General features: G+C 25.4%; 4 protein-coding genes across 4 annotated transcripts; 3 read left to right on the top strand and 1 right to left on the bottom strand.

Annotated features, from left to right (window-relative positions):
- Positions 1–6547: 6547 nt before the first annotated feature.
- Positions 6548–7026, top strand: LOC145840448 (U6 snRNA-associated Sm-like protein LSm3). Its single transcript, XM_082947711.1, has one exon. The coding sequence runs from the start codon at positions 6565–6567 to the stop codon at positions 6874–6876; it is 312 nt and encodes a 103-aa protein (XP_082803837.1). The 5' UTR covers positions 6548–6564; the 3' UTR covers positions 6877–7026.
- Positions 7027–14523: 7497 nt separating this feature from the next.
- LOC145841086 (uncharacterized) lies at positions 14524–30120 on the top strand. Its single transcript, XM_082948457.1, has 5 exons — positions 14524–14646; positions 15008–15130; positions 20203–20291; positions 24018–24185; positions 28512–30120. Exons 1-5 carry the CDS (start codon positions 14565–14567, stop codon positions 29133–29135), a joined length of 1086 nt encoding a protein of 361 aa, XP_082804583.1. The 5' UTR covers positions 14524–14564; the 3' UTR covers positions 29136–30120.
- A 205-nt stretch (positions 30121–30325) lies between these two features.
- Positions 30326–33403, top strand: LOC145841087 (N-terminal Xaa-Pro-Lys N-methyltransferase 1-like). The gene is made up of 3 exons (XM_082948458.1): positions 30326–30764; positions 31659–31899; positions 32855–33403. Exons 1-3 carry the CDS (start codon positions 30591–30593, stop codon positions 33112–33114), a joined length of 675 nt encoding a protein of 224 aa, XP_082804584.1. The 5' UTR covers positions 30326–30590; the 3' UTR covers positions 33115–33403.
- Positions 33404–44496: 11093 nt separating this feature from the next.
- On the bottom strand, positions 44497–50211 carry LOC145841349 (4-galactosyl-N-acetylglucosaminide 3-alpha-L-fucosyltransferase FUT6-like). The gene is made up of 5 exons (XM_082948710.1): positions 50006–50211; positions 48339–48528; positions 47678–48213; positions 44835–44981; positions 44497–44647 (listed from the first exon to the last, which is right to left on the bottom strand). The coding sequence occupies exons 1-5, from the start codon at positions 50209–50211 to the stop codon at positions 44497–44499; spliced, it is 1230 nt and encodes a 409-aa protein (XP_082804836.1).
- Positions 50212–60948: the final 10737 nt, after the last annotated feature.

Raw genomic sequence — 60948 nt, 5'->3', positions numbered from 1 at the left:
TATTCTTCATTTTCTTTAAGTTTAAACCAATATCAACTTAGACGTAAAGTGTAGAAATTCTCTTTGATTAATCTAAAATAGTTCGTTCTGGCAAGTATGCTTGTGAATATATAAAAATAAATGTCCCCGTATGGGAGGATTACAAACCTAATAAAAAAATTACCACTACAACCTTTTTTATTTGACCTCTATGTATATTATTTTTTATGATTTTAAGGGTTTTGACATTAAATCTCGGTAGGAACAAAATTTTTCTGTATTAATAAAAAAGTAAACTTAATATGCTAATAAAATTAATGAACCCAAGAGCTTATAGTTATCAATGTATGTACGAAGTTTTAAGAAAAATACAAGATATTTACTAATTTGCTATTTAAAGTTTTTTTTTTGAGATTATATTTTTTTAGAAAGCTAAGATCAATAAATTAGTTTACAATAAAAAGAGCTTTTGATAATTTTATTTGAAACTATTTAGATACGTTAATATGTATTAGATCATTTAATTTATTTATACAGAAATTATTAAATATAAAACTGGAAGTTCGACCAAGGTTTTTTATCTATTTCAAGTTACTTTTTAAATTCCTAGCTCTTAAAATAAATTTTAAAGAACTTAAATTCTCATAATTTTAGTTTTTATGTCACGAATTAATTAATCTAAACACTGAAGTATTTTATTAAAAGAACTGTCTATTGCTTTTCTAAAGCATTGATTAAAACAACCATTTAGATAAAATTTAAAATTAACTAATTTTAGTCAACAAACCGGCCAAGGTATAAATTGTGTAAATTAGTGCGATGATTAAGTTACTGACTTTTCTCATGACTACAGTAGTTTTTTGATTTCATAAGTATATTTATAAAATCAAAGTATTCTTAAAAAGAGTTATACAGAAAAATATGGCACCCGCATGACGTTGAACTAGTTTGTTTTTAGTTTTCACTATTTTCAAATTTTCTGTAAGATGTTAATATGGTTAATTTTGGTCAGTTTTTGTTGAGTGGTGAATAGTTTTGTTTTCACATTTAAATGTTTTATAAACAAAGGTTTTAAGTGTATGTAACTGTTGAGTTATAAAAATAGTTCGATGAATAAGAAAAAAAATTTAATGTTTGAGTCCGTTCAAAGTAAAGTGTTTTAGTTAGAGTTTCTTGTACAAGTTAATAAAAAATCAAGTTGATGAAAGTTTCGTTGTCTATAAGTTCACGTGTGCGGGCGATCTGAACAACCAGTATACTGATGAGACTGAACGATGACTATTTGTAAAAATAAAAAGAGCATTTAACTCCAATTATTAGTGCAGTGATAGAACGTGTTGAGAACTGTGCATATTGTAAAAATTATACTATCATTTTTAACTGTTTTGATATTAAAAAATACAATTCTTATAATATTTTGTTATTTGCAGAAGCTTTATTAATACAAAAAAGTTAATCCAGTTTAAATAATCAACCTTATCCTGATAGTGCATCAAGACTCAAGAGTTACTATTAACATATTTAAGTAATTCATTCGTGTTTGATTATTTTTTTTTAAGTACTCTTTTTTGTGTTAATTACTTGATTATTACTTGTATTTTTTTGATATAGTCTTACTCTGCTTATGTTATTTCAGTTATCTTTATGAGTATCTAAATTGTATTTAATAATGGATAAGTAAATTATGAAAGCTAGATAAAATTATAAGAAAATTTATTAATAAAAACAATGTTTTGTTTTGCAATAAAATGGTATTTAAGAATAAAGAATCAGTATTTTTATATATAAGTTTCATTAAATGTAAACTATTTAAAATATGATATGTATTTTGTTTAAGAAACCAACTTGTTTTATTTTTAAAACAACTAACTGCTTTCAATTTTTCAGCTAATCAAAAATAAAACATATGAATATTTTTTATGTTAAAAAAATGTTACGCTTTTGTTACATCTTTTTAAACCTAATAAGTTTGTTTTCCCACAAGTTTATCAACTACAAAAAAATTTTACAGTATGTATTTTTAAAAAAATTGTTAAAAAATAATTGAGATAACTTTAAACTCAAATGTAAAATTAAACTAAAAACTATTTTAACATACTTTTAAAGTAAAAATATCGTTTAAAAACTTGACTGAAGTTTTACTGTGATATTTTTAAACAGATAAAATTTATTCCTTTTTTTTAATCTTTAATAAGTTATTGCTATAAGTTGAATAAGCAAAAGATTTGAAAAACTGTGCAACGTTTAAAAATACTTAAAAATTTGACTAACAGTAAAGTTTGAAGTATGAAAAAAAAACATAAACAACTCTAAACATTTTTACTGTTAATCTGCTGTTGATTAAGCTCAAAATAGTGCTTGATAAGGAACCGATCATCGAAAAGCTTCTTACAAATAAACAAAAATTACCTACTGCATGGGTCGGCAACCTTTTGTACTTCGCAGGACATAAAGCTTGCTTGCGGGCTGCACTGTGTTAAAAATTCTTCTTCTGGCCGTATTTATTTCAAAATAGCTGAAGTAATCAACATAAAACTACTAGTTTAACCCAAAACTTCGATAAAATAAGCATTTGAAGAGCAGTAGTTATGAAAAGTTATTAAATTTAGAGTCAGATTATAATATATTATCACAAAAACTTTTTAATTACTGCTTTTAAAAAGGTATATTTTGAGCTTAAAAGTACCTAGTGATCCGTGGAATTTCACTTTAAGGGCAGCATTCGGCCCGTAGGCCGGAATTTGCCGACCCCTGGCCAAATATTATCTTGCGATAGTGTATTTTACGTTATACAAATCTCAACTTAATTCAAAATTATAAAAAAGTTGTAAGTTTCTCATTGCTGAATATAAAGAAAACAAAAGAGTTTGAAAAAGTTTGAGTCATAGTTATGAAAGTAAAGCATACTTTACTCTAAAGCAAGGTTTCCAAAACTTTTTTTAAAGGCCCCCTTTAAAGAAATTATAAAAGCTATGGCCCCTTCCAACAAGATTACTCAAAAAACTACCATAACAACGCCTAAGAAGCTTTTTGCTCTTCATCATCAACTCTAGAATATCTCGTGTAATTTTCGAATTATGATCTAGTGGTTCCCCCTTTTACGGCTTATGAACCCCTATATTTTATAAATTTTTCCATAATATCTAGTATAAGTTTCAAAACTACCATTAAAAACACCTGAAGTCTTTTTTTTTTGCTGTTCATCATAAACTTCAGAATATCTAGTGTGAGTTTCAAACTATGATCTAATTGCACATTGTTGCCCTTTACTAATCATGGCCCCCTAAACTTCTGTATTAGCCCACTTTGGGAAACTCTGCTCTAAAATTTTAAAGAATTAGAATAATTCCTAATTTTTTGAGTACAATCGAATTAAATACCGAAGTTTTGATTACTCTACGAAAAAAGTTAATGTTTCAAAGCATAGACGATAGACAGTATAAATGAAAGTCAAATAAATATAATTTTTATAACATTTAAATTTTTTTCCTCAAAACTAGAAGCTTGATGATCTAAGACCAAGTAACTATTTAATGCATTTAAAATAAAACCAATCGATTCACACCATAACATACTCAAATTCTAGTAACTTTTAGCTAAAAATTTTTGTTCAAGCTATATCAGATTCACTAATTGAATTGGCACATTAAAGAAGTAAAAATAAACTTATTAAGCAGTCAAAACGCACACTCCTCCTATGGCCTTGGATCTTCTCTTCGGCGTGACGGCTGAAGAACCTGGCTTTGACGATGACCGGCTGCTTGTGAAGCTTAATCTGAATAATATTCAAGTAAAATAAGTTAAAGGAAAGCCGAAAATTCCGTATTTTTGCAAATGATAGAGCTTGGGTTGGACATGTATCATAAATAATCGAGCTAGTTTTACAAAACTATTCTTTTACTACCCTTTGATAGTTTATTTTACTACAAGCATTTATTGTGTACAAAGACCCCTTACCTGAAACTAGTTTTAGATGCATGCTTGTCTGTCCCATTTTCTACTTAAACCTATAATTTGCTCAACTACATTATTTTTTGCAAAAGTTAGTGTTCAGTAGTAACACTTCATCCATTACTTCAATATTTTCTAGATTTATTTGTGCTGATGATCTCTTAAGCAAAATTTTGTTTGCTAAATAAACTTTAAAAAATTTTAAAATAATATTTTATCTCCTTCATTAAAAGTGAGAACCTTGTTTGTTTAATTTAATTATTAGAACAAAATTAATTTAAGTAAATACTAATTTTATACAATTTTCTTACTCATTACAGAATATAGTTAGGCATTCTTTTTTTTAGTTTTATCAATATAAAAGTTTTCAAATATTTGTAGTGTAAGAGTAGTACTAATGAATACCTTGAAAAATACAAAAAAGCTAAACAATAGCCCTTAAATAGCTGTCTAATGAAACAATAACCAAAACACTTTACTTGCAAAGCTTTCGTCCTTTATTTAGACATACCTTGAAAAATTTATAAGTTGATAAATAAAAACTTGTTAGTTGACACAAATACAAAAAATTAAAGCTGTATAAGGAAGTTCAGCAATAATTTAGATCTACTACAGTTTAATTAGTACCCAGATCATTCTCAGATAAAGTCTAAGTAGTTAAAACATTTTTTGTTTGAGTATTGCTTATGAAAAATTGTAAAATAAAAGTTTACCACCAATGTATTATAAAGTACATAAAATATAAATGAATTTTTGAAAGTATGATCAATAGACTTTGTGAGCAAAATTTTACTACTACTATCACTTTTTATATAACCTGAAAAGATGAGTAATTTAAAACTTTGAGCTATTAAAGTTTATAATCTGTAGTTTTAGGCCATAAGGGGCAAAGCATAAAATATCAATAAAAGTTTAAATGCTTATGAAACAATTCTCTGACTTTAACATATTTTTTTCTTACAATTTTTTTATAATGATCTCAAAAGACTTTTCTTCCAGGGATTTCATTGAAAAACCTCAGATATGTTTTGATTTATTAACATTTTTATCAAGATATATAAGGAGGCAAGTAAAATTATTGAGACTTTACTAACAAGTTTTTAATATAACAAAATGTTTTGCCCATTGTTTTATTCGGACAAAACAATGTTGTATATTAAGAATCTGTTACTAAAATATTGATACTTGATTTTTAAAGTTTTTTAAATTTAGATATTTCGAAAATATTTATTTCAAAAAATAAAAATTTATGATCAACACAAAAAGTTTATCAATTAATTAATTTAAATCAAATTAAAAAATTAAATTAAATTGAAAAATTTAAAAATAAGGTTGTTTAAAAATTGTAGGAGATAGGTTTTTAATGACAGTTAGTTTAGGTTAGGAGATAGATTCTTTTTTGCCTTTAAGTTTCAATATTATACAAAAAATCCATCTAACTCTCCAGCTATATCTCAAGAATTAAATTAAATATTTAAAAGTGTTACAAAAACATTTAAGTCTTAAAATTACAAAAAAATAATATTATTCTTTCTATGATTATAAGCTGCTCCTTTTTTAAAGTATATATGCTCTTTTATGCAATACTTAATATTTGCAAGTTAAATTAAATGATTTACATAATGTGTAATTTTACTCATACAAACCCATTCAGTCACGTTGTTTGGAGTACACTTACTAGGCTAAAATCATTAATCTGAAACACAAAGTGTTTGAAAATCCTGAAGTTTAAATCTGCAAGAAAGAGGTTACCAAAACTACAAATAAAAGTGTACTGTACAGTAATAATCTAACTATGTGATCATAATTAACATATGAACCCACAATTAGCTATTTAAAAAAAAACCGTTGTTCACTTAAACAGTGTTTTCATTTTTCTAGATTTCTATTGAATTTAATTTATATTATCTTTGACAAAAAAAAATATTAACTAGGGTTTTCTTTGATTGTTCTTTTTTTTTGCCAGTTTTTGACCAATTTTAAATTAAGTATAAAATTATTTATTTTGCTATGAAGTATCAGCAACATTATATGTTTTAAATATAAACAACTAGAGTTTTAAACCTTTATAAATTAAAGGAAAAAGTATAAAATATATGTATTTTTTAGAGTTAGATAGAGTAGCAAGTTTTATTTTAAGTCTCATTAGTTTTAAAAATAAAATAATAAATTAAAGTTTAAATATTAACAAACAGTAATTTTAAACTTCATCAGTTTCATTGTATACTTTTAAGTTTTCATTTTGTATTTTACATTTGATTAAGATGATGAATGAAAACCATAAGTAATTTGATATAAAAAATTATAGCATCAAAAATTACTTAAAAAATATCATAATATTAAAAATAGTTTCAATTTTCATAAGACATAATAGAGTATAAAGCTATGCAGACTAAAGCTACAAAGTTTCAACTAGTTACAATAAAATTAAAATTTATTAAATTGCAAAAAATATATTGTAAAAAACAAACAAACAAACATTCATTTTAGTTTAGCAAGGTTTTGGTACAAAATTTTCAAGTAATAATATTTTACAGAAGATGTTTCTGTTTTAAAAACTACAATTTATCAATTATTTTTAAATGAATAATATTTTAATAATATAATTTCAGGAATAGATAAATATTCTTAAAAATGGCAGCTGAGGCAGAAGCAAGCGCTCCAGTGCAAACAGTTGAAGAGCCCCTGGACCTGATCCGCCTGAGCTTGGATGAAAAGGTCTACATCAAGATGAGGAACCAAAGGGAGCTGAAGGGAAGGCTACATGGTTACGATCAGCATTTGAACATGGTTTTATCTGAAGTTGAGGAGACTGTGACCACTGTTGAGATTGACGAAGAAACCTATGAAGAGATTTACAAGCAGACAAAGAGGAACATTCCAATGCTGTTTGTGAGGGGAGATGGAGTCATTCTGGTTTCACCACCTCTCAGAGCTGGATCTTAATTTTATGAAATGACAATAGTTTTGAATTTGTAAATTAAGGAAAATTTTAGTAGATGGACAAATTTATGTTTTCCTGTTTAGTATGTAAAGAAATAGGTTATAAAGGTATAATTTTTAGTTACTAAATGAATATATGTAATTTTGTATAGATTTATTTAAAAATACATAGAAAACTTTTAGATGACCAAACAAACCTAGTGAGGCAGATTGATGCTTAACTCTAAACAAAAATGAGGTAAAAAGGTGTTGTTAAAGTTTTTGTTTTCATTTAAAAATACAAGAACTTTTTTGTATTTAATTTTAAATTTCAAAGAAAGCATATTTTTATAAAAACAAATTGTTGCAGAAGAAAAATGTTTATTATTTGATTTTAAATTATTTATACATTTAGTTGGCATTTTGGTAGTTGGGTAGCAATAACACTTTTAAATCATTAAATTAGAATTTTTTTTGATAAGGTTTTAAATTTCCTTTTATTTAAGTATGTATTTTTTCAAATTTTTTGATAATCTATATATTTTTTGATGCAGACTCATTAAAATCCAAGTAAGATAAGACAATTTTTAAGACATTGAGCTGTGAATAATTTTTATTTGTCAAATTTTTAAAATGTACCCATAAGCAGATTTTATTGAATTCATACTTTATCATGTTTTGTTAGACTGAAACAGAAGCTCCTCTTGACGATGTTTGCCTAATCATTTCTAATAAAAACACTTATATTTTTTGGCTGAAACATTTGTTGATAGTCATATAATGCAGTCTAGTGCTAACTATGTCATATTTAGATCAGGGGTCGGCAAGCATTCAAAATTTAAATTCAACTAATTAAAGCTAATTTGTTTCAAAAATGTATTTGATATTTTTAGTGTTATTCTTTAAAGATTGCTTATCTCCTTTTTTTAATAAAAGTTAGTGAAAATATGTATTTTAAACAAAATAAAATGTTCCTTTTTTTCGACTCATAGGATGGATACATCTCAGCTTTGCTGATGGTACCAAAAACATTACTACTTGTAAATCCTAAATTTTCTGCCTAATATAAAATCGTTTGTGTACTTAGGGGTAGGGAGTAAAGAACATTTTTTTTGGTCATATTGTGAAATTCACATTTGTACATATGATTCAGATGTGGTTTTGCGTCATTAAAAAGAATAAAAAAAAAAAAGTTTTGAAAAAAAAAATAATTGCTGCTTAAAAATATAGTTTCAACCCAAAAATCACTTTTTATTTTATTTTAAAACTTAAATAATAATAAAGTCAATTATACATGTCCTAGACTTATAATTTATATCTTAAATGAAAGCTTGTAATTATAGGCATACATTTAAAGACATTTCAACTGCTTTTGATATGTTATGAACTCATGATTAACAAAATATATAAATTTTGTCTGTAAAATCGTACTTTTTTTCTCATATAAATAACATACTCTTCTACTGTTTTTACTTTTAGGCTCTTTGATATTGAATGTAAAGTGTATGGAGTCAGTTAGCGAGAAAAATATTACTAATGTGATGATGTCATTTCAATTGCATGTTGATATATATATAAAATACATTTTAAATCCCTTTCAGTTATTAGATATTATAATTATTGAGAGCATCTGACTAAGAGTAAAAGAATTAGATCTATTTTCCATAAAAACTAAGTTAAATTTATTATAATTAGCTAAATTTTGTTGTTTAAATATAAAGTTTTATTTATTTTAACAATAGTTATTTGTTTGTATTAAGTTTATTAAAGTTAGCTTTAATTATGTTATTGTTTTAACATTACTATTAGTTTAAGTTTTTTAAAAGTATTTTACATTTAAATTAGTTAAACTTAATTTATTAGTTTGTTTAAATGTTTTAATTCTCTTTTTTAAAAGTTTTGTTTCAAATTCTTTTTAGTTTTAAACTCATAGCATATTATTATTGTATTTACATTTTATAAATGCTATTTACAAGGCTTAGAACTTAGCAAGGTATAAACTTTTATTTATATAACATATAAAAACCTATACCTTGCTTAATACTACACTATGTGTATTGAGTTTAAATTAACTGTTAATTAATAGTAAATTATAAACCTAAATCATATTCATAGTAGAAAAATATTATAAGAAATCTGAGTTGATAGTAGATGTGATTTACTTTTTGTTAAAATAGTACTGTAGTGTTTCCTGAAACATCCTTTATTTTTTATTTCTTTCAAATTGCACCTTAATACCTATAATATAGTATTTAGCAAGGTATAAGCTTTTATATATGATATAGATAAAAGTTTATACCTTGCTAAGTGCTAAGTCTTGTAAATATCATTTATATAAAGTAAATACAATAATAAAATAATACGAGTTTAAAACTAAAAAGAATTTGATATAAAGCTTTTAAATTAGAGAATTTAAACATTTAAACAAACTAACAAATTAAGTTCAATTAAAGTATTTGATTAAACAATAACTGTTTATTTTTATTAACTTTTTTTAAAGTTAGCTTTAAGTATGGTGTTGTTTTCACATTAGTATTAGTTTTGGTTTTTTCAAAACTTAACATGCAGTTTTTATGACGTATAGGTCTAATTCTTTTACTCTTAAGTCTTTGTCAGGTGCTCGCAATAATCATAATATCTAATAATTGAAAGGGATTTAAAATCTATATATATATCTATATCAACATGCAATTGAAATGATATTACATTAGTAGTGTCTTTCTGGTTAACTGACTCCACACATTTTACAGCCAAAATCTAAGTAACTAAAAGTAAAGACAGCAGAAAAATTTGCTTTTTATATTAGAAAAAAAGTACAGTTTTACAGACAAAATTTGAATATTTTGTGTAGTTATGGCGTCATGATATATCAAAAGCAGTTGCAATGTCTTTAAAGTGACTTTATTACTATTTAAGTCAAAAAAAAAGATTTTTTGGGTTGAAATTAGACTTTTGGGCAGCAATATTTTTTTGCAAAAGTCTTTTTTTTAATTCTTCTTAATGAAGCGAAAACACATCAGAATCATATGTCTAGCAAACATCACCTAAGTACTCCCTACTCCTAGTGTACTTTTAAAAATATAAACACATTTTCAAAAGAATATTCAAATTTTAGATTTTTTTAGATAATAAAATGTATAATAAATAACATTTATATACCAAAATTAATCTTTTTTAAGTTAAAAGAGCTCCAAAATTTCCAAAAAGCTTAATATTTGAAAGTTTAAGAACACTATGAACAAATATGATCCGTAAAGAAATCTGTATACAATTTGTAATTGTATAACTAGTTTTCATATTACAAAGCACTAAGTATTTTTTGACAACGTAATACAAACTATAAAACATTTTATTAAAATAGACTTGTATAAAATTCTAAGCACTAGATACGTAAAACAATGTTGCTATTTTTTTAATTGAAAGTTAATTACACTAGTTAAATGTGAATATTGTTTCATTTAAAAAGCTTTGAAGCAATGTTCTGAATAAAGTATGAAAGTAGTTATTAAAAAAACATTTTTTTTTAAATTTTATAATAAGTAATAAAAGTTTTTGTTTTACTAACATGTAAAACTTTTTGTAGCAAACTAGCAGTTAGTAATTTGTACATTTTCTTCACAAATGATGAAACATAAACAGTTTTTAACATTTATAGTTGCATTTAATTGAATGACTTTATTTTAATTTTGACCAGGAAATTTTAACTAACATTTTTTAACTCCTCAGTACAACCATTTCAAACTAATTTGTTTCACAAAAACTTTTTAATTGATAATTTAGGTCAAAAATTAGAGTAAATGTTGCCAATCCATAATATAAAGTATTAACTAGAATTTAATTGTATGGTTTACAGTTAATTCAAATATATACTTTTTACTGTTGACTAAATAATGTAGATAAATAAGTTTAAAATTAATAATGTAAAAAAAAAGTAGATTTAGTAATTTTGTAGTCAAGTATGGCTGAAAAATTATTCTTAAAATTTTTGTGTAAAGATATGTAAACCAAGTATTGAATGGAAAAATGAACTTGGAAGATGAGTTAATTTAATATAATGCTATTTTTCAATGTGATTTTCAATATTTTAACAATTGTTTTATGCTACCATAATTTAACTTCATAAATATTAAAAGTTATTTAATATAAGTTTTATAATGATTTTCTATATTAGTTATTTCAGTTTTAGGAATAGTTTTTCACACAATTTTGTGTTACTTTAAAATGCATAAAAGTAACATACTTGAAACTAAAACTACTGTTTTTATTTTGTAATAAATATAGCTACTTCTAAAATTAAAAAAAAAAGTAAAACAGTTGTATCTTTTTATTAAAAAAAGTTTTTAAACCCCTTTGTATTTTTTGTCTTAGTTTGTATTAGACTAGGGTTGGGCAATGTATGGCCCTTGGGCCGGATCCGGCCCCCGGAGTCAAAATGACCAGCCCCAAAAATTTTTTAAATTTTAATGAAATCCGGCCTGCGAGTGGATGATCCGGCCTACTAGGCATTTTAATTTATATGAACTCCTACAAGCCAATATAAATATTACAAAATTTGTACAAAACTTTTTTAAATTATTTTCACAAATTTATCTGTAAGACTTTAACCTAAAAATGTTTTTAAAAATGGCTTTTAATTTTTGTAGTAATGAAAACACTCTTTTGTTATAGTACATTGTTCTGTTTCAAGTCAATTGAATTAATTCTTTCTCAAATTATCCAAAAAAATTGTTTGCTGAACTAACTTTGATGATCTTAACTATCATAATGATTTTCATAAAGACATGTAAAAAATTGATCTCTTTCCCAGATGTGTAGTGAGTTGTTCTTATAAATGTTAAGAAAAGTAGTTTTTAATAACATTGACACCTACTTTAAGTAAAACAGCTCAACTTTACATTTTAGTAGAATATTCTAAGTTGAGACTACAGTTTGCACTCTTTTCTGCTATCGATATTTTAATTAAGGAACTTTTGATTAGTTAAATGGTTAACTTAAATGATGACCAACTGATGACAATATTTCAAAACAATATCTCATTAACTTAAGTATGATTTGTTTAGGAAATTTATTTGTGCATGTTTGTAATAACAGTTTACAATCTAACAAAATTTTGAATGGATCTATATAAGTTTTTTTTAATTAAAAGATAGTAGTATAATATTGTAATGTTACTTAACTTCTGAATAATATTATTAATGTAGCCTCAAGCCAAGGATTACCAAAATTAGATAATTTAGATTAGTTAAAAAATTTTAATGTTTTAGTTTGAAATCTTAGAAACTTTTATTAAGTAAATTATTGTTTTTATAAAACTAACTAGTATTAATTCGGTCCAGAGTTGTAATAAATATAGAATTATGAGTACTTTATAAAAATTAACTTAACATTTTATACTTGAGAACCTTGGTAATTAATAAATTGTTTCAAAATTTTAAAACACCAGATCAATTAGCATCCAGCCGGATCCAAGTCTTTTGAAATTAGTTCTATTCGGATACGAAACCTTGTCTAAAATTAGTGTTTAGCCAGATCCGGATAACATTTTTGAATAAAGATCTGGATCTAAAAAAGGATCCAACTGAATCCGGTAGATCACTTACTCAAAATGCTCCGGCCCGCTGAGGACTAATTTTTTTTTGGATCCGGCCCATCAATTATTTACGTTGCCCACCCCCATATTAGACTAAGAAAGAAGGAAAATTTTAAGTTTTTTATAATCAAATTTAAAGAAAAAGTGTGACCACCTCTTAAATAAAAAATTTGATTTATAATTAGTTTTTTAAACAAAATAAACCAAATCACTTTGACATGCCTATGCACTCATTTTCAAATAGTTGAAATTGAAAACATCAAGTATTTTTTTACACAAAAATAGAGGAATGTAATGAACAAAGCAGTATATTTAGTTAGTATGGGTACAAATGTTCATGAATGAAATAAGTTAGCTTTGTATTCAATTAATATCAGTGAAAACTATAATTAAAATTGAAAGTAGGAAATGATTTGTTAAGAATTAGAAAATGACAGTTTTAACATAAATCAAATCTTAGATTGTAGTAAAATTTAGCATAAGTTATGGTACATTAGATTGACTAACTTAAAGTTTAAAAAATGAATTAAATTAAAAACTATTTATAAATCAATAATGTGTGTTCTAAATTAGTGTTGCCACTAACTCAGGATTTATTGAAATTTTCGAAAATCTCGGGATAACTCAAAAAATATTTAGGTATTTTATTTCAAAAAACAGTTTTTTTTTAGCTCTAGAGTATTTCTGAATTGATTCATGATATTTTTGTTTTTTTTATAAAAAGCTCAGGATAAATTTAAGATTTCTTAAAATCTCAGGGCATATTTATTTTTAGATCTTGAATGAGATTCAGTTGATCCAGTTTCAATATTTTGTTCGTTTATATTATCAATTTTGTTCAACAACTAGATTTTGTTTAGTTTGAAATGTTTATTTATTTTATTTTAACTTACAGCTAGCTCTTCACTACTCTTAGAAATATCATGTTGTAGTTTTTTTTTTAATCCTGAAATTTGTATTTATCATGACTGAAATTATGTTAGATAGTTTAGAGATATAAAAATTATAATATACGTTATAAAGTTTTAATAAATTTTCTAATTTTAGTTGTTTTTAAAAGTTATTAAAGTTATATTGTTTTACATGTCCTAAATTATAGTTAAAGTTGTATTATTATAACTTATAAACACTTATTTTCTGTAAAAAAAGCTAAAAAGTGAAAATTTATCCACAATTTCTTTTTAATCTCAATCGTTTTAAACGTTGAATCTTCGAAAATATTATCCATCATTAGTTAAATAAACATCAAATTTAGAGGCATATGTATGGCTTATCTTTCTATTATTCAGAAGAAAAATAAACTCAAAAGTAGTTTGTGCGAACTTTTTTTAAGGTTTAAAAAACTCAGGATGACTCAGGAAAGTTTTTGGTTACTCAGGATAATATTTTGACTCTAAAAGTCGCAAATAATTTAGTTGAATATTTAAAAACTACCTATTTATTAGATGTAAAAGAATTAAGCTACTAAAAATTAATACTTTGTTTGAGACATGTGGGGTCTTTTTTATTTTAAAACTTTATTTCATGTACTAAAGTAATTTAATTGTTTCAAAAAATTTAAAATTTTCTTAGAAAATAAAAATAGTTCAAGGTTAAATGAAAATTTTTTTCAAGTAATTTTTGAGATATAGAAAATCAAAATCTGTTAGGTCAATGGGTATTAAAAAATAAGGTGAAATATTTTATATCATTACAAATTTTGTGCACTATAAAACTGACTTACTAAACGTACTAACGTACTAATTTAGTGTATGCTTTTATTTAGCTTACAAATATAATAACAAATGTCATTTTTTGAAATAAATGCCCTTACCACTTTTGCCCTTAACCTTGTAAAAAACATTTTATACTTCGAAAATTTTTTATCAAGAATAATTTTTTAATCTATGTTTTTAAGTGATTGTTAAAGCTCTTTACTACAGTTTTTAATTAGTTAAAGTTTTAAAATAAACTCACTATAACTAGTTTAGTAAAAATACTAGCATGACAACAATACTCTAAACTAATGAGTTTTAGGTTTTAATATTGTATACAACAAATAATGTAAAAAAATTTATGGCTTAACTTTTTCAAACAGCTTATAAATTATGTAAAGCATATTTTAACTTCTATAAAAATTATCATGAATGCAGCAAAAGACAGTGCTGACACAGACCTTCTTTTAAAAACTAAAATGAGGAAGAAGAGACATGCATGTAGTGTGGGTAAGTTAGAAAACTGTTAAATGCATATTCAAATGCTTTAGAAGTAGTTGTTCAGTAATTAACAACTAACTAATATAATTATCAAAAAAATCTTCTCAGTTTTATTTTAGTTCATGTTATAATTAGCCTTTATTTATTAAATAAAAACAAAACAAGCAGTATTTAAGAACTAAATGTTCGCCTTACTAAATTGCTATGCACAGTAAGATAATTTCTATGCACACAACTGCACAGATGTACTCTTTTTAATCAACTGCACTAGAATGTTTAAAAACTAAACAAGCTAAATTTATTTTTTACTCACATTATTATATTTTTAGGTAAGTCAGTTATTTAATTTTTTTATACTGTTTAAAAACAGGCAAGTCATTTATTGCTGTCTTCTTCATTCTACTGCTGTTAAACATCACAAACTTGCTGGCATTTTTTCCAAAAACAAGCAAAAGTGACACTCCACTTGTTATTGCTCACAGAGGAAGCTGTGGTTTGTTTTTTTTTCACTATTTTTGAATTATACTGTTTAATTAGCTTTTTGGAAAACTTGATTATTTTTAAAACTGTAAGGAAAAACAACTACTTTTTTACATACTAGTCCTTTCAAAATAATTTTAAGTGTGTAATTAAAATCCTAGTATTTTAGTTATAGTCTAAATTGAAAAAAAAGTAAGAACTTTATTTTTGAAATAATATAATTTTAAATTATCTAATGATTACGAGTTAGTTGTGTATACAGCTTTTTTTAATGTATGATAGCAAAAAAGTTATAGCTTTTTGGTTCTTCTTTTTATAGTCACCTCTTGCAAATTTATGTACTCGATTTGTTACACACTTTCGTCTAGTTACGCATTTTAGAGTTCTCAGAAAAAAATTGAACAATCCTTAATATTAAAACTTTTTTGTGTGTATTTTAGTCGGTAATGTATTTAACTTTTTATATATAATTTTAAATGCTATTATAGGAGAACATGGATTTTAAACAAAGTTGAGATTTTTGCATTTTTAGTTTGTGCCTTTCATAAAAACCTATTGAACTGTTTTTAATAGCTTCGCTCTTATTTATAGTTTTTAAGTGTCGTAGACCCCTTTATACTTTTAAATTAAACACCATACAATTTTAAATTTACTCAAAATATTTATGGCATAAAGTTTCATTTTAACTCAATATTTCTCTTATTTTTAGCTAATTTTTTCCTTGCCCAGCTAAAAATAAACTTGTCTTTCATAGTGTTAGAGCAAAATCTATTTCTCTAATACCATGCAGTACAAGCTTAATCTTAGGTGTGCAAGGAACAAATTAGCTATAAAAAAGCACTTTGTATACACATTTAAAATTTTTATTAAAATACTTTTCACATATATGTACGTACAACTTGAATTAAAACTATTTTTGTAAACAAAAAGTGGGAAAGTCCACAAACTGTTTGTAATCAAATATAGCAATTTAAAAAAACAGCCAATATAGCAAGTATATTACCTACCTCTCATTTAGTTATGCACTTTTGCTGTGGACACAATGTGCGTAGATTAGCGAGAAGTTACTTTAATTCAATATCTATGCTATGTTTGATAGTAGATACAATTTTATAATAAGTACTGACAAGTTAAAAATTTATAACATTCTAAAGTTTCACATATTAATGAAAAAAAATTCTTATTTTAATGTTTTATTTTTGAAAAAAATAATTAGAAACTTTAACAAAATAAGCTTTCTTCATAGTTTCAATTTTTATGATAGTTGTTTTGTTTTTATACTAAATCAAAATTTAAAAACAAGAATACATCTTTACTTTATAATTTTGTTGGTAGTTGTAACTATTTTTTATAATAAATTATACATTATGACATAAAACAACGTTAAGAATTTATATATTTTTTGTCATTACACAACATTTTGTATTGTAAGTCACAAGTTTGTTTACCTTATATATTTAGTATGACTAATGTTCTAAATAAGTTTTATACTTACAATAGAAGTATTAGCAGTTGATAAACATAAAGTAAGTAAGAATTAAAATCTAGTTTTAATTTTCAATGTTTAGAATATTTTAAGTATTCCTTAGCAGTTTAAAATAAATACTACTACGTAGCAGTGGCGTAGCGTGGTATTTTGGTCAGGGGGTGCGCAAATTTTTTTCTCAAAAAATCCTCTAAATTAAAACTTTTGTAATAAGCTATAAAAAAACTTTTTATAAGTAATATAATTGAATAAATTTATTAAGTAAAATAAGTTCGTTAACTGTTTTAAAAAATATTTATATGGTACAAAATTAAACAATTAAATAAAATTATAAATTTCATTAGAATTACTTATACTTGCAAAAATGTAAACTTACTAAATAAAAATTGTTTTTATTACTTATATTAAACTTAACATCTTTAAAAATTAATATATTCAATAAAACGAAAGTATCTGTTTTATTTACGAAAAAAATATCAATCTCTTTAATATATAATACAACAGTGATAACAACACCTCATTGCACATAATTTTGATAAAGTTACACAGAAGTTAAAATAGACCAACTTTATAACTGTTATTACAGTTTATTACAACTTTGTAAAATAGTTAAAAGTATACTTTTTAAATTTAATTCATTTGAATGTATTTGTTTAAAATAAAAATCACAAACAAAGTTTATTTCTCATAGGCCGACACGCTTATCTCGTATGTTTACAAAAATAAAGTTCAGAAAACTAGCAGTAGTCTTAACGATGTAGCATTAAAAAAATTGTAAAATTGTTTAATTTTTCTTTAAGCGTGACGTATTTTTGTAAACTTTTTGTAGAAAAATAATCTGCCATAAGGATATACTACAGCGGTGCACTATATTAATTGCTTACTTTTTGAGTCTAAATTCTTATGAAGTTAATGAACTTATAAATTTTTTCCTTATGGAGTTTTTCATCAACATCGGTGCGCATTTGCAATTACGCACCGAATCAGTATATTGAGTAATAACATGTACTTTCCTAACTTGTCACTAATTGGTATTCAAAATTTCGTTTAACTTTTTGAATACTAGATAAACATAGTTGAAAAAAGGCAAATTAAGCAGAACAAATAAACTATAAAGGATAAAGATATTACATTCTTTTTTTTACATTTTTCTTTTTTTGGGTGGCGCGCATGCGCCAGTGTCCCTCCCCACGCTACGCCCCTGCTACGTAGTTATAAACAGTATTCTGCCGCTTGAGTTCATACTTTGAACAAAAATACTATACTAAATCTTGCGAACTAGACTTGCAAATTCATCAAGTTATCTGTATTTAATATTTTGAATTAGAATCTCATCAGTATTTATTTTAGTTTTCAACTTATATTTTTTACAAATTAATTTATGTTCATAGTGATAAAAGAGATTTTCTTTTGTTTGGTCGTACTCTTACTAAGTCTAATTTTAATTCATCATATTAATACACATCATTAAGCTACTTATTAAGCATGTTTTCAATAATTTTCAGTTCCACTATTTGCAATGTTCATTGATTAATAAAATAAAATTACAATGATAGCATCAATTTGACAGTAATTTTCTTATTTTTTACATACTTCTGTGTCAAGAACGGAATTCTGTAAAATTAAGTACAGTAACCTGCCAAGTAGGTACGCACTTTCTAGTTACGCCACGCCGTTATGGTACACTTTTTTCAGTTGAATAACGCTGCGTTCAAAATGCAACTTTGTTTTATATAAAAAGAAAAAAAACTTTCAGTAGTAATACAAAACTGTTATATTTCAAAATAAATTAAACTGTTTTAAACTTTATAAATTAAAACTAAAAGTACCAGAAAATTATTTATGAAATTATAAGTTGTATATCGAATATTTAAAACAAACATAACACAGTTTAATTTTTTAACGAACAGTGCAATTAACATTTAGCCTAAGTGACTTAATATGTGTTAACCATGATAAATATATATAAACAAAATAAGAAAAAAGTTATTCTTTCAACTTAATAAAATTTTAAACACTGCCAATATTTACTATAGAAATCACAGTCTACTATGAGCACCACGCCATTTTATGTTTGACTGTTGTGTTTTCTACCAAGACATCCAGTTAAAATTCAAATAAATATTAAATAATAAGTAAACAAGAGTAAAATTTATTACCATAAACTTTTTTTTTGCATAAACACAATTTAATAAAAGCATGATCAAATTTCTATAATTCTTTAATTTTTCTAATTTAGTAATTAGTTATATATACAATGTAAATTTTGAAGGTACAAGGAAAAAAACTACTTTTTTTGATGAATATATAATTATAAAAATACAAATATATTAAACATGTTTGGATCAGGCTAAATAAAAATAATTAAAGATCAAAATTTCCTTGATACTCACTGTCGGTTGGGTACGCACCTTTGCGCTGTGTTTAAAATGCGTATTTAGTTGGCAGGTTACTGTACTGCTGATAAGAGTAGAACATAAAATAGATGAACATTTGTATGTAATAAATATAACTCATAATTGTTACAGATTAATAAGTATTATTTAATAAATTCAAACTACAGTGCTATGAAAATTCATACTTTTATTGTTTAATACGATTAAATAAAACTTAATAAATTTAAACTGTAGTGCTTCTAAAAATTATATGTTTAAAATAAAATGTACTTTTATGCTTATAGAAATTATACTAAATTATTATTTAATACAATGTAAAATAATTACGTATGATATTTAAAGTAATATAAGTTAGGAGTAATAAAAAATGTTTTAATATTAACAAGAACTAAAGTAAAATTACATTGCAACTAAAAAAAATAAAATGCAAATATAAACTACACTCACGTTAAAGGTATCTAAAGCACAAAATAGAACAGTTGTTAAGTTTTAGATTTTTTGAGTAATAATAAAATTATAGTATTATGCCTGAAAATTACTTACATTTATGGATAGCTGTTATCAGGCAAACGAACTTGTTTCTTTAGGGTCTTCATTAGCAAACTATTACCAAAAGTAGTTTTTAAGTATTTACAATTTGAGTATAGCTTTTTGTACATCTATGTTTCAAAAGTATAATAATAAATGTTGACATACTTAAGTCTAGTAACGGAAACATTTAAAAAAATATTCTTAGCATGTTTATCATTTTTATATAGATCTTTTAAATTTGCGTCTATTTAAATTAAAGATGATTCAGATTGGTTATAAATGGATATTTTAACTTGTTTTAAGGTAATTTGTTTTTTTAATCTAAAAGTAATAAAAGTATCTTTTTTTACACCCTTTCTCAAAATTACTATGTTAACCCAAAGACTACTGTAGTTAAAAAAAATTAGTTTTTAGTCTATTGTTTTTCGTTTTTTATTTGTTTTCAAAATCAATACATATGTTATTTTTCTTGTAAAAGTTTGTCACTAGTATTACTTTAAAATACTCGATATAGTATCAGTTTAGTAAAAAGTAGCTAAACAAAAATCAGCTCAAATACCCCAACGTACTTATTTATCTCAAACACAGAGCTGTTGTTTTGTACTCTACTCATAATTTGATAAGCAAATAAATTTTCACCAACATTAAGTACTCAATGAAACGTACAAACAGGTATGAGACCAGAGGAAACAGTTGAAGCTTATACACTAGCAGTTGAGCAGGGCGCAGACTTTATTGAGTGTGATCTTGCTCTTACTAAGGTTGTTTTAGTAAATCATTTTTAAAGCTTTTGAATAAAATATTTAAAAAATATAAATAATAAAGTCAGTTGTTTTAAAAAATGTTTATGTTGATAAAAGTAATATTAGTGCTAAAGCAATTTTTATTTTATTTTACTTAACCTAATATTGAAACTTAAACTTCCTATAATAATGAGGAGTCCAGTATTATTACAATGTTGAAGCTGCACTGTAACACAGTTGGCTAGTCTCGGTTGATGAACTACTTATTTTAAATTTTAAATCAGGGGTCAGCAAACTGCAGCCCACAGGCCACATGCTGACCATGTAAGGTAAATGTGCTGCCTGGGAGTATATTTTTATTTTAAATAGGATTCAGCCAATGAAATGTAAAACCTGTTGCCCCCCAATATAGAAATACAGCCAGCGAAAAAAATGTTTATATCTCACACTAGTTTTTCTAGATTTCAAAGTAAACAGCAAAAAAAACCTTAGATATATCCACGGGAGATAGAAAACTGATACTAGGATATCTTGGTGCTACACTATAGAGTCAGAACTACAACTGCGGCTCGCGAATATTTTTACTTTTGAAATTTAACCTGCAACGCTGAATGCTTGCCAACCTTTGGTTTAGATCAGGGTTTCCCAAACTTTTTTTTCAAAAGTCCCCTTTTAAATAAATTAAAAAAGCTATGGCCCCTCCAACAAGATTACTCAAAAAACTATCATTAAAAACATCTAAGACCTTTTTTTGCTCTTTATCATCAACTCCAGAATATCTTGTGTAAGTTTCAAATTATGACCTCATGGCCCCCCTGTGGCCCCTTTACTGCTCATGCCCCCCTTCCCCACACTTAGGTAAACCCTGATTTAGATTAAAACCACTTAGTATAGAGGAATATGTATCTGTGCCCATCAAAATACTCTGCCATAACTTTTCTAGCAACTTTTAGATGAATAATTACTTATTTTTTTGACCAATCATGCTTAATCATTAGAGTTAAAACGTTTTAGTTTTTCAAAATATTTCTTAGAACTAAAGAATTTAAGGTAAAAACTTTACATCCTCATACTTACACAAGTCTTACTAAGCTTAAAAGAATCGATATTTTTATACACTTTTTTGTTTATACTGTAATGCTAACAGTAGTTATTAGAAACATTTATGAAAAGAAGGTTGATCAGTTTTTAAATATATAGTATTTATTTGTTTTTTAAACTCTCTCTTAAATAAATCAATTACGACCAAAAGTAGAGAGCATTATAAAAATATTTTATTTCAAGATTTTGCTTTTATTTGCACAATACATCGACAAAAGCAATAGTAAAAAAAGCCATGGTCTAACTAGTGACAGCTAATAATGCTTCTTGCAACTGCAGCATGTGGGCCACGCCATCCGCTTTCCCGATCCGGCCGGAAACTCCACGTCCACCAGACCGAAGTCGTACTGAAGTCCCTGGAACTTGCAGAAGTCCATCCCTTCCTGGTGGCACATTCTGTACTCGAAATATATGTGGGCGTCTCCGGAGGGCTCCTTGCAGCGGATGTACCCGCTCGAGTAGGGGTACATGTAGTTTGTGTGCGGCGTTGGCTTCTTGAACTCGCAGTGTTCCTTCATCACCTCCATCGTCTCTTCTTGTTTATTTCTGGTATAAAAGAAGATTATTCATGATGAGTTACTAATTATAATGTTATTTAACGGTTGCCGATTAATTCAAAGTGTAGAGTTTAGATCAGGATTTTGTCTATTAAGGAGCAATAACTAAAAAGGGGAAAAAAGAGTATTTCGTGTTTATTTATAGTTTATTTTTAATATGCTTACAAAAGATTGCTACCATAAAAAATGTAAACCAATTCATATAAACTTCTAAAAGTGAAGTATATACAATTCTGCTTCCTGTAAAACTTTTTGAAGTGGTGATATGTTATAAAGAGGGGCGTTTATTTTAAGTTTCTGTCAAGCGGGCGGTTAATAAAACGAGCTTGGGAAATTCTGGACAAATAAGAACATTTGAGTCGGGGTTAGGCTCTTTAACCGCTTTTAATTTACAAACTGTATAAGTAGTTTTACTTTTATTTAATTTTTTATAATAATATCTTTTATTTTTGGCGTTATATTTTAAAACTTATCATGTTTTTGTGTTAATTTTTTTTAGTAATGTTTTAACTTAATGCAATCAAATGATTCAAATAATGAATTACACCAATTTGTGGAACAAAAATAAAAGTTGTCTTTAAATTTCAGTACGACTAAATGTAATTTTTTGAAGAACATTCATAAGCATAAAAGTAAGTTTTGATATTAGATTGCATTTTAAAAATTAATAAAAAAGAGGTATCTCACGTGTCTATTCCCTCAAAAATCAGATGCGATCTCAACTGAGTCCTCCAAAAGTCCTGGCAATTTTGTGAGTCCTCGCTCTCCCTACCCGAAGAGCACCTGTCTCCATACGTTTTCTGTATCCTCTCAATCTCATCAATGATTTTACCGTCGGGTAGGTGACTGTTTTCAGCTGAATTACCACGGCAACACCAAACCAACAAACAAACCTAGTGTGTATATAAGAGTTGTACATCACCGTTTATCGTAAAAAAAAAAATTAAATTAATACCAAATTTATAAAGTAAGCTATAGTTTTCACTATTTTTTATAATATTATGTATAAAAAAAACTTTTGCAACTACCTTTAATACTATTTGCGTTTCAACTTTTTATTTACGTGAACCAATAAGAAACTAAATAATATATAAATTTGAAAAAAAAAACAAAGTTAAAAACTTTCAACTCACTAAAATACTTCTCATATTGTAACTTGAAATTTGTTAATTTTAAAAGCACAAAATTATACAACAAACTACCAGTTTTGTTTTCGCATGTATATGTAAAATGCCTAACTTGGGCATTTATATACTGATGTTAACAATAAAATTAAAATAATTGCTTCTTTTACTTACGGAAATGAAACACTTAATTATAGTCGCATTGTTAAAAGAAACAATTTAATTTTGCAACAGCTTGACTTCCTCGACAACAGAGTTGTCAATCAAATGTTTATGCAATTTTGTTAGAACCTTTTAGATTTCAAATGACTTGTAAATTTATAAGAACGTTACTGTCGCAAAAGTGTTTAAACTTACATTCAGTTTATACAAATAAAAAATATTTAAAACCAAAAACCAAGTTTTTTTCTTTTGTTTTCGAATTTTTTAAAACTTACTAACTAAAAATAAGTATATACAAATCTACAGTAAAATATTTTTTGCAAAAAAAAAATTTAGCTTCAATTCAAGCGTTTAACCTCTTTTTGAGCTTTACTATGCATTTGTACTTTCTTTAATAGTGCTGAGAGATAATTTTTAAACGTAAAGCTTCAATTAAAATACTTTAGTGTTCATAAAAGTTAACGGTTAAAGTATAACTGAAAAACTTTGATGTTTTGATTTTAATGGATTTGAAATAGAAATTCAGCAACTTTTTTAGTCTGAATGCCAGATGTGAAAAAATTAACCTTTGCGGGCCGGAGCATTTCGAATCCATTTGATTAACAAAAAATACTTTAACGTGTCATTTTAAGTTAATGTTCATTAAGTATTAAGTAAGTTAGCATTAAAAAGTTCTTAACAAAAAAGTATAATTAATCAATTATAGCTGTAAAAACTTCGAGGCTAGTATTAATAAAGGTTTGTATATAAAATTAAAATAAGTTATAAACATATTCTAATTTCAATAATTTTCTTTGAAGGATTTAGCATTGGTTTGCTCTCATGATCCTGGGATAAACAAAACGACGAACGTGAAAGAACTTTCTTATTTTAAGCAAAAAATCACTTCTTATAATATTGATGGTAAACAATTGACTGATTGGTTTATCATTGACTTTACATTGGAAGAACTTATGAAACTAAGAAAGGTATTTTAAATTGCAATAAAGACTTTATTGAGTTTGTTTGAAAGTTAACAAATGTTGACAAGCTGAGTAATGATTCCTCTAACTGAATATTGTAGGGAAATCCATCAGGTACGCACTAAATACCGATAGTGAAAGAGATAAGTTGCTCACTTATTTAATTTATGTTGTTTTACTAAACATTTAAAGTTAAAAAAAAGACAAGATATTACTGTGATTGTACATTTAACTCTAAAATAAACTAGCAACGTATAGTATTTTAATTAAAATTAGTAGAATTAAGCTACTACTTGATGTGAAAAGTATATAATTTGCGTTAAAGCTGTAGTGTATGCACCTTTGTCTGGGTTTGAAGTGCGTACATTATTGATATTCCTAATATAATAATAATATAGTTAGGCCTGCTATAAGCTAAAAACGATAATGGGTTTTGTGCTTAAAAAGTGTTAGTTTTGTAGTGATAACCACAACATTCAATTACCAACAGAGTAAGCAACAAAGTAATTAACAAAGAAATAAAGTAAAATAAAATAAATTTTGATTCTAACTTCTTATTTTACTTCAATTTCTTAAAGTGCTGTGTCTCCTTTTGTTCAGTATTTTGTAGATCACCATTTTTGCGGTTACTCGCAAGATTCTCCCACTCGTTCTGCCATTCGTTCAAGTCATAACTTTTTTAGTACTTTTTTCTAAGTTCCAAGATAGTTATACAAAAATATATAAAAAATATTTATAAATATAAGAAATTTTTTATTCTGTAAAAAGTATCTAATTGTATGTAATTAAAGCTAACATATAAGGTATAATGTTAGTTTTTATAAAAAAATATTTGACCCCCATTCCCTCATGGCCTTAGGGTTTTTTTTACATCTTATTGTAAATAAGAATCAACCACGACTTTTATAATTGCCTTCATTTTTCTACGAAGAGAATTATGCTTTTAAAAAAAAACTGTTAACATGCTACATGTGAGTTTCAGTTATAGGTTCAACAAAGTGTAGTCTACGGGGTATCCTCAGTTTTATTAGAATATTTCACTTACTCTACTGTACCTAGTGAACAGACTCTTTGAACGTTGGGTAGAAGTTGTTTTGCTTATCTTCTCTGAACAACTTAAAATTAATTGCTCAAAGCAAAAGTTTGAATTCAACAAAAAAAAAAGTTATTAATTTCATCAAGTGAAAAAAATGTCTCAGATGTTTTGTAATGATAATTAAAGACTTAAAGAAAAAAATTAACAAGTAAAAAAAAGGCGCTGAAATCATAACTTTTACTTAATCCGAATATTCATTCCCATGTTTACCTTAACTATACTTTACTTTGAATAAATAAAATTTTTGCGTATAAACTAAATAAGTTTAAAAAGTTAGACTTGTTAGATAGCATTGTTTTATACCACTTATATATAAAATTTCTGTATATTTAGATTAAATTCTATTTCAATGCATTTATTTTTAATAGTTTAACTTTAAATAATTTTTTTTAAACTATCAGTAAATTCAAAGTTTTAAATACTAGTTTGAAATAGTTTTATTAACTATTTTCTTCATGAAATTAATGCGATTGTATAGTTTATGCACATTAGATAAGTTAAACTTGCAATAAGTTTGTATCTTACTATCAAATTTTCTATTAGTACAACTATATATTTATTCTTTCAAAAATTTATTTTACAAACTAAGTTTCGGTCAAAGACCTCTTCAGTGCTTAAATAAATCTAAAAAAAGATATGTGACAGTCATGGAAAATAGCAATTGAACAATTAAATTAAGATAAAAACAAAATATTACTGAAAATTTTTACTTAAGAAGCTAAACAAATCAAATTTTAATATTAAGACTGAGTTTTTGTAGGAGTTTAAATTTTTAGCTAAGTTTTAAAATCAATATAACAACAATACTAACAATAATCAAAGCTGTATGTAGCTTTCTTTTATCTTCTAAATAATTTACAGACTAAACATTGCTTAAGTAAAAGTGTAATTAATGAAATGAGCTTAAAATTTAATTGAAATTGGTGTGGCTTATTTTAATTGTGACGTAATTATTGAAAATTTGAACAATTTTGTGCTTTTAATCGTTATTAAAATTTAAATTTCCGTTCATATGTTTTATATGAAAGCTTACAGTTAAAACAAATTTTTACCTTAAAACAAAACAAGACTTGGTAGGCCTGTATGCCTTAAGCAAACTAAGGCACTTATACAACTATAAAGATATCGGACTCTATAGAGACGACGGTCTCGCAATAATAAGCAGAAAAAGTAACCAAGAACTAGAAAGACTAAAAAAGAACACAATAAAAATTTTTAATGAGCTTGGTTTTAAAATAACGATTGACATAGGCGCGACTAAATGCAATTTCCTAGATATATCTCTAGACACTGCTAATAACACATTCAAACCATACCAAAAAGAAAACTCAAGCACCAATTATATTAACAAGTATTCAAACCACCCGTCCATTATCAAAAAGAACCTACCAAAAATGATCGAAAAAAGACTCAATAGACTCTCTAAAACCAAAGAAATTTTCAATGAATCAATAACTGGATACCAAAATGCTTTAACCAACTCAAATTTCAAAGACAAACTCACATACTCCAACCACCAAAACAACCAAAGCAAAAAGAAGCCAGCACGAACAAGAAAAACAATCTACTTCAACCCACCCTACTGTCAATCAGTAAAAACCAATATAGGTAAAGCTTTCCTGCAACTAATAGATAAACATTTCAAAGAAGACCACAAGTTAAACAAAATAATAAACAGAAATAATTGTAAAATTTCATATAGCTGCATGAGCAATATTAAGAAACTAATCCAAAAACACAATCGAAAATACTTAAAAACAAGAAACGATGATCCAAACGAAACACTTTGCAACTGCCGAACAAAAAACAAATGTCCCCTTAAGAATAAATGCTTAGTTGAAAATGTGATATATAAAGCGACAATCAAATCGGAAAACGAAACAAAAAACTATTTAGGCTCAACGGGTGGAACTTTTAAAAAAAGATGGTACAACCATATTAATGACTTTAAAAACTATAAAGAGAACGGAACAGAATTATCGAAGTATATATGGAAGCTTAAAAACAAGAACATCGAATACAAAATAGATTGGGAAATTATCCACCACATTGGCAAAGCAAAAAACCCACAAAGCATTTGCAGTACTTGCATATTAGAAAAGGTCGCGATCGCTAAAGCAGACAGAAGGGATAATCTAAACAAACGGTACGAACTCTTTTATTCCTGCCCGCACTTCCGAAAACTCCACTTCAAAACTTAAATTAATCGTAATACAGGTTTTATGCATGCTTTTTAATTTTTAATTTTTGTAACTATAATTTTCTTAAAGTTAATTTTTTTTCTAAATTATTCAAGCAAAATTTTAAAATTTTGGTAACTATTATTAGCACAAAACTACTTAAATTTACAATATTCAAGTCACAATAAAATTCAGCTTGATTAAAATGCATCTTAACTTAAGCCTACTTATTATTATTAACCTTATTCTTATTTATTTGTGTTGTTCTTTGATTTTTAAATTTAACTAGAATTTAAACTTTGCCAAAAATTCAAACTTAGTACCATAATTTAACTTGTTTTGTTTTAAGGTAAAAATTTGTTTTAACTGTAAGCTTTCATATAAAACATATGAACGGAAATTTAAATTTTAATAACGATTAAAAGCACAAAATTGTTCAAATTTTCAATAATTACGTCACAATTAAAATAAGCCACACCAATTTCAATTAAATTTTAAGCTCATTTCATTAATTACACTTTTACTTAAGCAATGTTTAGTCTGTAAATTATTTAGAAGATAAAAGAAAGCTACATACAGCTTTGATTATTGTTAGTATTGTTGTTATATTGATTTTAAAACTTAGCTAAAAATTTAAACTCCTACAAAAACTCAGTCTTAATATTAAAATTTGATTTGTTTAGCTTCTTAAGTAAAAATTTTCAGTAATATTTTGTTTTTATCTTAATTTAATTGTTCAATTGCTATTTTCCATGACTGTCACATATCTTTTTTTAGATTTATTTAAGCACTGAAGAGGTCTTTGACCGAAACTTAGTTTGTAAAATAAATTTTTGAAAGAATAAATATATTACTTCTCCTCCAGCAGTTGAGATCTCTCTATTTGTTTTCTTGAAACCAAAACATATTATATTAGTACAACTATAAAAGATCTATTATAGTTATAACAAATTTAAAGAAGTAAACTTAGACTCACAAACCATACAATACATTGTTAACTTCAGCCTTAAAATTTTCAAAACACTCACAACTAACTTATCTTTACTGTGACACCAGGTTGAATACAGACCTTACAGAAACCAACAGTACAACGGAAAGTTTCAATTCTCCACTTTCGACCAGTACTTGCAAATCGCTCAAAATGCCGGCAGAAAGGTGGGAATTTACCCGGAAGTGAAAGATCCCGACTTCTACAACTCCCTCTTGAAATCAAGAGGACATCAGACCACGGTCGAGGACATTTTACTCGAGTCGTTGGAAAAGAACGGTTTTTCCAACCACGACAGAGATCGAGTCTACCTCCAGTCCTTCAGCTCCGGCAGCCTGATGTACTTGCAAATGAAAACAGACTTTCCCCTCATTTGGTTGCGGGAAACCCCGATAAGCGAAACCGACATGGAGCTGGCGGCGGGCAACTTTCAGGGGCTCGGGGTGAGCAAGGAGATGATAGTCGAAGTGGACGAGAACATGCAGATTAGGGGAATAACCGACTTGGCGGGGAGGGTGCAGAGAAACGGGCTGAAGGTGCACGTGTTCACGTTGAGGAACGAGGGAATATTCCTGCCGTGGTCGGACGGTTGCGACCCGCACGTCGAACTGGACAGGTTCGCGCAGCTGGGCGTGGACGGGCTCTTCACGGATTTCCCGGCGACCGCTGTCAGGTACTTGGAGAGCGTTTGACAGTTTGTGCAATCAGACACGTTATAATAAACACGTGTATCAACAGTTTTAATGAACTAGGTTTCTTTAAAATTGGAGTTTTTCAGACTATTAAAAAATTACAAAGTAGTTTTCTAGTATAGTAAAATTTCAAAGCTAAGCACATTGAAGATTATTTAAAATCTTCCATAAAATTGTTTTCGGTGAACCTAAGCTTTTTTAAATAAAAATGTTATATTTTTACTTAAATAGTTTTTGCATTTGTATACTGTTAAACTGTTTTCAAATATTCATATTAAATAGAGTGTTGAATCAAAACTAATTTTTAAATGCCACCTGTATAAAAAATATTTTGAATTAAGTAGACTTGTATTACATCTATAAGTGCAATACTTTGATCGTCTGTAAGTTTTTATATTGGTTTGAGTTTTTTGTTGGTTCTATTTTATTTTGACTTAAAATACAAAGTAATTAAAATTAAAATGGGATGAAGGTAGTCTTCCTCTTTTTATTTTAAAGACCGGACAGGATTGAATTTTAGATAAACATAAATAAAAATGGTAAGAACCATTAAAAAATCAGTCACAGTCTTATACAACCACTTTGAAGAGATCTTTCGTTTATTAAAAAACAAACAGTTTTTAAGAGTTTAGAGACTTTAAAAAAGTGTTTTTAAGGAATAGTTTTAATAATAAAAAATTGAAAATGTCATCAAAAAATTTTTTTATCAAGTACAATACTAGGGGATTTTTTTAATTGTTTGTTGTTTATAGAAATAGTTTTTCTTAGTTACAGTAAACAAAAATAATTTTCCAAAGTGTCTTTTTCTCAGTTTCTCAAATTGAAAAATTATATCAAATTTTACTGACTAATCTCAAATATAAGTGTTCCATTAATTTTAAAGTAAAAGTATGAAATTCAGTATTTTAATAATATGGTAGTTTTTAGTTTTATTTTAAATTTTGCTAAAAATATTTAATTTACGGTACTTAATTTTCTCTAGTTGCTAGTATATTTTTTTGTTTTCTACAGAATTGAAAATGTTTGTTTTTTGATAAACGAAAGATCTCTTCAAAGTGGTTGTATAAGACTGTGACTGATTTTTTTAATGGTTCTTACCATTTTTATTTAAAATACAAAGTAGGTATACAAATAGTAGGGTACCGCAGAATTTAGATTTTAAGTTTGAATTAAAAGGCTATTAAACTATTTTAATTTTGAATTAATAAAGTTACTTAGTTTTAAAGTGTTTGTAACTACAAATATAATACTTTCGTGTTTTTAAATATTATACTTAAAGTTTCAAATAAATCGTTTTTCTTTGAATTATTTAAAAAAATTAAACATAAAATGATAAATTATTTGCCTTGTTAAGAATATTTTTAGGTATAAATAAATAAGCTGAAAAAATTAAAAAACTATAAACAGTCTTTTTTTAATTGTTGCTTCAAAATTAATTTCAACCACCAACCCGCAATGAACATAATATCCGGATGTCCAGAGGTGAACAACACCGAAGATTTTTACAAGAAAGCTGATGAATATTGGAAGGAAGTTCCCTCAACTGTTGATGGAATGTTAGGGGGTTTCCCTCATGTTTCAAACATCGATGCGAACGGCTCAAGAAAGTTCTTGAAAGCTTTTATCCAGGTTCGAGAAAGTATATTTTGTGGTCTAACATTGTTGTACTTTTTACTTGAAACATTTCATTATATAAAAAGGATTTAGTTTTAATGCTCTTATTAAAACACTTATAAAATTTGAAACTGTAGTAATAATTAAAATTAAAAAAATAGTACCTGTTTAAAATATATTTTACATTCAATTATGAGAAAAAGATTTCGGCTGTTGTATTGAGTTTAAGCAATTAAAATGCAATTCTTTCAATAATTAAAAAAGTGGGTTTATTAGTTTGCGAAACTACCTGAGTCATTTATTACTATTTGTTTTACAAATTTGTTGCGGTTAATTGTATTCCTATATTTAGTATAAAAAACCATATTGTATATATGACTAACTTTTTATTTTGTTATTTTAGCTTCATTATTTAAAGATGTTTTTATAACTATGTTATTTACTAAATTTAAGCAATTAACTCAAATTTTTATCTCTAGTTCTAACAACTACTATTTTACTTTTTATAAAGTAAAAATAAATAATAATAAAAAAAACAATAAGATTAATTAAAATAACAAATAAATACAAGAATTCTTGTTTAAATAATTAAATTAGATGAGTACTTCTAACTTAATTTTAAACACATTGTTCAAACGTTTATAGATTTGAAACTTGAAACTTTTGTGATGTAAATAATTCAAATTAAAAGTGTTCTATATTACTGACATGAAAACTATGTTGTTAACATTTTAAACACCGACATACAGTAGAGCTTAGCAAAATAGTCAGTTGATGGGTGCAATATTTTTAATTAATCTATCGGTAGCGATTAAATTAGGTTAGGTAGATCATAAATTAAGTAATTTATAATTTGCTTAAAATAATTAAAAGCGTTACAATACAATCAGTACAATTTTCTGTCTACAGGACAAAACAAAAACCACGAGAGCGCTAGATTGCGGGGCGGGCATCGGACGCGTGTCCAGAAAGCTCCTCCTGCCCATCTTTGACAAAGTGGACCTGGTCGAGCTGAACAAGGACTTTCTGGTGAAAGCGGACACCTACCTGGCAGAGTTCGGGGACAAGGTGGGACACAAGTACTGCTGTGGTCTCCAAAATTTTGAGTTTTCTGAAAAGTACGACGTCGTTTGGCTGCAATGGGTCACAGGTAGTTGAAAAAGTTTGAGATGAATGTTTAATTTTTTTGTTCTTGAAATAATAGTTTAAACACAAATGCATGAACATATTTTATTTAACTTTTTGTGCTAAAAGTTGATATGTTTCCTTAATTTAGAAGTTTGTTATAAAATATTAAAATTAGAGTCATACGCGTCAGGCTAAATCAACTTTTGTCAGTAGAAATGCTTGAAAACTTCTAAGTCTCTTAAAAAGTAAAGATTAAGTTACTTGTTTTTTGAAAACTGTCAAATTTATTTTTAATTGCGCACTTGGATTAAGTACTAGCTACAAATTATGATACGAGTTATAAAATAGTGTTTTTGAGAGATACAATTAATGATTTTTTTTTTGATTTTTGATGACTTAATTAGGATTTTGTTTTTATATTAATTTCCTTACCAAAACTTTTTTTAACGTATTCAGGGATTATTTGCAAAGTTGTGTATATATTTTTAAAAGGGAAATAAAGTGAGTGCATCAGTGTTTTTTTGTTAAATATTAAAAGAAAAAATATTGAGTTAGCTAACACTCTGAAAATAAAATGTTAAATATGTCTGTAGTGACCAGTTTCGACAACTCAAGTTCTAATGAAATTTTCAAACGGCCATATCTAATAGAATAATTAAAAAAAATGTACAAAAATGTACTATTATTTTTTAGTGGGCAAAATAATCATCATAACGCCATCATAACTAAACTTAATAGGTTATAATGTTTAATCTTTTTATAAGCCTAAATGGGCGCTGACCAATAAAAGCTAGGGAGAATTTTAGTTTAAATTAAGGCATGCTAGTCTATAATTGCAAAATTTTGCGTATGAACCTTGTAAGATATGACTAGTAGTGTTTGTATCACTCGTAAACATCAGTTTTATAAAGAAACTAATAAAATTTAATTTTGCTAATTTATAAATACACAAAGACTATCAGTATTAAATTTTACAGGCCACTTTATAGATGAAGACTTTGTCAAATTCCTGCAAAGAGCAAAAGAAAGCTTAAACCAGGGTGGAATAATAGTTGTCAAGGACAACAGCTGCCGGACCAAGTGTGAACTGGACACTTTGGACAGCAGTGTGACCAGAACCATGAAGGACTACCACAGCATATTTAAACAGGCAGGACTAAATATACTGAAAGAAAGAAGACAGACCGACTTTCCTGACAACTTTCTAACAATTACCATGACTGCTTTGGCTCCCTGACAGCTTTGAATTAGTAAAATTACATTTTAAGAACTTTTATAGAGATATTGAAGATTTTAGCACTTAATTTATTCAAGTTTTATCTTCTTTTATCTAAAACTTTATATAATTTATTTTAGATAGATTTAGTAATTTATATGAGATATACAATAAGTAAAAATAAAAACACCGAAAGTTTACTATTTATCCGGGCTAAAAGATGAAATTAATTTAGTTTTGCATATGATCTAAGTAAATTATTGTTTTACAGAATAATATCCAGCTTTAATTAACTTTAAATTTAAAAAAATACAAGATTTATTGTTTTTTTGATACTTTTCTCAACTAGTATTAATATGTTTAGTAAAATATTTGTTTATGCTTTTTATATTCGAAATTAATTAAACAATATATTTCTGTCACAAATAAATTTGTTTATTTTTATTGAATCGTTTTAGATTGTTGTAAGATTTAATCATTGATGCGGTTTCAATATTTTTTCATTTGAAAACTTTGGAGATTTTTCTCATCGTTTTTGTTTTTGTTAATTACTATTATCTGCATTATTGTGCTACTACACAATGAAAAAATTTAAGACTAATTTTTTTATCAAAAATATGATAAGGAAAATTCATGATATTTAGATATGTTTAATAAGCGAGCCCGGATGTTTTCTCTCAGGTATTTCTTTGACAAATTAGGATTCGGTCAGATCCAGATATTTTTAAAATTGAAATCTGCCGGACATGTTTTTCAAATCAGGATTTGGTCGGAATCGAATCCAATTAATTTGAAGTTTTTAAATTTTACTACTAAATTAGACTTTATAAACTTAAGTTTTTATACGTTTAATGCCCATAACATGTTCTTTTCATGTTGCACGCCATAACTTATGATTTGCGGTCCAAATCAAGTCGTTCCCCGTCCCTAACCTACAAATATACTCTAGCTAATAAATTAGATACAAAAATTCTGCTTAATTAATATTCTGTTCAACCAACTTACTTAAAAGATGAGGGTAAACACATACGGCTAAATATGAGAAAAATTTCTAGTAAACAAAATGTTCATAAGAAACTAAGTATGATATACTGTAAATTTACAATATGTTTTAAAATGTTTTATCTACTAAATAATGTTTACATTTATTCTGATCAGCAATTTATCCAAACTCAGAGAACACTATGGACAAAACTATTTGTACTAAACAGTTTTTATTTGGCAATTTTTTTTATACAACTACTATGTTATTTTACTTTCACCATCAGTTTTTTAATTAATTTTTTTCATGGTATAGGTTGACTTTAAATATGCCAAGAAAGTTATAAAAACAAGATTATAAAGAACGCAGTAGATTTGTTATATGTACCCATAGAAAGTTAAAATCTGTAAATTGGTTAGAATTTTATTGCTAAGTTAATTTTATGGATTTATGCCTAAAAAAAACTTTGACTATATTTTTGAGCATTGATTTTTATAACGTTTTTAATAAACTATTAAAAATAAAATACAAACGTGATTCGGAATAGGCTCTCATCATTATTTAAAAGCAAGAATATGTTTGACAAGTACAAAAAAGACATACGAGCCAACATTAAAGAATACTAACAAGCTCATAGCAATACCAATGTAAACACGGTTGCCACACATTCAAGATAACTAAGGCTTGTTTAATATTTTTTCAAAACTCGGAATAGTTTAGAATTTTTACCTAAATATCAGGCTTGTTTATTGAGTCAAATTTTTATTACGTTATTTTGGTATATTTAGATTGATTAAAAGTACTTTTTAGTACAAGTCTTCTTTTTTTTCAAATTTGGACTGTCTTAATGCTATTCAAGATAGTTTATGCCACACAGGCTGGTTTGTTCTAATCAAAAATTGGAAACCCAGTATAAAAAAAATAAAACGTATACTTTTTTGTAACCCACCATTCACTTATTCACTGAAAATCAATTTTTGCAAAGGTTTTATATACTAGTCGATGAGTACTTTCTCAAAACTGGTTCCTTAAAAATGCATAAAAATTAACACTGCATGTTCGCTAAGTTAATCGTTTAAAATTTCCAAGCTAAACTATAAAATACTAAAATAACATAACAATATAATGAAAACATACTTTGTAAAAAAAATCATATGCCCAGCTGAAGGAAAGTGGTTCTGAAAAAATTTTACTTACAGGCATCACTTACGCACAAGAGAAAAATGGACATTATTTTTGTTTGATAGGGATTAATTTCAAAATCAATGAAAGTATGCATAGTATAGGAAAAAATAAATTCTTAGAGATTTTGATAAATGAGTTCTGATATCTACAATACTTAGTTTAATAAGGATTATATTTCAAAATTGTGCGTAATAGGAGAACCTAATGAAATCAAACATGTGATAAATCTGTGATTTAAGTAATGTTGAAAGATAAAGGGTATCGTTTGCAAACTTGAAAATATAATTTCAGATCAGAGTTAAATAATAGAGGCAACGTAAATAAAAAAATTACTAAAAGTAACAAAATTCTGAGTGCATTAAATTAAAAAATTAGAATACGATCCTGAATATTTTGTTTAAATACATTTTATCAATAAGCACTTAAATTACTTTAAAAAAACATTAAAGTTAATCATTTTAGAATAATTTTTAATAATTGCAAGTAAAACAAATATTTTTTATGGATGTAAATCAACTAGTTTAGTGTAATAACAAAATCTATTGGGTATTATTTTCGTGTGATTATTTCTTAAAAGCTAATTCAAGTGGTAAAAATAAATTCTTCACAATCACTTAGACTACTTAAAAAAAGAATTATTTTGAATATAAAAAGATTTTAGAACAAGGTTTAGTACTTTAAGCTGTGGCATAAATAAGGTTATACTAAACGTTTTTTATCCTAAATCAGACTGCAGTAAAATTGAATTTAATGAAAGCAGATTATTTTTAAAGAACGATGCCTTATACAAATACCAGTTGTTATTAATATAACTAAAACTCTATAGCTTGAATTTTTGGTGGCTTTTAACAAAACCTAAAAGCTCAAGTGGTATTTTAAACAAGATAAAAAGCTAAAACTTGCTTACACAAGGACTTTATAGTATTCATGTATCATGTTTTTATCTTTAAAGACTTAAAGTAAAAACTATATTATTTCACTTATATATGAAACTTATTTTTTTTAAAGCTACTGGATTTGAAAACTTATTAGAATACTTTTAAATAAAAAGTTGTAGATTGTAGAGTCATGATTGTCATGTGTAGCTACCTGGTTGTAGTACAAATTCAGAGTTTAACTGTACAACTTAACTCTTTTACGATATACGACTTACAAAACTAAAACTTTAAGATAACCTAACAACTAAATAGCTTGAAGTATCTTATATCTTTTAGGAATTGAAGGTAGTTGGTTTTATAAAAACACCTGTCAATGTTTTTCTTTCAACTAAATTATTAAAAAAAAAAAATTTTTTGTCAGTGATACTTATGTTTAAAGTAAATTCGTTTTATTTAAAATTTGTTTAATTAACAAGTTTGGAGCAAAATTAAGAATTCTTGCAGTTAAATAAATGTAATACTAGTTAGATTAAAACAATGTTTAGAAAGTTATTAATGACAGTTTAGAATAAATAAAAGACCCGTTTTCAAATAATTTTTTGTAGGTATTACTGTACAGTAATACTTTTTTATTAAACTTTCATTTATTGTAAAACTCAAGTTAAGCTTATTTAATAAACTAAGAATATAGTGTTTAATAGTTTTAGTTTGAGATTTCGAGAACGACAAAAACATACGTGAACTCTGTTATACTATTGCATAGTACAAATAAAACATATACATTTAATAAGTCTCTAAGTTTTAAGTACTACAACCAAAAAAGTTTGAGACACCGTCCTAAGTGGTAGTAACCAACCTTAAATGAGAAGCTTTTTTTTTCATAATTACAAAAAAGTATAAAAGATTTAATTACAGTGATAAATCGGAATATACATTTACAAATGAAAATATCTGACATGTAATTTCAAACCTTTCTATTCCTAGTTGTACTTGTTTGCAAAATAATAAGTTTGAAATAAAGTTTTGACGAAATTTAAAAGAAACTGGTTAAGATTTTTTTTTTGTAGATAACAAAAACCGTTTTATGGACAAACATACGTGTTTATTTTCAAAACATCGTTTTCTTTTATTGAATTTATAAAATTTTTATCTTTAAGTTTTTATTTGATCTTAAGTATTAAATATTTTGAATTGTTTTAATTTACAACAAGTAAGAAACGAAATTATTATTTACATTTGTATTTGTGAAAATATAAATAGGACTAATGCTATGTTTAATGTTTTAAATGTTAGTTTATTGATTTAGTATATTACTGAAGTTTAAGTAGAGTATCTTTTTTTTTTGTAAACAATACATAAAATCAAAATATTGTAGATGGCTTTACACTTTTTACACATTTTTTGTTTTGACAGGTACCTTTATGTTAGTTAACAAACTCGTTTAATAAATTTTGATATAATTCTAGTGTGTTTTATATAAAGTGTTAAACTTTAAAAGGATCTTTTATTTTGGATATTTCATTAGTTTTATTTTCTTTTCAATTTAATTTTTTATGCAAAAACTGTTTGTCCGGTATTGCATGCTTTAAAATAAGTGTTAGTATTATTTTATATTAGCATTAAAATAAAAACCTTCCAAAAGATTTTAAGAAATATAAATTTTCTTAGCTTGACAACTTTTGTGCTTCCTTTTTATTTATTTTGAATAAAAAACACTTTACTCAATATTTTTATGATAACAAACCAAAATTAAAAAGTTACTTTTTACTAAAGATTTAAAACAAAAGCAAACATCAAGGAAAACTAAATGGGAGCTATTTTATCGTCAATAATTTCGCTGGCTGCACCCGTGTTGTCATCAGTAACCCTATTATACCCAGTGTGCCAAACTTTCAAGTTGAAAAAGTATCATCTAACTCTGTTACTTGTTATATCCATTCTACTACAGCTTGTTAGTTGTGTTGTATATAAAGCACATTATCTTCTTATACTGTTGAACGATTTTTTTGTTGAAAAATGTTTTGTCGTGACTAACGCTTGAAGTCGGGTTGGGTAACTTTTCTAGCCGGCGGTCAGGTTTATCAGAAAATTTCTTTGTTGTTTTTGATTTGTTGAAAGAAGACAAGCGGGTCACGTAATCTTGAAAAATCTTAATATAAAACTAAAAACAATTTTTTAATAGAATTTTTATATAATGATTGAATAACTTTTACTGTATACTAAAAATGTAAATAACAACACAGTTTAAATTTTTTGCTATAAGATAAGCTTAATCTGCTTTGCGGAAGATGTTTTAAAGCTAAAAGTTACGTTACGGGCTAAATATATTTCTGTTAGCGGATCGGATCAGGCTCGCTGGCGGCACGTTGCCGACCACTAGCTTAAATTACATTATGTAAGTAAAATATAACATCATGTTTTAAAAAATGATTTCAAATGCAACATAATTAAGATTAACTTTAATAGTTATGTTTTTAGATGTAAAAATGTACTCTTTAACTAGTGACTAATTAAAATCATATATATAATAATAAATATATAAACACTTTAAAATTGGTAAAATGATATTAAAAAGATGTTTATTAAATAATAATTACAAACAAACTATCTGAATTTAAATGTTACAGGCATCATCATCGTATACATTTTTAAATGAATTTTACGAAAACTCACTAAGTTGTCAAAGTGTATATGATAGAGAAGCAAAGGATTTAAAAGGTAAATTTTTCAAGCTAAATAGTTTGGTTCGATCAAAAATAAATAGATTTTAAAGTTTATCTGTAATAAATTAAGCGTTTTATTGTTTGTTGAAGTAAAAACATCAGTATTATCGTCAATTCAATTCTTAAAAGTAAAACTACATACACTTGGTTGTTGAAAAACTTACGCACAGAAAAAGTATTACGCTTTTTTTTAATAAAACTTCTATAATTTAATTATACTAGTCTAAATTTTTTTTTACAATACTTTTGATTTTAAAAAAATAACAATAAATGTAAAATGCTTAAAAATGAGGATGACAATTAAAAAAGTGTAATGAGTCAAAATATGTTTAATAACTAAAATTTAATATGTCGATTTTAGAAATATTTGTATCAAAATACAAACAAATTTTAAAATTAAGAAGTTTTTATATTTCTAAACAGAATAGCTTAAATAAGCTGGCGATACGAACATATACAAATTTAGAATACTTTTTATGTTTTAAATGCGTTATATAATATTTATATTTTTAAAGAATTTAGAGCTATAACTTATTTTGTTTTTATAAACATTAAATCAGGATGATACCTTCTTTTATATCAAATATCAATAAAATTAAAAGTTAGTTGAATTATTTAAGTTAATTTAGACTGGTTATTTCTCTTATTAAACAATATTATAGCTTCAAGTTGTTGCTTAATTAAATTTTTTTAACCATTTATACTTTTTTTCAGAACATTGTATTTTTTTCAAGTTGATAGGTTATTTACCAGGGGAAGTTTTTAAAAGTATAATTGATAATTTAAACTTTGCAAGAGAAACAATTTATATACACTCAATAACAATATGTTTCTTTATTCTCACCTTTGCAGAAGTTCATACAAACAATGATTCGTAAGTTTTTTTTTAACTAATTTTGCTGTTTGATTATAAAAAATAAGATTTATTGTTAATTAAAAATGTAAACTAAAGCAAAAAACAAAAAATAAAAAAATAGTTTATATTTAGAATATGTTTTATTAATATGTAAAAAGTTTTTTTTAATTATGTACATTTATAAATAAAATTAAATAAATTTATACTACTTTCTAAAACTGTATGTAAAATAACTTGTTTATAAAAATATACATTTTTCCTCTTTTACATACTATACATTAGTTTCTAACAATCATATAGTTCTTAATAAAGTTTTATTCATTTTTGAAATGATTCACTAATAAAAATAGATAGTAAAACACTCAAATTAAGCGAAACTTGTCTTTCAGTGACGGCTCAGCATGGTACAAACGACTGAATTACAAAGTAGTTATAAGTTCTGTGTTCTTTATCACAATGCTCCTTTTCTACTTCCTTTATGCTGGTGACTTGGACTTTATTCTCGTCGGATTTTCTATTTCAGCTATTGTCGTGACTCTGATAACTTGGGTTTGATTGAATTGTTTACTGAAGACAAAACAATAAGTTTTATAGTGACAACAATAATGACTACTGTTTATTAAAATTTATCATTTAAAAATATGTTATTAAGGAAAATTAGCTTTTGTAAACATATAAATCAAACACATTTAAAAGTATACTTATATACAATAAAGATTATTTTGAAAAACAAATAAATGTTATTTAAGCAATCAAAATATAAAATTGTTTAGGTAAAAACGGGTTTAAAACTGAAGTTATTTTACCCACCAACAAGACATTGGATTGAAACTATATTTCCGGCAATGTGGACTTTTTTTTCTGCGATAGTTAGCAAAATATACCTCTCTAAAGTGTTAGAATTTTTTAATTATTAGAATAACTTATATGCAGAGCTTTTGATAAAGATGATAGTTCGATTAATTTTTATTTTAACCATACAGTTTGCTGAATATTCTTTTAACCATTTTTATTTTGAAAAAATTCTGTTGAAATTATAAAAATATTTAGATTAAGGGAAATATTTGTTTACATTTTTAACATTTTATTATTAATAATTACAAAAATGTTTGAACTTTTAATTGATGAACTTTATAGGGTGGACGAAACAATGTTTCTTTCCGGTTTTCAAGTGTTTCTTAGCATATTTTACTGCATTTGGCTAAGCTTGGAATATGTAGAAGATTCAAATGAGTTAGAAAACGAAGATTCACCTAAATTCTTTGTTAATTTGAGAAGGAGAATTTATGACTTTCTTACTAGATCAAAACACAAAAAAGAGGAAATTGAACTAGAAGAATTGGAAAATGTTTAAAAAAAACCTTCTGTTAAAGTTTAAGTTCGCACTTGTTTTTAAGAATACTATAAATGTAAAAGGTATATTCACTATTTAAATATTACCTTCAGTCTATTTCTTTTCTATTATAACAACAACTGTGTACCAGTTGAAGCTACAATCGATAAACATTTGTTTATATATTCATAAATTGAATAAAAACTAACTTTGTTGTTGTTTAAATTTTTAAATAAGAAAGTCATAATTATTTATTTTTGCCTATAAAGTTTTTATTCTATCATACATTTTATGGATATAGAAATACTCTGGCTGTACTCTTTTTAAAACAAATTATGGTTCGTTTTAGGTTTAAATATAAATAAAAAATAAGCTTTTAAAAGTTACTTGAGTCACTATTGTAAGTTTTTAGCATTAGAATACGCTATGTTCCTAGACAAGACATTAAACTGGATCCAAGTGGTGTACAACTCGATAACCGAAAGGTTTTTTCGTAGACAATGTCGTAGGACCATCAACTTTGAGCAGTTTTTTGTCGTTAAATAATATATTACTATAATATTCAGATGTGAACTAATCTAAAAGCGAAGAATATTGATTTTTACATTTTTTGTAAAAAACGGCAATAATTCAAATATTAAAAAAAACTCAAAATACAAATTTATTATATATTCTACCTACATCAAGCTAAAGTATTATTTGACATTTTAGAATCATTTGGTTCATTTAATACATAATATGCTAAGCTAACAGATTTAGATTAGTTACTGAAGCTTCTGGATTTTAAAAATCGTTAAACTTTAATTTTAATATTACTGCTAACACAAAATAAACGAATTCTTTGTTAAATTTGAAGAACGAAATTAGCCATATTAAAAGAGAATGACTAAAACAATTTTATAAATTTTTTTTGCTGTTCTAAGTAAATTTTAACAATAAGTACAAAATTATTCTCAAAGAAAACTTTCGTCATAAATACTATATTGTGTATTTTGAAAACATATCATAAAAAAATCATGGATTAATTTAAGTTAATTGAAATATTTAATTTTGAAAAATTCTGTTCAACATGTTGAATTATAAATAAAATATAAATAATATTTATTTAAATTTTAATTAACACTACAACGGTGCTCTAAAAACTAACAAAAATTGGTTTTTGTTACCTCATGATAATATCACTGCATGTATTTTAGTGCAGAGAATGTTTAAAAAACACAAAGTAGAAAATAATATTTTTCTTATTTGAATAACAGTAAGATAAAAAAAAGTTTATATACTTAACAAAACTTGATTTTTCCATATTATAGTTTTCCTTGCTCAAAAAAGCTGCTACAAAATAAAATAATTGTAAAATTTTACGTAATTTCCATAAAAGCAAAATTGTGTAAATAAAAACAACTGTTAAAAAAGCAATAAAATTTTTGACAATCGTTGACAAAGCCGAGATGCTTCTTCGCCATAACAATTAGCAATAAACTGCTCTACACGACCACCAACAATAGTCTATGTGACATTCTGCCACTGTCAAGTTTTGTTGACATAAAACTTTTTGTTTTTAATTTTTCTACGCAAATGCTTTATTGACTTACAGCGTTTCACAGCTCATAAAATATGAACAATTTACTAAGTAAAATGTCCAAAAGTATGGCAATTTCAAGTCAATAAAGTATTTGCATAGTAAAAAACAATTGTTTTGATTTAACAATGGGCTTTGCTTGTTTGAACTTTTAGGATTTAACGCCTTATTACGTTATTTTTTTGAATTTTTTAATAGAAACTTTAAAAAGCATTAAATATTCAAAAACCCCTAACGTAAATATAGATAATTTCTTATGTTGTATTTTTTGTTACTTTTCTTTAGCTTAATATGACAAATTGTCATGTAACATACTTTTATAAGAAATCTAAAAAAGTTTAAAGCGTATTTTAATTGAACTTATTTCACACAAAAAGAACAAAAATTTCTTTGTGATTTTTTTACTAACTAATTTTTAATTACATTTAAAAAAATATATAAAATAAAAACTTTAATGTCATATGTATTTTAAAAATGTATCATAAGGTACTCGTGATCAAACTTCCAGTCGTTAAATGATCGACTTATTAAATATTTCTCAATGTATTTAAAATTCATAAGTTCTTAAAAGTGGTAATTATTTATATAACATTTTCATAAAACTGGCACAAAGAAACTAGTATAATGTTTGACAATTAATAGCTTATGATATTATTGCTGTAAACATTAATATGTAAATAAACTTTAAAAGGCACAAAGTAAAAGTTTATCGTTTCAATTAGAAAAATATTATAATAAAAAAGTTCATAAACTTTTGAAAGCTTCATTTTTTCAAATAAAAATTCAGAAAACTAAGCATAAGTACATAACAGTATAAAAATCAATTGAAACAACTTACAGTATACTTTTTAACATGTATTTAAGTTTCGAAAGATTTAAAACAAATATACAAAATAGTCATGTACAAAACACAAATAACTAAATTTCAAATAAATAAACGAAATAACAGGAGTAATATATTTAAAAATAATTTTCACCTTTATAAACAGTTTTCCAGTTTTCCCAAATTTTTTTAATCATGTATGATTATCTAAGTAAAATTGTTAAAATTTTGTTATTTAATAAGTAAAATTGTTAAATAATTACTATATACATCGGTTTGAAGAATATTTAATATTATTAGCTTTCAAAAAATAATAGTTTATAGCAGCTATAAAAGATTCTTAAAGGGTTTTATTAAAAAAGTAAATGTAAACGAGTGACAAATGTCAAACAAACAAAAAAACAGCGTAAATAGTAACAAGCATTTAAATAAAACAATCAAAATGTAAATAATAAAAGAATAATAAGTAGCTATATTTGAGCTTTAAAAGATTTACTACAAATAAAATGTCTGTTTAATATTTTTTTAAAGATTATTTTATACTTTGATAACAAAAAAAAATAAAACTTTTTTTAAAATAAGTTTTAAAGCTTCATATAGTTTTCTCAAACTTTTTTGACCATATTTGACTATCTAAGTAAAGTTTCTAAAAAAAATTAAAAGACAAGTAAATACCACATATAACTTTTTGAAAGGTTTATTAGCTTTAAACAAACTAAAATTTTCTATACCAACTACCAAGCGTTACAAAAAGACTTTATCAGGAAGAAAATACTAATAAACCAATGTAAATAATTGAACTATAAATTGGCATTAAAATAATATTTTTTCACAATTTACTGAACTTTTCTTACTTGTTAGAAAATAAAGTTATTAACCATGAGAAGTTTAAAAGAAGTTCACATGGTGAGTTTTGTTTTTAAGTTACTTTCTATTGTATTGCCAAGTACTGTAAAACTTTATTGTCTAAAACTTACGTTTAATTTTTTATAATAAAAGGATAAAACGATTATTTAAAACTTTTAACTAGACTTTAAAAGTTGTTTATGTTGTAGCTTTTTGTAACTTTAGTGTCCTCGGAAAAAGGTTGGAGTTTTCGAAGCAAGCGCCGAACCTGTCAATTTTCAGCCCAGTTTTTACCATTTCGTCGGAAATTTCTAATCGCTTTATGGCTCCAAGTGTGAAACTGCAGTCGCTTACAAGTCATATCGAAAAAAAAACAATTTATTGTTTTTTAATTAATCAAATTAATGTACTGCGAAATGCTTAACATACATTAATAATTGTTACTTACAGCTAGTTTGCTTTTCTTTTGTATAATTTCGTTAACTTGTTCTTTTCCGAATTCTACTGCTTTAAACAGTCTTTCTCTACTTCCATACGGTGTGAAGATATCTGCATCTCTGCGGTGCGATCTCGTGTAGTTATAAAAACTGTCAAAATTTTTTGGGTCATAACCGTGGGTGAGAACATTGCCAGGAGATTCCATAGTGTTCCAAGTGAAATTTGTTCCTGGTCTCTGTGTACGTCTACAATGGTAAATGTGTCAATTTGACAGTTTAAAAAGCTTATTAAAAAAAACAAGTCTTGGAATAATTGGGTATTTGGAGTAGCACGGCTTCTTAATACTTATGTATTTTGAGATCAGCAGAATGTTTAGTAAAAGCAATACAAACACAACAATGCATTTGTGTTTTTTCCCAAGCACCAGTGGTGATTTTATATTTTTCATTTAATGTTTTAAGCTAAATTAAAAAAAAATTTACTATCTCTAAAACTTTTATACGTTTTTAATCTTATTTACTCAAACAGATTACTATTTTATTTGTACAGAAGTATTTCAAACAATAAAAACTTTTGTGTTTGAGAAATCTAAAATGTTAAGTTCGCTAACACTTAAATCTGTTTTAAGATGTACACAAAACAAATATAAAACAGTTTTTAAAACTAATCAAACTAATATAAAATAAATTAAATTTTATTGCAAAAACAAACAGAGAGCGAGAAAGAGCTGTTTTTTTTTTAAATTTAATATTTATCAAATTTAGCTGCCTTCTTATTGTGCTTATAAAAAAATATTAAAAATTTTGATGCTTATTTAGCTTTTATTTTTAACTTATTTTATAACTATATAAATTAGTCATTAAAATAACTTAAAAAAAGTTAAAAAAAAACTGTACTTGGTTTAAAATATAGTTTAGATAATTTTTAGCTTAAAATACAAGTAGAAATTTAAGAAAATTTTCAAAGTCATCTAAAACGACTATTCGAACTTAAAGTCAATGCTTGTAAGACTTTAAGCATAAGAATACGCTACATTACTGTTAAAGATCAGTTTTAAAACAAAATATTTTAAATACTTATCAAAACAAATTATACAGCATGTATTAAGTTAACAAGCTTTGGTTGGTTAATATACTTTTTTAAGAATTAATAGGGTAGCAAAATCTTTTTCCAATAGAAAACTCTGAAATGTGCATATAAAAAATTTAAATTGTAAAGCTTGCACAATTCCAATATACAAAAATATATACTTTTTTGTTTAAAAAACTAAGGACGAAAATTAACAATTACAACACAAAAAAGAATAAAAACTTCTCAAAAGCATTTTTAAATACAATTAAAAACGCACAATAAGTAACAATTTAAAGTTTAATTTTATTGTAAAAACATATCATAAAATACACTTGATCAAACATTCAGACATCAAAAATAATGAATTTATTAAATTGCATTGAAAAAATAATTAAAAAAAATAACTTCTTAAAAGTATTATTAATTCATGTAAAATTTTTATATAAACCGTAGAATAAAAAGTAGACATTATTCGGCATTTTGTTAGTTTATGATATTATTACTGTAAAAAATATTATGTAAAGAAACTAAAAAAACACTAGTATATGTTGATCGTTTCGATTTAAAATCATTACAATACAAAAAATTTACAAAACTATAAAGACATAATTTTTTTTAAATAAATCTTTAAAAATATAGCACTTATACACATAAAAGCATCAAAATAAAGAATTAAATAAATTTAGTATATTCGTAAATGTGTTCGAGTTTCAAAAGACACTAAAAAAAATAGTTTTGTTTTAAAAACGAAATATCTAAATTTTATACTCTAAAATGACAAAACAATCATTTTTCTTTTTAATAAGCTTCACTGTTTGAAATAGTTTTCCTTAACTTTTAATGATTATATTTTAATATAAGACTATCAAAGTGATTATGTAAAATAAGAATGATTAAAAGTAACGTAAACACCACATACAAAACTTAAAAAAAACTTAATTCAGAAAAACTTAAATTGTTTATAGCAGCTATCAAGAAGTTTGGAAGGATTCTATCAGAAACTAAAAATAAATAAATAAAATGAAACAGTGTAAATAGTAACAAGTAATGATAAATCAACAAAACTGAAAGACAATAAAAAACTTATATTTAATAGTGAGAAAGTAAATGCCTTAATAAAATATTTGATAGCTTAATTTGAGCTTATAAATACTTTTAAAAGTTAGATATGTAGTTATGAATTTTACACCAATAGACTATTCTTTTTACTTTGAAAATAAAAAAACAAACTGTAAATTACTTTTTCAAAATATTTTAAAGCATATACGGTTATCTAAGTAGACATCCAAAATTAAAAATCAAAAATTATAATGTAATTACCACATACAGCATTTGAATTTTTTTATTATATATTAGCTTTCATTAAATCTAAAATTTTTATAGCAATTTTTCTAAAACTTTATTTGGAACAAAAACTACTTAGAATAAACTAGTGAGAACAATTGAATCATAAGTTGACTTTAAAATAATATTTTTTCCCACTTTATTGACTTTTTTCATTTGTAAAAAACAAAATGATTAAAAGTGAAAAGTACAAAACAAACTTTCATTGTTTTCTTAATCAAAAGTATAAAGAACTATGTTAATTTTAAAAGTTTTGACTATACTGTAGGTGATTACTTATATTTCAGATTTTATTATGGTAGATTTAGTTTAATATAGCAATGATCCAATTAAAATAATTTTAAAACAAGGCCTAAAAAAGTTTCAAAAAATCAATACATATTTTTCTTAGAAAAAACTTAATAAACTTTGCCAAACATCTTTAAAGAAATTTTTTGCTTGGTAGTTTAGCCGTATTTTAGTACACTCTTTAGGTTCATTTTTTACGAAAACATCACTAACAGAACTTACTGTGTTCTTTTTATACCTGTTCATGTGATAAAAATCGCACATGCTCACATTATTTCTCCTCATGACAAGACTCGGATACTTTTCCAATACTTCTCTTTCCATTGACTCTACGGTCGCGTTTGAATTTTCCCTCCACCGAAAATACTTCTTATACTCTTCGTCGTTTTCGTCCAAGTGCTTTATGTGAGCTGAGAGATCTTCGATGGTGGCAAAGTCTTCAACAAACACGAAAGAGTCGGCGGGCAACGCCGCCACCAAGTTTTTCTTGGACGGACCCCACACAATCGGAACGAGGCCCGCTTCCAAGCTGTTCCGCCACAACTTTTCAGTGAAGTAGTCGGTGCAGTGGTGGGAGTTTTCGAACGCCAGATAAAACTTGTACTTTGCAAACTCCTCCATCTTCCAAAACTCGCTCCTCCTCGGAAAGGGGTTGGAGTTTTCGAAGCAAGCGCCGAACCTGTCTATTTTCAGCCCAGTTTTTACCATTTCGTCGGATATTTCTAATCGCTTTATGGCTCCAAGTGTGAATTTGCAGTCGCTTACAAGCCATATCTGAAAAATAAAAAAAACTATTCGATTTTCTTTAAATCCAAGAAATTAGTATATTAAAACATTATTAACTTGTGATGAAAGTTACTTACAGCTAGTTTGCTTTTCTTTTTTAGAACTATGTCTACTTGCTCCTTTCCGAATTCTACTGCTTTAATCAATCTTTCTCTACTTCCATACGGTGTGAAGATATCTGCATCTCTGCGGTGCGATCTCGTGTAGTTATAAAAACTGTCAAAATTTTTTGGGTCATAGCCGTGGGTTAGAATGTTACCAGGAGATTCCATTGTGTTCCAAGTGAAAATCTGTTCCTGATCTCTGTGTACGTCTACAATGGTAAATATGTCAATTACATTTGACAGTTTAAACAAAATACATAAACACAATTTATTTACTGGTTAGTAGCCAACATTTTTGATTTTTACATAATCAATAATATATTATAAAAAAATTTTTTTTTTCAGTTAGGAACTACTGATGTCTAATTTGCCAAGCTATTTTACATACTTACCATTGTGGCTATGAGCTTATCGTCAAAAATGAGTTAGTTTTGAAATCAGGATACTATAAACAGTTGTATTTTAAATCTTAGTTTGCTAAGAAAAGATTTATGACAATAAAAGTGTAAGAAAGTAAAGTAACTAAAATAGCTGAATTAAAAAAGCTTTAATTATTTTTCATTATGGCAACCCTGCATTTAGGTACGAATACTTTTTTTTTAATAAAACATAATAACTTATCAGTTTAACTTTTCCTTTAAAAACATTACTTAAGTATAAAAAAATAAGTATTCTGCTTTGTTTAGTAAGAGTACAAAAAATTAAGTAAAAAACCATTAGAAAAAAGTTGTCCAATGCAATGTTTAGCTAAAGTTAAAAGTTTCAAAGCTATTAAGTAAGCTAAAAATAATAAACAAAATAAGAAAAATCTAAACAAAAATTTATGGTAGTATTGGTATCCTAATTGAGTTATGTTTTTATAAATGCTTACTACTTAGTACTTACTGTCAATATAAAACACTTTCAGTTTAAGTTTAACATGATTTTTTTATAACACTGAAAGACTATTTACATAAATATAGTAATTTATGTAAGTTTTACGTGACAGCATTTGTATTTAAAATTGAAAAATGTTTAGTGGTTAAACAATCAAATAGTTTTTAATTAAGTTAAATTAACTTACAAATATTAAAAACTTAACAATTTATATATAAATAAATCAAGATTATTTTAAATCGATTCTTACTTTTTCAAATTACATTCTGAAGCTTTAAAACTAATTAACATACCCGTCATACACTTTTCAAAAAATAAGTCAAAATTAACTCCCAATAATCAAAAATGACACTTTTGTTACTATAACTAAACTTGTCGAATTAAAACATGGAAATCATTAATTTTTAAACCAATATGAATAAGCTAAGCTGCAAGTAATCATAAATATAAAAGAATGACATAAAGTGTATCATAAAATTTATAAATTTATAACATATTACACCACACCATTACCATTCGAAACTTGCGTAGTACATCAAAAGTTCAAAAAAAATCTAGTTCAGTGAAAGTCGATCGATTTTTTTCTGGATTCTAACCTCTATATCCAGTAAACAATCGATCGCATTTTCTAAACTAGTTTTTTTCTTTTGAAGTCAGGTCAGAATCTACTAGTAGCTTTTATACTTTGCTAGATCTTTAATATTCAATGTAACCAAAAATTTCGCGAAAATTAAGATATATATATATATATATATATACAAATATACATATCTACATAAAAATGTTGTTTTAACACTTACCGATAAAACTTCCATGGAAGGTCGGTGGCGTCCAAATCAAAAAAGTCAACCTCGACCACGTGAGACAAGGGCAGAGCACAACGGTTATTGGTCCACATACATCTACCGTCCGGACTTGTTCTTTCCTCTAAAGCACTGTCTTCTGTCCAAAACTTGTCCCATTGCAATATCGTAATTTGCTCTGACCTGTGGTTGCGTTTTGACATGGGATATTTAAAGTAGCACGGCTTCTTACTGCTTATGTATTTTGAGTATAGAACAGTGTTTAGTGACAGCAGTACAAACACAAACACAGCAATGCATTTGTTATTTTGAACAAGCACCAGTGGTGACTTTATATTATTCATTTATAATTTTAAGCTGAGTTAAAAAGTACTTTCATAATGCTTTCTTACAAAATTTTTCTACAATTTTTTATTTAAAGTACTCAAACAGATTACTCTTTTATTTGCATAAAAGTTTTTTAAATCATAAAGACTTTCTTTAAAAAAAATAATTTTTTGCTTATTAGAGCTTGGTATTGTTTATAGAACGATTAAAAAAAAGCGCTCAAAAACTTTGTTCTAAGGACATGGTGTATAAAGGAACCTTTCGGTTATCGAATCGTACACCACTAGTTTTTATAATATATTATCTTTATGTATATACTGTCTTTTATTGTCTTATCATCTTTAAAAATCTTAAATAAATTTTTTTCATAACAAAAAAAAGATAGGGCATAGTTTTAGAAACTAATTGAATAGTTAAAGTACGTTGAATTTTATCTAAGACAATCAAAAAATTAAAGCGATAAAAAACCGTTTTTTTTTTGGATGAAGAGCAACTTTAGCTCCCTTATTATTGTTTTTAAACAAATAAAGTACGTTTAACTTTATCTAAAAAAACAAAAACTCAAAGCGATGTTTTTTAAATTTGAATGAAGAGCAACTTTCGTTCCCTTTTATTGTTTTTAAACAAAAGTCACAACTAACAATATATATTTTAATTGCTTATGTAGCTTTTTTTTTAACAATTAGAAACTTATTATTGAATATCTTTAAAATAGGAAAATGCACTGCACTCATTTTAAAACTAAGTATGGATAGTTTAAGCCAAAACAAAACTTAAAAAAACTGTCTTAAGAAAACTCTCAAAGGCTATTAAAAAAATTATTTGAACTTTAAGTTACTGCTTGAACTTAGCAATTAACTTTAAGCATTAGAAATAGAACACGCTACACTACTATTACACACCAGTTTCAAAATAGTCTAAAATTAAAATCTATAAATTTTTACTTTTCTTAAAACAAATTCTTACATTTTATCTGCATTTATCTAAGATAACTAAAACCATATTTTTTGATGATGTTAATTCAAGCTATAGTTTTTTTAGAAGTTAATTAACTATTCTTTTTAAAGCACTAATATACCAACAAAATCACATTGCTTTTATAAATTCTTAATGAATTCTAGAACGTTAAAAAACAACAATAACTTGTAAAGCTCTCTAAATCTCAAACTTTTGTTATTTTCTTTTTGAATCCTTAAAAATAATAAATAACTTGTAGATGTTTTTGTATATCAAAAAATTGTTAAAAGTCTTTAAAAATTGTATTAAGTGAAAAATTTATATTTACTTCTACAATTTTTATATTAAAAATATATCATAAAGTATTCATGACTTAAAACTTACAACAACTAAAAACGGTTGGTTTTAAAAGTGTTCTTCGAAAACTATAAATTTTGTACTAAACTTAAATATATTTTTCATTTTAATTTCAGTTTACATAACACTGATTAAAACAAAACAAATATACTTTATTTGCATAATGTTAGTTTATGATAATACATCTTTGTACAAATAAACGCTAACAAAAAAGGCATACATTATTAAAAAAATTAGTATAGTGAACCACAAAACAAAAATTTAAGAAAACATAATTTTTCGTAATACATTTAAAAATTTTTTTAGTAAAACTTGGTAAGTATATAAAAACTTTTGGAACGAAGATTTTTAATGTAATTTTTCAGAGCTTTTTACAGTAAATAACATTTTGTACTTTTATTTGTTCTGTTATCAAGGTGCAATCTTTGTGTAAATTAAACATATTTATTTTTAAATGTGATAAGCTCTTTTAGTTTAATGTAAATATTAAAATTTCTTTACACTTTGTAATTATCTATACAGCCAGTTACAAAATAAAATAAAAAGTAAGCTTAATGTTAAAATTTTTTTTTTTTTCTTTGATATTTTTAAGAACTAAATTAATTTTATTACAATAGTTTCACTTTTTCTTGCTAAAATATCTTGTTTAAACTTTAATAGATTATTAACTAACTATTTATTACAAACTATTAGAATTGGTAGAAAGTACGTTTAACATTATCTCAAAATTATTGAAAATAAAACAGCACAGTTATTCTAAAGCTTACTCTAGTTTTCTTGGTAAATAACTAAATAAAATATATCAATGTAGAAAGTTTAAATTACATCAAACTAATTTCAACTTTATTTATTATAACAATTAACTATATATACTTTGATGATAGAACTGAATAAATGGTTTTAAATTTACCTACATTTTGCTTATATCTAAAATTTAACAAATTTTAACGTAAAGTTTAAAAAAAAACTCGATAAAGTCAATTATCAATGCAAGAAAATAAAGTAAACAAAACATAAGACAATAATTATTACTGTTACCTCTAAAAATACACTATATGACTCACAAATTAAAAAATAAAAGGGTAAATAGTTCACCTTTTTATAAAATACATTTTAAAAGTTTAATTTAATTTTAATGCCAAATTTAAATTTAAGTTAAATCATGTAAAGACATATTCAAACTAACTGAAGTACTTTATTTAAGCTATAACTTGAGATGTATTGAATAAGTAATAAAATGTTTATTCAATGTTTTAGTATGTTTTAAACTGATAAAATTATTTCGACTTTAAGTTTTAACTGCTAGACATTAAAATAATTTAAACTTTTTGAGTTTTTAATTTTTTTTTTTGATATTGTTAAAAAAATAAAATATTTATTATTCAAAACTAGTTAGCATAACAACTATTTTTATATATTTAACTTATTACAAGAGCGAGATTTATGTTTAATGATATTTAAACATATTTAAACAGTTTTAAACAGTTTTAAAATGAAACAAAAAAAATTTAGATAATGAGCTAAAATAAGTGTAAATCAAGATATAGTATTTTAAGCTAAAAATTTAAGCGCATTTGTTTATAGTTTTATATAAAATAGGTCTCAATAATTTTACCAATAAAATTTTATCCTTAGATTTTTTAAAATAAAACTGTTAGTGTAAAAATTCTAAACTTTAACAAATGCAACTTCAATTAAAAATTGAAAAATTTACAACTTTTATTTGACTTTTTATATTAGTAAACTTATTGAAAATTTAATAAATAAAATAAGTACTTATTAAAAAGAACTTTGAAAGTTTTAATCAAAAAATATTTACTTTTTTTCTCTTGACTTTAATTTAGGTTATTTTTTAAAGCTTAAACTTGAATTTAATAATAAAAAAATGTAACTTAATGATTTAATAGCTAACTTATTTATTGTTATAAGTAATAACCGATCTTAAATAATTTAAACTATTTACAGTTTAACGGCACTGACGATCTCGAATAAAAAAGACATAACACTTACTAATTTTATCTTAAACTAAACATATCTCAATATTTCAAATCAAATTAATCACCCTTTTTTTTATAAACTTTCAAAAGTAACAGTTGAGAATGATATAACCAAGTTTTAACAGTTTGTAGTAAAAACAAACATGACAAAAGATTTTAAACTGTGAAAACAAACGTAACAATAAATGGTCTATTTGCTTAAGTTCTATTCACAAACTTAATTTTTTATTCAGTATAAAGTATTGGAAAAACTATAGTAAAATATTTAGACTGGTTAGCAACCTTCTATATTGATTTATTCGTTAGGCGCGTTTGTAAAGCTTTTATAGTCTTTTAAGTTAGTCTAACTCGGATTATTTTGTAAGTTGACCTCAACTTTTGGAAAACCTTTATTTCTTAAAGTACTTGAAAATATTTTTTTAAACTGATCTAAGTGTCAATTTCATAATTATTTTCAATGCAAGCAAAACTCGAAAACAAAAAGCAAACTTTTTGTGAAATATAAATTTCTAATACTAATTTAAAAATATTAAGTTTTTACAAAAAATCTATGTTTGTAAAAAAAGTTAAAGATTCTATAGTTATAAATACAAAGAAGTTTAATAATTTTCTTAATAATTTATGAACTACATTATGAAATTTAAAACATTATCTTCATTGTATTAAAAAAGTTACGTACCCTGCAAATAAGGGTTCACGTAAAAATGAAACTTACTGTTCGAATTCTAACGTTTATTAAACGAGGCATTAAACTTTTATAAACAAGTCATTTTTAAATGTTGAACAGTATTAACATGAAATTGTAAATAAACACCTAACATTAGTTTATGCATGTTTTGATGTAAAACTAAGTATTTCTAAAACGGAAACCAAGTTATATTCTGTTTTAGAAAACTATAGTACTGTATTCAAAATCCATTAACAACTTAAAATCACTACACTTTGCATTTTTTAAAAAATCTAATTTTCATTATAACAAAAACTCTATTAGCAAGTAGGCGGCGTTGCAATGGATTGTCCATTAATCCTATCATTTGCAAGTTTTTTTTTTGTGACATGGAAAGGAAACACTTTTATAAGACCAACTTCGAATAGAAAACTGATTTTTTACGCGAAGCACGTTGGTAGCATACTAGTGCTCATGGAAAATATCAATGATTTAAACAGTTTTAAGTGCTTTTAGGAATTTTTTGTTAAGATATATGTTAAGAACAATCACTTGTGAACAGTGCACACTTTAAGAAGCACTGGCTTAAACCACAAATCTAAATAAACTTGTTTGTTTTTTGCAGATAACAACTAAAGTATTACTTAATGAAACTGAGTTTTGTGATAGGTATAAAAACTAAACTAATAGTCATTGAAAATTGTTCCAACTCTTCAAATTTATTAATACTTACTTTATTGTCGAAGTTTGTCCGTTTTAACTTGTAATCTAGTCCTCTTTATTAATGTAATAAAGTAACAAAATAACTTGTGAATGAATTTTACAGAATATTCAGAGGCATATTTTAAATTTGTTAGCACGTTATTACCACTATCAGAATAAAATCTGCATTACTGGTCTTAAAAATTGTTTCCAAAAAATGTATAAGTTTATCATGACATATTAATAAATTGAGAATTTGTTAAAATACTGCATCTGATAAATTAAACTTCGAAACTATAGGAGATGGTATGCTAAACATTTGTTTTATACTATTTGATTTACATTTGATAATTTATAATGGATTATTTGTCTCTCTGTTAGTATAAAAAAAAATATCACTTACTAAAAAATTATAAAACATATAGTCTAAACGTACTCTAAATCAAGTACTAACCTATTTCATAAATATTTGTACAGGTACACACACTGCGCTAAGAAATAACTAAATACAATGTTTTATATAATGTCTGATAGATTACTTTAGATGTATATCGTTAGCAGCACTGTAGTCTAAGTTAATTCATCACATTTTCCTGTTCTAATTTTTCTTTAAGAAAAATCATAAAGCATACAAAGCTAACATTCAAACGAAAATTAAAAGTTTTGTTGTATTTAACTCTTTGAGTAAAACAACATTAATTATTCAGAGCCTATTAAAAAATTCAATCAAAATGTTTTTCTTCCGTTAAAAAGCAGCTATCAGGAAGTTTTACTAACCCACCTTTTTTAATACAAAAAATACTATCATGCAACTTTACAGTTTTTATTTTAATAACTTTTCTTTTTTTATATCAAAACTCTACTAAAACAAGTTATCACAAACTAGCTAAACATTCATTAATATACTTATTAGTTTTTAACTTGTTTTTCATATTGTTTTAGGTTACATATTATAGCCGTATGCATTAAATGTCATACGTTTTACTGCTTAACGTTATACAGCTATTAAACACGCAGACATATTATAAACCTTTTACAACTTTTAAATATCGTTAATTTTTTACTCATAAAAACATTGTGACATAGTTTAGATTTTGCTTTTTGCAGGTTTAAAGTACCTAGTTAAATTAACAAGTAGCTGTAAACATTTTAAATAATTATTATCAATATTCTATTTTTAGTCTTCTTGATGTAGATTTTGTGAAAATTATAACTAAGCAAGCTTTTTAATTTTATTAATAAAAATAATAATAATTTAAAAGCTTGCTTTGTTTTAATTTTAACAAAATCTACTTCAAGAAGAATATTTACTCCATGCACTATGCATCTGTTTTCAAACGATGTAGGTAAAACAAAACTATGTTTATTCTCAGGGTTATGGTTTTTATAGTTTCAAGTTTAAGACTTGACATGCGTGTACCCTAACTAGTTTACTGAAAAACAGACAGAAAGGTGATTAAAGTTATTGATAGCTCAACACTCTCCTTTACATCTACAGTAAAAGTTCTACATATAAATTTATAATTTTTTTTCATTTACATACACAAGCTACTAAGTATATTTTTACGATAACTATAAGTTAAAATAATAACTTTTTAAGTTCAATCTGATAAAAGACTTACCAAAAAATATCTTACAGCAATGACGCAAGCAAAGCTTGAATTATTATCTATAAGTCGAAAAACAAAATTGATATCACGTCTTTTTTTGTCTATCTTATATTTATAACTACTAAACATAATAGTCGTAAATATTGCTTTAAGATTTTAGCACTTTGTTTTGATATAAGACTTAACTGTATACAAAAAAAAATTAAACTTATGCTTTCTTTCCTAAAATCCCACTAAATGTGAAAATATAACTACTACACTTATCCTTAACTTTTTGTATATTCTTTATAAGTTTAGCCTCATACTTTTTTTTTCAATTAAGCTAACCAATCGCAATAACTTTCAGGATAAGCGCGCTCCACTGATTTACAGTATTCAAACGCAAAAAAATCAAATGGGTTTCCTTTTTTGTGTATTCTTTATTAGTTTAACTCGGCTTCATTTTTTTTTTCCAAATAACCGAATCAATCAGTTTAACCCATTTAATTTTTTTTGCGTGTAAATCAGTGGAGCGGACGAAACTAATTTCGTATTAATTTTTCTTTTTGAAAAGTAAAACTTATTTTGTTAGTTAAGCTTTTTCTAAAATATAATGATTCTAAGTAAATAAACTATACGATCGTTTACTTAGAAATAAACTAAATAAGTTTTTTAATAAAAACTTAGAGGCTTTTATATTTTGCCTCAAATCTATTTTATGCATAAACATAAAGTCGTGATGAGCTCAAGTCCATTTTAAAATAGTCATCATAGATTTAGTTATGGGTAATAAAAATCAAGTTTTGTTTAAAAGATTAGTCTATCTGGAAGTTAACACTTTTACCTTGCTTTAACCGGAAAACGGTAAGCATGGATGCAAATAATAACTGATCATTTACACGTTTGTTGTTTTACAGCTTTTTTCACAAAACTTACATAAAAAGCATTAAAAACTTTTTTTATTAGATATGTGAAGCCGTTATTTTTAATCTAAAGACCATTATAAAAAAATAGCTTGAAAAATAATGTTTAAAACTAATTGATATTAAAAAAAATCTACTTTTCAAGAAAACTTGTTGAAACTTTTATCAATTATAGAAAGGAGAGACATACTTTGCATCTTCTTATAATTAAAAACGTCTTTATAAACATACTTGAAATAATTAGTCAGTTTAATAACTTGAAAAATTTTATTTTAACAAACAACTTTAAAAAATTCAAGTTTTTTAAACTTTCATAAAAATAAGCTTAAAAATCAAAAGTACTTCAAAAATTGAAACTCATTTTAAATTTTATTGCAACTTTTTTAATGGATATTTTCGTTCAAAAAGATAAAGTAAAATTTTATTGTAATATTAAATCAAAGTTATAAAATTTATATAGTGCAATAAAGAGTAAAGTTAAAGAATAAAATGACTTTTATTTGAGTTTAAACAAAATAGATAGTGCCTCGCATTTAAAAGCTTGTTTCATTTTAAAATGAAAAAAAAAAAGTATGTGTAACTAGTTTGGAATTTGACAAATTGTTATAAATGCTTTTTAAGGACTTCAACTAAACATTTTCGTTTATAAAAAACACTTTAAGCTGTTTATTATTCAGATTTTACAAACTTTTAAAACAATAATTGTATTTCAGTAATGGTTTGTGTAAAACTAACGTTCTGATGTTTACAGTTTTAGAGCATTTTTAAATCAACGTAGTAATTAGCTGCATGAGCTGTAAATGTAGCTTATCAAGATAAATTAAATTGTTTACATAAATTTGGATCACGTTCAAACATTCATTTAAAAAATCACGCTTTGTATGTGAAGTGTGCACCTGTGTACATTTAGTTGAATTATTTCTTTTTCAACTTCTGTGCACAGCATATGCTTGATAACCATCAATTAAGAATTAAAAAGATACAAACTCATGACGTTTTATCTGTTTTAGTAACATGTCAAATACTTAATTTCTTTTTTTTAAGAGTACAAAACTAGTAATTTCTTAAAACATACTAAAAAAGCGATAAAAGCTTATAGTTCGATGATCGGGTGGTATGATAACAAGTTGTTGTTAAAAGCAAACACCGGCCCTGAAGACTTTGCCGATTTTTCTGGATATCGTCACTAACATGCGGGCCAACATATTAACTATCGCACTGCAATTAAACAACGTTGTTACTTTCCATACCATGTAAAGATAAATTTGTATTATATAAATGAGTATTTTTTGGAGGTTGCTGACTTGTTTTTTTAGTCATAATACAATTGGCTGACGACTTTTATTAAAAGCAAAAAGAGGGTTTTATTCTACGGAGAGCTTGAAGTCGTATAATTAAGAATTTCCATCCAAAGCTTAATTCATGTTGTTTGTGTATTATTTTAATATTTTTTACTAATTTGAAATAACTTAGTCATTAAAGATACAGCATAAGACCAAATACACAACAGTAATTATTGCTGGCAATGAAATTAATTTTAAAAGGGTCTTTTCATAGTGTCAAAACATAAAGATATTTAAAACATTTCTGAATTCATGTAGTCTCAGGAGCAAATTTATAATAATAAACTGGAAAGCAACCACGACTTAGTAAGTGTTCAGACTACAGTAATATTAGAAAAAAGTTTTTGAAATTTTTAATGTATTTTTTGAGTCTTGTTGATGTTTTGTTGATAGTTAGTTTTAAATTTATATACTCAAAAATTATTTTAGTTTTTAATTTCAGATGTATTTAAACTTTTGACTTGTTGCATTAATTAAAAAAAAATTACCGAACTTTGCATTTGTAAATTTGAATGTTTTGAATGAGCCACGTCTATTTTTTTTTTTTTTTTTTCGTTCATTAAAACGTTTTGAGTATTGTATAAACATTTTGTTAAAGCACAATCTAAAGTTTACTATATTGTTTATTATTTGAAAAGGTTAAATTTTTCTCACCGAAACCGGTCACAAGAAAAGTAGTAAATTAGCACGTATAACATTTAAAAAATTCATAACTCAGTAAATTATGCAATGCTTTATAGTCAACACAAATAAGTTTTTGAACGATCGCAAAAAAATACTTTGTGGTTTAAAAATAACAATACCAAAAAGAATATGCAAAAAGTTTTAATTTACACAGAATTATTTAAAAATTTATACTTAAATAATTTTAGAATGAACGGTTTAAAGATAGTCTGCCTTTTTAATATAAGAAATCGTTTTGTAAAACTTCAAAATAGTTTACATATATTTATCTAGGTTCTAGAAGCAAAAAAATTTTAGCAGAATTGAAACTGTATTAATAAAATGAAAGATCTCTGAATCTGTTGTTTTTAAAGAATTGAAACAGTTTTATTTTACGAGCGTGAACTTAGCTTGAGAGCTTTTTAAGGAACTTTATATAAATGTCCAAACTTAAGACCCAATTATTTTCCTTATCTTAATAGCAAATTAAAAAGTTTTTTGTTATACTAGAGAACGGTCCTTTGTCTTTAATTAGAAAAATCCATTGAATTGGGGTTTGACTTATTGAATGGGGGCCCTTTAAAATTTTTGAGTTTTTTTCTATATTTTATTTATACAAGCTTTTCTTAAAAAATAATAATTAACAGCCCATACAAGTTTTACCTAAATTCTGAGCAACACTATTTAAGGAATTTCTTGCTCAAGTGCTAAGAGGTTAGGTAAAACTTGTATGGGTCATATATTTTAAAAGCAATAATAAACTGGAAAAAAATATCACAAAATTAAAAAAAAAACTATACAAATCTGTTAAAAATAAAAACTGCTGAATTTTTTTTTTGCATAAAAAATTGTATATCTGAAAAACGAAAATCGTGCATAATTGGAATTTTTCTGAAAAATCTATTCAGGCTTATGGTTTGAAAAAAATTGAAAAATAAAAATAAAAATTACAACATCATTAAGCTCATTTTAATAAGTATGTTTAAAAAAAACTTTCAAAAAAAATTATCATTTTTTAAGAAAAGGTTGTACAAACAAAAAAATAGAAAAAAACTCAAAATTTTTAAAGGGGCCCCATTTTAATTGTTTTTTTTTCTTAATTAAAGACTAAGGAGCGTTCACTAGAAAAAAATAAAGTTTTTAATTAGCTATTAAGATAAGGAAAATAATTGGGTCTTAAATTTGGACATTTTTATGAAATTCCTAAAAAAAAGCTCTCAAGCTAAGTTCACGCTCGTTTTTTTTCGATGTGTTATTTTTCAAACAATTTTATTGTGTGTTAAACAATTTTGAAACAATATATCAAATTAAGTCTAGCGATTTGAGGAGACGAGTTGTAACTTTCGGTAAAATTTTAGCTTTAATATTAGCAATTCAGCTAGTAAAATTTTTTATCAATTTAAGCTCATTTAGAT

Source organism: Thalia democratica, chromosome 7 (assembly GCF_965202585.1).
Source record: "Thalia democratica chromosome 7, ktThaDemo2.hap1.1, whole genome shotgun sequence".
In the NCBI taxonomy this organism is placed as follows: Eukaryota; Metazoa; Chordata; class Thaliacea; order Salpida; family Salpidae; genus Thalia; species Thalia democratica.
This window is presented reverse-complemented; position numbering and strand designations above follow the sequence as displayed.

What these genes read in the sequence shown, in the direction of transcription:
- LOC145840448 (XM_082947711.1), top strand. Translation starts at nt 6,565, where the DNA reads ATGGCAGCTGAGGCAGAAGCAAGCGCTCCAGTGCAAACAGTTGAAGAG.
- LOC145841086 (XM_082948457.1), top strand. Translation starts at nt 14,565, where the DNA reads ATGAATGCAGCAAAAGACAGTGCTGACACAGACCTTCTTTTAAAAACT. An exon ending in TGCTCACAGAGGAAGCTGTG is followed by an intron (nt 15,131 to 20,202) that starts GTTTGTTTTTTT and finishes ACGTACAAACAG; the next exon opens with GTATGAGACCAGAGGAAACA. An exon ending in AACTTATGAAACTAAGAAAG is followed by an intron (nt 24,186 to 28,511) that starts GTATTTTAAATT and finishes CTGTGACACCAG; the next exon opens with GTTGAATACAGACCTTACAG.
- LOC145841087 (XM_082948458.1), top strand. Translation starts at nt 30,591, where the DNA reads ATGAACATAATATCCGGATGTCCAGAGGTGAACAACACCGAAGATTTT. An exon ending in TCTTGAAAGCTTTTATCCAG is followed by an intron (nt 30,765 to 31,658) that starts GTTCGAGAAAGT and finishes TTCTGTCTACAG; the next exon opens with GACAAAACAAAAACCACGAG. An exon ending in TTGGCTGCAATGGGTCACAG is followed by an intron (nt 31,900 to 32,854) that starts GTAGTTGAAAAA and finishes TAAATTTTACAG; the next exon opens with GCCACTTTATAGATGAAGAC.
- LOC145841349 (XM_082948710.1), bottom strand. Translation starts at nt 50,211, where the DNA reads ATGTCAAAACGCAACCACAGGTCAGAGCAAATTACGATATTGCAATGG. An exon ending in CTTCCATGGAAGTTTTATCG is followed by an intron (nt 48,529 to 50,005) that starts GTAAGTGTTAAA and finishes AGACGTACACAG; the next exon opens with AGATCAGGAACAGATTTTCA. An exon ending in TAGAATTCGGAAAGGAGCAA is followed by an intron (nt 48,214 to 48,338) that starts GTAGACATAGTT and finishes TTTATTTTTCAG; the next exon opens with ATATGGCTTGTAAGCGACTG.